General features: G+C 44.7%; 4 protein-coding genes across 8 annotated transcripts in view; all 4 read right to left on the bottom strand.

Annotated features, from left to right (window-relative positions):
• Positions 1-2767, bottom strand: part of meox2a (mesenchyme homeobox 2a) — a 12269-nt gene extending 9502 nt beyond the window's left edge. The window contains exons 1-2 of one of the 2 annotated variants that reach the window (XM_084471133.1): positions 2723-2767; positions 1-1003 (exon numbers count right to left, since the gene is read on the bottom strand). The exon at positions 1-1003 is cut by the window's left edge and continues 155 nt beyond it. In XM_084471133.1, coding sequence (XP_084327259.1) covers positions 1-482 — 482 coding nt within the window. In that variant the 5' untranslated portion in view covers positions 483-1003; positions 2723-2767. The remainder of the gene's footprint in view (positions 1004-2722) is intronic. The other variant, XM_084471134.1, reaches the window with a different exon arrangement.
• Positions 2768-21961: 19194 nt separating this feature from the next.
• Positions 21962-54782, bottom strand: crppa (CDP-L-ribitol pyrophosphorylase A). 3 transcript variants are annotated; one of them, XM_084472143.1, is made up of 11 exons: positions 54500-54782; positions 53541-53808; positions 51953-52102; positions 46425-46529; positions 46150-46195; positions 45031-45128; positions 41152-41226; positions 40884-40976; positions 37780-37911; positions 22866-22990; positions 21962-22319 (listed from the first exon to the last, which is right to left on the bottom strand). In XM_084472143.1, the coding sequence occupies exons 1-10, from the start codon at positions 54712-54714 to the stop codon at positions 22883-22885; spliced, it is 1290 nt and encodes a 429-aa protein (XP_084328269.1). In that variant the 5' UTR covers positions 54715-54782; the 3' UTR covers positions 21962-22319; positions 22866-22882. The 3 variants fall into 3 exon arrangements, with proteins under 3 accessions (XP_084328269.1, XP_084328268.1, XP_084328270.1); XM_084472142.1 differs by lacking the exon at positions 21962-22319 and having other exon boundaries at positions 22395-22990; XM_084472144.1 differs by lacking the exons at positions 21962-22319; positions 37780-37911 and having other exon boundaries at positions 22395-22990.
• Positions 54783-55892: 1110 nt separating this feature from the next.
• On the bottom strand, positions 55893-58028 carry sostdc1a (sclerostin domain containing 1a; the record flags this gene model as incomplete). 2 transcript variants are annotated; one of them, XM_084471152.1, is made up of 2 exons in its annotated part: positions 57784-58028; positions 55893-56347 (listed from the first exon to the last, which is right to left on the bottom strand). In XM_084471152.1, exons 1-2 carry the CDS (start codon positions 57992-57994, stop codon positions 55893-55895), a joined length of 666 nt encoding a protein of 221 aa, XP_084327278.1. In that variant the 5' UTR covers positions 57995-58028. The 2 variants fall into 2 exon arrangements, with proteins under 2 accessions (XP_084327278.1, XP_084327279.1); XM_084471153.1 differs by having other exon boundaries at positions 55893-56344.
• A 12082-nt stretch (positions 58029-70110) lies between these two features.
• LOC311351796 (retinoic acid receptor beta-like) overlaps positions 70111-72089 on the bottom strand; it is a gene marked incomplete at both ends in the record, with an annotated part of 6961 nt that continues 4982 nt past the window's right edge. The window contains 5 exons of the mRNA XM_084471934.1: positions 70111-70420; positions 70553-70826; positions 71142-71300; positions 71415-71619; positions 72052-72089. The exon at positions 72052-72089 is cut by the window's right edge and continues 139 nt beyond it. Coding sequence (XP_084328060.1) covers positions 70111-70420; positions 70553-70826; positions 71142-71300; positions 71415-71619; positions 72052-72089 — 986 coding nt within the window. The remainder of the gene's footprint in view (positions 70421-70552; positions 70827-71141; positions 71301-71414; positions 71620-72051) is intronic.

Raw genomic sequence — 72089 nt, 5'->3', positions numbered from 1 at the left:
GGGGGGCCCAGATCCTGGGCCCCGGGGCCCCCGTCCGGCCCCTGGTGGGTCTGCGGGTGACACAGGTTCACATGGCGGGAACCGGCGTTCCCGTTGCCCGGCGACGGCATCTGCGGGATGTGCCAATGGGCCTGATGCTGGGGGGTGGCGTGGGGGTGCTGCTGCTGCTGGTGCTGCTGGTGGTGGTGGTGGGGGGGCAGGTTGCCCCGGTGAGAGGGGTGGTGGGGGTGGTGGAGGTGGTGGTGGTGGTGGTGCGGGTGGTGGTGCTGTCCCGAGAAGAGGCTGTCGTCGGGGGCGGCGGCGGGGTAGCCCGTGACGATGCACGGCGAGGGGGACGAGGTGGAGGGCGAGGAGGACGGGTCCGGGTAGGAGACGTGGTCCGAGCGGCCGTGCAGCGTCAGCGGGGACTGGGTGAAGGCCGGGTGCAGGGCCTGCGCCGGCGCATGGGGGCTGCGCAGGCACCCGAACAGCGTGTGATCCATCGCACGCAGCGACCTCGCCTCTCGGCGCCACACAGGTGAGGGGAGAGAGGGAGAGAGGGAGAGAGAGAGAGAACGCAAAGGGGCAGAGGAACCGGACGCGGCCGGGATAAAGTTACTAAACAAACCGAGAAGAACGTGATAAGGAACCCAGGAATCGCCAGCAAGTATATCCAAACTCTCTGCTGAGCTGCTGCTCCAAGACTCTCTCTCTCCTCTGGTGCTTTTTCAGTCAGAGAAAGAAAAAGAAAGAAAGAAAACTGGAAGAAATTGGGTTGAACGAAAAAAAAAAAGAGTTGGGAGGGAAAGGGGGAAAAAAAAACGGTTCTTCTTTTATAGGGGTGTCCCGGCGTGGTTAATCCGGAGCAGGCAGCCAGTTGCCGGGCTGCGAGGGAGGTAAACAGTGAGCCCGGGCAGAGCTGCAGAAGGGGGACCTCTCGGATGACAGCAGGAGCTGGGGTGCCTGGAGCCCGGAGCTGGGAGCACAGGCTGGTTCCCTGGAAGTGGCGAGCGAGAGGATGGGGCTGAGGGGAGGTTATAAATAGGGTGTAACGTGAGAGGGAGGCTGGGTCAGAGACTGCATACGCGCTACTGACCACATACATATGATCACCCTCCAAAAAGCACAGCACAATAAATCTGCACTATTAAAATGGCTGAGCCTCGGGAAACAAGGCAATTTATTTTGGAATTGGATTTGACCTCTGACAACCTCTCCCTGTCCGTCTGGTTTCTGTTTTTTTTGGGTGGTTTTCCCCGTAGAAGCCTAACGGTTCTCGTGGGGATTGGCAGTATGGGGGTCTGGGATGTAACACGAGGGGGGGGGGGGGGGGGATACAGTGTTCCAAGAGGTCAGAGGGTTAAGTTTGGGATGTAGACCGACCTTTGATCCCTGTCATTGCTTTAAGTGGTGTGTACATTTTCATAGTGGTGGTGTTGTCGGTGGTGGTGGCGGAGGGTTCATTTGCTTTCATGTGTTTTTGTTTTCCCCTCTTCCTCCCCTCCCTCCTCTCTTCATCATTACCCTGTCAGTACGTGTACACAGATCAGCTCCCTGCCCTGCTGGTGGGCTAATGCTGCTCTGTGCACTGGCTTCAAACAATAAGTACACTATATGTACACCATAGTTACAATTCAATTTCCAATGCATGCCTATAGCAAAAGCCACACATTCATTATTGACTATATTAATAATACTTTGGATATAAAACAATGATGACCTTTCAAATCAATTTTGTTTTTATTTTACATTTATTATTTTTCAAAGAAACGAAAGATAATTGTAATGCTTAATGTTGACATGATGAAATGATCATGTCAAGGCTACACCTAGTAGCAGCAGCTGGAAGTTCGAAAAAGCGTGTTCTACCGTGAAACAAATGGCCTTCCAATCAGACCAGGAGCCCGCCTCAGGAGCAGAATGAACATATTGAGTGAATTATATTTTAGATTCATTCAGAGATGCTCAGTGCAAGTAAGGGGTCACACTGAAAAGGCATATTTTCATGTGCTGACTACCTTACTATCAAATGGGACTAAACACATAGAAATTAAAATATTTAATTGTATTATTATGTGCCGTGATACTATAAAACTGTCTAGACAGATAAATCTGTTACTATATAAACATTCCATTAATATAGTACCAAATACAATTATACAAAATAAGGCTCAAATAAACATTTTCTAGACTATATGTAGCAAAGTAATTTGTTTCAAGCCTGTTGTTGAATGGGGGCAAATGTCTCTAATCAAATATTTAAAGTCTGGGTGAAAAATGACACATAATTACAATAACAAGAACTCTGGCTTAATTGGTAAACATGAACAATATTTTAGAACAATATATTTTCTGTATGTAGGATATACAGTGTATTTATATTCATAAATAATTATTGGAAATATGACAGAAGACAGACCTTTAATGTAAATTATTAGATAGGTGCCTTGCACTTTCTTCTAGCCCATTATAGTATTATTAGTATGCAGATCATAAGCCTTCCTATATTAATATATCAAAACAAATGTGAACAAAGTTATATAACTCTAAGTTAAAATATGTCACATAGTAAACTTTACTTAATCAGAAATAAGTAAATAGATCCTAAAATAAAATTACTATCATTATTATTACATACACAATATCATGCATTATTTAGCCAAATCTTACAAGTAATTTGTACGTTATTCATTTGTTTTCAAACGTCCCACTGTCACCCAGTTATGAGTAAATAAAACCTTACATTATTTGTTTTGACTGCAGGTTCCAGTGGAAAGCTCCACACATACGAAGGCGTCTGAACGTGTGACACGGGCTGGGCCACATGCTCAGCGGGCCCCGCATGGGAGAGGAAATTAATTCCCCTTACGGGGGGAAAACGACTTTAACAGACAGCACCACCATGCACCGCCATGCAGCAGGCAGACAGACCAGGACTCTGTCACTCTACACACACACACACGCACGCATGCACATGCATACGCACACACACACGCACTCACGCACACACGCACGCACACAGGCGCGTACATGCACGCAGGCACACACACACACACACACACACACACACACATACACACACACACACACACACACACACACACACACACACACACACACACGCACACATGCATGCATTCACACACACACACGCACACACACACACACACACACACACACACACACACACACACACACACACACATACACACACACTGTTTGGGAAGCGGAGGCCCCGCGGCAAAAGAAGGCACCCTTAAGGTGAAGTGTGTAAGTGTGTGAAACAGCTTCTGTTGTTTACATTACAAATTAAGGACATATTAGCCGACCGACCAGGCGGCTCAGTGCTGCTAGCTAGCGATATTAATACACGTGCTTCTAATTGGTCAGCCGGAATGCCCTGTGGCGTGGGCGAGCCAGTGAGTCCCACTCTCTCTCTGTTGTACTGGGATGACTGAACCCCCGCGCAATCGCTTTAAGACCTGCGTGTCGCTCATTTATATGTAATGACAGAGAATTATGATTGTGTTTAGAAAGATAAGCAAGAGATTTGTTTTCCAAGTTGTAAACCAGTATTCAGGGACAGAGTGAAGGAGGACACTGGTTTGGAGGTGAGGAGGTTGGTTTACTCTGCACTGATTCGTAACATCAACCTGCTGCTGCCGCCACCGCTGCGTGACAAACCTGTGGCAATCATTCAGAGAGAGGCCCGGGGAAGGGGAGATATACAGGAGAGAGGCCTGAGGGAGAAAGAGAGAGAGAGAGAGAGAGAGAGAGAGAGAGAGAGAGAGAGAGAGAGAGGGGGGGGGGGGGGGGGGGGAGAGGGAGAGAGAGAGAGAGAGAGAGAGAGAGAGAGAGAGAGAGAGAGAGAGAGGCCGGGGTAGAAAAAGAGAGGAAGAGAGAGAGAGAGAGGGGGGGGGGGGGGGGGGGGAGAAGGGAGGGGAGAGGGAGGGAGAGAGAGAGAGAGAGAGAGAGGAAGAGAGAGAGGCAGGGAGAGAGCGACAGAGAGAGAAAGACGGAAAGGGAGACACGCACACTGACAACAACAAAATATGATACTGTCAGTTTGGTTTGTGTCTGTTTTAAGCGATAGGAATGCATCGCTTTAAACAGAAGTTGAGAAATCGCTTTCGTGAATCATTTTCGAAATTAGCTTTGAAGTTTTCTCTCTCTGGAATTGGTAACTTTGCATCGAATGTATGATTTTTAATTCATCAATCCACCAGGGATAAGATGACAATAGTTTGTTGAAGTCAAAATACAGGCAAGGAATATAAATGTGTAACTCAAGCCATGCTAGGCCTCTTCGGCTCATAATAGACCGGTCCTATTTGCATCCATTTCTTAACTTCAAAAAGTACAGTTTGTATTCAAGGAGCTGCAGTCTTCGTCGCTGACAACGGACGTAATCGCAATAACAGTAGCCACTTTCTATTTATGAAAGCAAAGAATTCAAACCATTTTTTATATAGCCTCTATCTTACCTTGACCAAGTCCACAAGTTTAGAGCACCTACGTTTAAAAATGGTCCTCATTCTTAAAAGAGAAGAATACTCCCACAAATCACGCTCACATTTTTAGATTTGGTAAATTTACAGCAAAAGAAATGTAATATCCTTCAACAACCAGCCCTTGATGTAGCGCTCAATATAATACGGGCTTTAGGACAGATTAAGTGTGTGTATGCTCATTACTGAGGCTTTTCAGGATTTCTTTTTTATACATAAAGATTTATGAGTGCCTTGCTTTTGATGTTGCACTCATAGATCACACAGACATGTCAATTTCAGTTTAATAAGAGCAATAAGACTTTTACCAAAGGGAGCTAAAAATATATAAGTAAAATTGCATCACATTGTAAAAAAGTTGAATAATCATATATTATATTTTAGGTCTATATATTTTGAATGTAAAGATTTGATGTTAAATAATGTTCATGACAATCAGCATGTATCAAAAATACAGGTACTTTTATTTATAAATATGTTATTTATATTTGTATATTTTAATGGTGTTAATAAACACAAACGCATGAATTCCCCATAACAATTGATAAAGTATTTATTTATATAGCTATCTGATTGTCTGTCTCTGTCTGAAACAGGAATTATACTTTTATCTGAATTTACTGTACGTAATAGCAGTTAAAAAGCCTTTGCTAAGTGACACAAAATAGAACACAATAATAGTTTGAAAAATAATATGAATAACGACAGTGAAATGATGAATGGAGCTGGCTGGGTGGAGGTGACGGAGAAGACAAAGAAGAAGTATGGTCGCCACCGTTGTGTTTTATTTCAGACTTCCTCCGTACAGATTTACAGTCGGTTGTCGTCTGCAACACGAACGCTTGATGTACGAGGGCGTTGGAGATGGAAGCGCTGCGTCTCCGCTCCCAGCTTGTCTCCATAAAGGAGAGAACAGGATCCTTCTTCTGGAACGGGCGTGGTAGCATCAGAAGAGCTTCTGGATCGGTTGTGAGATTTCAAAAGAACAAATGTGAATGGACTATAGTCCCACTTGAAGGATAATATAGAATTTGGCATCATCATTTGTTTCATTATTGCCCTTTTACTATTAATGTTTATATCTTGCAACAAACAACACAATAAATGCAGTCCTGCCAAGCCAAATCGGGATGTTGTTTTACACTTGAATTATTTTCCTAAATTGACATTATACTATCACTAAAACTTTTTTTTTTTTACCACTCACTTAACTCACACGGTGCATAAGGGAAACATTATCATCACAACCAAATTTAAAAGTCCAAGTATAAAATATGTGCGATTTAAATAATCTGAGACTGAATCTATTTTGATTCGGGGCCAATGCCAGGCACCGACACGTTCATTTAGGGCCAAGTTCGGAAACGGCTCTGCTCTTAGGTGGCCATTTTCTGGAGCTTAAAAGGCCACAGACAGCTCCAGTGAGATCATCATCTATTATGGTGTGGCTGGGCCTTGCCTTGTGGGCAGCTCCGATCCCTTCCTCTCAGCCTGGGAGCCCTTGGAAGGCCTCAGACGTGTGTGATGCTGTGCAGGGCTCTCGCACCCCCGGTCTGGCCACGCCTCAAACAGCCCAGGGTCCACACACACACACACACACACACACACACACACACAAAAAAACCTCTTATAAATCTGGACTCTGCTACAACCACCAAACCAAAAGAGAGGAAAGGCCCCTAGATCCAGCTCCGGGGGCCAACGGGGCCCAGCAGCCGCGCACATTAACCCCATAACACCAAGCTGTGCACGTTATCCAATAACACGCTTCCTCCTAAACTAAATGTATAAAAAAAGGCCCTTCCTTTCACACGCTTTAAAGGACCTCGTGTGGGAATGGGTGCCAGCCGCCTTCAACACCACCAGACCCCCGTTCTGCCTGAACTGGGACTGGGACCATTAGTAACCCTAAGCCCCAACACCGCCCCCCCCCCCCTCCACTGCTATAGGCTCCCCTTTTCTCCGTAACGGTATCGTTTGTGTCCGACGCCCACACCTCGGGCCCAGTCCAAGCAGGCTCTCTGGAAGCGCCGGCGCTCCTGCTCCTATACTCTGGCCCACGTTGCATCACTCCAGCGGTCCCCGGCCTCTCTGTGATGCTGCGGATCGTTCCGAAAAGACATGCTGCTTCAATAAGACCAATCATTGTGAAGGGTGAAGTCAACCCTGTCATGATTTAACGGGCTTCCTCTTTCTTCTCTCTCCCTCTCCCTGTGGGACGCTGGGGTCGGGTCGACGGTTCTGGACGGCTCCCAGAACATTGGTTCCCTCCGGTTCCTGTGCGGGCAGACATACAGGAACGAGTTCCCGGGGTAAGAGCGCTGGTGCCAGGGGGCGGGGGCGGGGGCGGGGGGGGGGGTGGGGGGGGGTTCCACCCGGGCTGGAGCTGGGGAGACTCATTATCACTTCATCTAGGTTCAGCGGGCCAAGAGGGCGGGGCTCCTCTGTCATGCCGGGCCAGCACGCGCCCAGACGGGGACTCATCGCTCGCAGGCTAGGTGAGATGATGTGTGGGCGTGTGTGTGTGTGTGTGCGTGTGTGGGTATGTGTGTGTGTGTGTGTGTGTGTGTGTGTGTGTGTGTGTGTGTGTGTGTGTGTGTGTGTATGTGGGGGGGTATATGTGCGTGTGTGTGTGTGTGTGTGTGTGTGGGTGGGTGACGGTGTGTGGGTGTGTGGGTGTGTGTGCGTGTGTGGAGAATGGTTTCCAACAGGAGTGTTTTGGATTTGATGTGTTTTTCTGGTCCAACACCATCATTGACTGTACTGCACTTCAACACCACACACTACTGCAATGTACTGTATGTCACTGCATACCCCTGATGCTATGGGGGTCTCAAACCAGGGGTTCTCCATCCTTTTCATTGCCAGGCCTTTGATGAGATTTTAACCAAGATTCCCTCATCTGATGAGACTTTTGTTGCGAGATTTGATGTAGCCCAGAATTACTGGTATTTTAAATGTGTGTATCTCTGTATAACTACTGTAGACAAGGAAATAACAGAGGAGATAGTTTAACCTATTAACATAATAGTCAGTATCATACATTCTCTCATTGGGGTCACTCCTAGTGAAGAAAATATCAGTGGAATTAAACAATCCCCTATTTTTCTGGGACCCCCTGAAAGCAGGTACCTGGGCCCGACTTTGTTAACCACTGCTCTTCACTACTGTGCTGTGCTATGTTAAAAAAAAATACAATTACACAGAAAAGCCTCTCAATTCCAGTAACCTTAGTAGTTGTAACTTGTTACCTAACACCCCTGGGTACATACCTGCTGTCGCTAGAGTCACCAACCCTGTTTAGAGTTCAACGCCCAAGCCGGGTCCTGGACCAAAGAATAGTGACCTCTGCTGGCATAGAACGTTATAGACCCCCCTACTGGTCAGCACACACACCAGACCAGACCACATCAGACTAAATGAGCTCAGATTAGAACAGATTATATCAGACCAAATTAATTCAGATCAGATAAGATCAGATCAGTTGAAACTAGATGAGATCAGAGGAGATAAGGTCAGAACAGACCACACTAGATCTTAGATTAGATCATGCACGGGAGTAACTCTTGGGACTAAATCCCAATTAGTCCACAATATGAAGACTGGAAGATATGAATGATGATCGGTTGAGTGCATTCAGTCGACACCAGTAGACAAACATCAGGTCAGGGTAGCCCAGGGCCTCATCTTTCAAATGTCCGACCAACGCAGGTATAAAGTCCAGGTTTCACAGGTGTTGGTTTATAGGTGTTGGAGTATTTTAAAAAGGCTTTGAGCCAATCAAGAACCGGTACTATGCGTTTTATAAATGTTTGCTTAACATTTATTAATCTACTGTAGCATGCCTCTGCAGAGCAACTTGGCTCCCATAGGTCATCTCTGGATGTCGGACATTTCTGTCTGCTTGTCATATTTCAAACTTGACCAATCAGAACGCGGTGACCTCTGCATACTTTTCACTCAGCGAGGTCACCGGCCATCCCCAGGGGAGCCATACATCTCTCTCTCTCTCTCTCTCTCTCTCTCTCTCTATCAGAGTCATCCTAGGACGTGGACTTCACAAACCTCTTCCCGCCCACCTCCAGGGTCCAGAATCCAGTCCAACATGTCTTCTCAATCAGTGAGATCAGTCAGTTAGCGTCCTGCCCCCCCCCCCCCCTCTCTCTCTCTCTCTCTCTCTCTCTCTCTCTCTCTCTCTCTCTCTCTCTCTCTCTCTCTCTCTCTCTCTCTCTCTCTCTCTCTCTCTCTCTCTCTCTCTCTCTCTCTCTCTCTCTCTCTCCGGCCCCGCCCTGCCCACTGTGACGCACGGCGTGGACAATGGGAGGATATCGGGGCGTGTTGCTGTACCCCGTCCCCCCCGTCCCTCTCCGCTTTACCAGCGACCGCAGGGGGGAGGGTCAAAAGGTGGCTAGGCTAATGTCAATTTCCTGTGTTTTATGTGTTGTTAAACCACAGGGGGGGGAGGCTATAGATGTTGTTGTTGTCAGGTTTTTTTTTTGTTGGCGCCCTTGACGTTACACAAGGTGTAAAGATCCAAAGCGCGTGGATGACAAGAGGGGGGAAGTGTGTTGATATATTTTCCGTCCATCCCCACACATCACATATGTTCTGTCACCCCCTCGTTGACATCTGTTAAACGCATACTCTGTGGCATTTTTCACTGGACTCCACGCTGTCCTGTTTGCGGGGACCATGGCGACCGGGTGAGGAGGGGCTATGGAGGAGGAGGTTCTCTTGATGCTGTTGGACTTGGACCCGGAGTGCGGAGGAGGAGGGTGTGGGGGGGGGGGAGGGAGGGTTTGGACGGAACAGACATCGTTCAGTTCCAGGGCTTTCCAGAGAGTCCCGGGGGCTTCATTAAATCAGCAGAAGCAGAAGAAGAAGAGGAGGAGGAGAAGACGGAGACGGAGGGGGTGGGACTTCCTGTACTGGTCCGTTTGTGACCCCGCCGAAACAGCAGCACGCAAGGCCAATACAGGAACATGGCCATGGGAGCGTGTCAGTTCCTGTATTGACTACAGGGAAGCACAGTAGCCAGGGGAGACATTCCCATTATGCACCTGGGAATCTGCATTGGGGCTTAAACTGCTTGGTTTTTTTTTGTTTTGTTTTTATTGTTGTTTTTAGGTGTGAAAAACAAAAAAAATACATTCTAAACCAATACCTATTGTAAAGTATTACCTATCATATGAAATTACCTATTCAAAACCAATATTTATTGGAACATTTACATTACCAATATCTATTGTAAATGATTACCCACTGTATGACATACTAAACCTACTCTAAACCAATATATATTGTTAAATATTTCCTATTGAAGGATATTCTTAACCAATACCTATTTTGAGGCATTACCTCTGGTGAAACATTATCAATTGTAAAACATTACTGTTTTTTTTTTTTTATTGCCTGCATAAATCTAAATATATCCCCATTGGGGCCTGGTGTATATTTACGAAGAGAAAAGGAAACAAGCAAGGAAGAAAATGGTAAAATTGAGAAAGAGAGACATGAGAGTAATAAAAAAGAGAAAGCCACAATGAATAAATTGTGTGGGAGAGAGAGTGATGAAGAGAGAAACAAAGAGAAAGTGATAAAAAATGAAAAATAAAGAGAGATGGTGAAACAGAGAAACCGAGGGAGAAAGATTTAGAATGATTCATCAACGAGAGAGAAACAGTTCGAGACAGAGAAACAAAGAGTCCTATAAAAGAGGGAGCAAGGGAATAACTTCCATCAGCAGGAAACAAAGGAGACTTTTGGAGCAGCCAAAGTGTTATGGATCTCTGTTGATCCATCAGTGCTGCAGCTCCCGCCCACAGTTACCTTCTGTTGTCAGGCAGAAACCTCCCCGGTCCCCCTCACAGCACCCCAGGATGAACAGATACTATGACAGATACAGTGTGTGATTAGATGGGCGGCATTAGCACAGGAAGTAGAGCGGGTTGGCTGGTAACCGCAAGGTTGCCGGTTCGATCCCCGGATCCTCCTAGCTGAGTGTCGAGGTGTCCCTGAGCAAGACGCCTCACCCTAATGTGTGTATGAATGGGTGAATGTCAGTCAACACTGTAAAGCGCTTTGGATAAAAGCGCTATATAAATGAGGACCATATATGATTACAGCGTTAAAGGTGCTGTAGGCAAAATTCATAAAGAGAGGGAGCAGAAGAGAGAGAGGAATTTGAATCTGGCCAACAGCTAAAAAAAACCTCCCCTCCGTTGATATGTTTTTCTCCGCCATTGACCAGAGCTGCATTTTACGCCACTCTGAATCACCAGCATGATGAATTCCCTGAACCAATCAAATAAAGAGATGCCCTGATTGGTCAGATAGCCGTGACGTCTGCAATCTGAAATGGCTCATACAGAGACAGACGCTGCTTGGAACAGATATTCTCACAGTGCTCCACTGAAATGAAAGCGCTTATATATTACATACTTACATATTTTATTTCATGTATTTGTATTATTTATAAATTATTTGTATTATTTACTGGTTCAGGCAATCCACCAGACACTTTACAAGGATATTTGTACATTACATATGGCTATAGGCTTTAGCTTAAAACATGTCTAAGGGGTAAAACTAGAGTTTCCTGTTGGTATAGAACGGTCAGAGAAAATAAATAAGACAACTTATACACAGGAGGTTGGAGTAAAGTTTGGCAGATAAGGCTTTGTTCTCATGGGTTTGTCTCTCATAAATGAGCAGTTAAAACAGACCAAATGTAGTTCGCAATGAACACACATGAAGTGATGCGCTTTGATGCTTCGATGCTAAATATGACATATTGATATATTGATATTCGACAATAGCATATTTTTGGTGAGCAGCGGAGGAATTGTGGGTATTGCAGTTAAATAATAAATCAGACAGCAAATGGAGCAGCCAGCACCTCTGCTGTGTGGCTTCAGGAGAGGGAGACAGAAGGAGCGAGGAGCAGAGTCAACATTATAACATTGTTCTTTCAGCCAGTCATCACATAGTGCAGAGAGCGGGGTTTAGCTGGGTAATGGAGTGTGGTACGCGGCCGTGCCTTGTTTACTCTCCACCTGATAGATCTCCTATAGAGGCTGATTACTCTGAGCACAACACCCAGACACAGGAAACCACACACACACACACACACACAAGCAACCACAGTCACACACACACACACACACACACACACACACACACACAAGCAACCACATACACACACACACACACACACACACACACACACACACACACACACACACACACACACACACACACACACACACACAGTCACACACACAACTTTTTTATTCATAGCTTTTCCAGTCTCCTCCTCACTAACACGTCCAGAACATTCCCATGCGTCCTGAAGTGGCGTGATGTGTGCGTGTGTGTCATGTTTATGCGTGGTGGTCTGGTGTGAGGTAATTACAGTGATCAGCAGTTGGACCAGCGGAGGCCTGACACCGGGCCAGAGAGTAAATAGGTAATAAATCTCTCCGGCATCAGCGGAGAGGCTCACTGTAAACACGTATTTAAAAGCGAGTGTTTTGTGGCGCTGCGAGGCGATGGGAAGATGGCTGGCATTCCTGCAGCTCTCCACAAGAAAGGGAAGCAGGGTTTACGGCGTCGGTCTGCTCTTGTTTTGTGTTGCGGAGCATCTGGTGGCTTTAATCACAACACAGCGTGATTAGTCTGACACCAAAGGAGGAGCGAGGGAGGTTTGGCCCGGAAATGAAATACAAATCGGAGAGAGAGAGAGAGGAGAGGAGAGGAGAGGCCAAGAGATTTTTTTTTCCTCTTTCTCACTCTTAAATACTTCCCCAGCTTGCAGTGGAAGAGGGTTAGAGTATCATACTGAAAACGATCGAATACATTGAAAATAAAAAAATTCAAAAGCCAGGAGCACAAAAGAAAACATTATTTTGGATAAAGTACTTTTGAGTAATGATTGAAAGGGGCATTTGTGTTTCCAAGATTGAAAACGAATGAAACATTTATTAAGTTAGGACACTTTGGTTATGTGTTTTTTTTTATGTTGCTTACACGGAATGCAATAAAGAAAAGTATTGAGTACAGAAAATTTATGTCTCAGTTCATTCCAATATTATTCGGGTTCATGCCTTATTTAAACATTTGTTTTGCTTTATAGAACAAAGACGAATCTGACCTATTGGACAACTTTTAAGTGTCAAATATTTCTGTTTGTTAACTTTTAACCCTTGTGAGAGAACCCTAAAGCATCAAAAACTCTCATACCGACTCTTTTGCCTTCCACAAATAGTTTGGCTCCTCCGTTAGACAACTATTAATACCTGCCCTTTCCACCCGATCCATATTGTAGACCATTGTGCGAGAGGTTTTTGGTTCCTACGCAGACCTTTGTATCCCCCGGGGGAGGATTCTAAAGGTCGCACCTAAAAACACTTAGCGATCGTTTTACTGGTGGACATCAGGCTGGCTCAATGGAGACGGAAAGAAGCTGGGAGTGCGGGGAGAGGGACTGAAACCGATCCCTCTCCCCCTTTACGCACCAACCCTTTAATGGACGCATGCGGAGGCAAGGCCAGGTGAAACTGATCGGAGCACCAAGCGTGTGAATTGTACACACACAGACACCTGGGCATGCGTGTGTGTGTGTGTGTGATGCCTATGAGTGGGCCTGCACACATGTACACAATGAGTGCGATCTTTGTGTGTGCATGACTCACCCGTGTGTGCGTGGTTGAATGCGAGTGCTTTGAGTGTGTGTGTGTGCATACATATGTGAGTGTGTGTTTGCTTTACACATGTGTACACAATGAGTGTGATCTAGATGTGTGTGTACATGTGTGTGTGTGTGTGTGTGTGTGTGTGTGTGTGTGTGTGTGTGTGTGTGTGTGTGTGTGTGTGTGTGTGTGAAAAGGGTCTGTATCTGGAAGCGTATATCTATCCCTGCATCTGTATGTCGCTAAACGTGTATATGAGTCGTGTGTATCTGTGTGTGAATGTGTGCATAATGTGTTGTGGATTATATGTCAATATGTCTGTACTGTAAAACAGATTGCCTTTCGGGGAAATTAAAGTTTTCTAAGTCTAAGTCTAATAACAGCATGTGCAACATTCAAGGTACACAGTGCACCGGCCGCTGCTCGGCCACCACCCCAATAACTCCCACGCCTCAGATGAGAGGGCCCCCCAGGCCGGGACTAGGGCTCGCCACCTCCACCCCTTATTCCCTGCGCCTCCAAAGGACCCCACCCCCCCCCCCCCCCCCCGTAGGACGAGAGACCCAGAACCCTGTCCGTCATTCGCTCGGACGCAGGACCATGCCTATTTATAGCCTTGAAAACAATATTGCAACGAGAAGCTTCTTGACATAGAGCTGAACCGGCCGGCTCGATGTGGACGGAGATTCAGGCACATTTGGGCAGGGGAGGGGGGAGGGGGGGGGGGGGGGGGGGGGGGGGCTGATGGTGGCGGGGGGGACTGGGGGGAAGGGGGAGCCGGCCTTGAACCGGTGGGGTTCTTTACGGGCCGCTTTAGTCCGCAGAGGGCGGTTGGATCCAGTTCTGAGTCGACCCAGCAGGACATAAATCACCCTTAGGCTCCTTCTTACTTTCCTCTTTCTGCTCGCTCAGTCTTTCTCTCCCTCCCTTACTCCTTCTCCTTCTTTCGCACTCACTCTCTCCCTCACTCTCCTATTTTCTCTTCTGCACCTCCCTCAACACCTCTGTCCCTTTCTTTCTAATCCCAAACCACCTTAAGTGGTCTTCCTTTCTCTCTCTCTCTCCTTCTGCGCCCTCTTACCATCTCCTTACACCCTGTCTCTCGTTATTCATTCTATCCTTTATTTGTTCTGTCTGTCCTTTCCTTTCCTTCCTTCTTTATTGGCGGCAGTCTGTGGTTCACGCTCCGTTCCGTTCTCTCTCCCGACCGGAAGAATTAGCCGCTCAGACGTTACCACGGTTTTTATTTCATTTCATTTTTCTTAGAGGGAAAAAGAAAACCGTACCAAAACAATTCTGGCTCCCTCCGGGGCCCCCGAGTCTCGCGTGCCCCTGGGGCCTCTTACCCTCGCTCTCTAATTAGATTAGCCGAGTCCCCAATATGGCAACACAGAGCTTCAATCTGGCAACATCGGCTACCTTTGCGGCACCATAATATCTGGTCTGAGGAGCAGGAAATGACCTAAATGTCGGTTAGTGCGGTGTTCTGTTACACCCAATGGTGCGCTGACAAATCAGAGCACAGCAGACGCCAGGGACAGAGGATAATAAAATACGAAGAAAGAAAGAAACGGAGAGAGAATAAAACCTAAATAGGGGGATTTACAGCTGAGCTCTGCACCGGACCAGCGCACATGTGGAACATGGCTGTGGCTGGGCGGCCATTTTGGAGGTGGTGGTGGTAATGGTGTTGGGGATAGTGGCGGTCGGGGCGGGGAGGGGAGGGCTGGGCTGGGGGGTCGGCAGCTGAGGGAGCCATCATGGGTTTGCTTGACTTCTTCAAACTGCCAATTAGGAGGCTGTGAGACGCAGTTCAATAGAGGGTCCTACGCATGCTGCTCCTCTGGGACCTATAGATAGAGCAGGGGAAGTAAGGAAAATAGCTCTCTGGAGCTTGTTCACCTATATATATAGAATATATATATATATATATATATATATATATATATATATATATATATATATACCATATTATTGATACATGAATATAGATATAAATACTATATATATATTATTTATATATAAATATATGTATTGTACATATAGCATATATTATACATATATAAAGTGTATATATTCAATATGAATATATACATAGTATATAAAATGTGCCATTCGGTGGACGCTTTTATCCAAAGCTTCTTACAACGTGGTGAGAGCACACATTTGAGTCTGGGTAGAAGCGGGTGGGAATGGAAGCCCTCACCCTGGCACCTTATGGGCTCCCAGTGGAGCGCGACAGGAGCCGCTTTGAACTCCGACTCCAGCGACTCTGACCACAAGCAATTAAAGTCGAGACACAAAGGACCCAGTCGCTCATGAACACTACAAAAGATGAATTGTCAAATCACACAAGTCTGTGGCGCACTCTGAACATTATCAAACAGGAACAATGAGGAAACGATAGAAAGTTCAAAATGAGAAAGCTCTCTGTCTAGAACTAAAGAGGGAGAGAGAGAGGGGGAGAGAGAGAGAGAGAGAGAGAGAGAGAGAGAGAGAGAGAGAGAGAGAGAGAGAGAGAAAGAGAAATAGAAAGAGAGGAGAGAGAGAGAGAAGGGGAGAGAGAGAGAGAGAGAAAGAGAAAGAAAGAGAAATAGAAAGAGAGAAGGAGAAGGAGTTCCGGCTGAGTGACGGCGGTTAAACGGCGCAGAGCTTCCTGTGGCGAAACACATGTGTGTACAAGAGCGATACCGACGTGCACTAAATTCCACAGCCGGCCCTCTAGATGGGACGTGACAGTCCAACGCAGGAGTGCGAGGTCGTCTGGAGAGTTGGCTGACAGGAAGTGAACTCCATGAATGATTTCGTCCTCATAAATCATTTGCCAGAAGGGGTGGGTGGGTGGGGCTGGGAGCGTCCTAACCCGCTGCGCAGGTCCCCACAAAGAGGGTCTTCATACACACACTGGTGGTCACATGGTGTGTGTGTGTGTGTATGTGTGAGAGTAGGTGAGACAGTGATTTCAAGAGTGTGTGTGTGTGTTTTACCATGCACATACGCAGTTGTACACAGACGCACAAACACGTGATAGGTCTTCCACAATGGAAGGCACATCAAGCTGTTATCACAGGCCTGATGACCAGCTCGTTGTAGTCGTGTTGGAGGTTTGGCTATGCTGAGAAAATGGTTCCAGTCCCTTGCTGGGCCTGTTGGGGGCTCATTGGGTCATAGCTCTGCTAAATGAGGAGGATCCAGACTGCAGGACCAATAGAACCCTTACCTGGAGGCTATACCCCAGAACCTATACCCCACTGTTAAAGTATGCCTGTGTGTGTGTGTGTGTGTGGTTTGTGTGTGTGTGTGTGTGTGTGTGTGTGTGTGTGTGTGTGTGTGTGTGTGTGTGTGTGTGTGTGTGTGTGTGTGTGTTTATATAGAGGAAAACACTAAAATCCATCAATCACCAACCATTACAAATGTGTTTGTATCCAGTATGCATTGCATGAATCATGTTCAATACGTGTGGATTCACTCCATGTTTCCGCCTTACAGTGTATCCTGCAGCTGTGTGTGCGTGCGTGCGTGTGTGTGTGTGCACACGTGTGTTTGGGTATGGACATCCTCTATCTGAAAGAAACACACACACAAATTCTCTCTCTCTCGCTCTCTCTGTCTCTCTCTCACTGAGCTCGGGTTTGACTGATTGGCGCCAGTGGAGATGAGTGATGAAGGGATATGTGCCAGATGGATGCTACAGAGTGAAGAGAGGAGAGAGAGAAGGATGTGAGGAGGAGCCAGGATAGGGGGAGAGGGGGACATGTTAAGTTTGAGAATTGTGACATTAGGTGTGTGAGCAAAGTAGTGCAATGTGGGACAGATGGAGAGGGGAATAGAGGAGGCTGAGAGGAAGAGATGAGAGGGGGATGAGAGAAGGAGGAGAGGAAAGGTGAGGCATGTGAGAGGGGGGAGAGAAGGAGGGGAGGAGAAGAGGTGAATCTCGTGTTGATAAATACCGTCTGTATCGCATATGGCTCTGCAACATGGCTGTCAGCATGACAGAGCTCAGCGTGTAAAGGGTGAGGGTGGGTTGGGTGAGGGGGTGCACACAGACATGATCCACAGCTGCTTCCAACTATAGCAACATCTCTATTCTCCTTTCTCTCTCTCTCTCTCTCTTTCTCTCTCTCCTGCTCTCTGGAGGTAGGTGGGAAAGAATGTTCTGTCTATTTTTCTTCCTGTCTGTCCGTCCATCCGTCTTCATACATTTGTGTGCGTCTGCTCGCCAACGCACACTGTCAACAGACAGATCCTGTATCTGCGCCGCGTCTCTCCTCCCTTTCCCTCAGATACTGTTCCATGGCCTATACTCACTTCCTCCCGATCTCAGACTCCCCCCCCCTTTTCAAACCACCCTCCTCTTCTATTTGTGTTGCAATTACGAACAATCTGCACATCATTTAGCAGTCCTTCCAGAGATCCCCCTCCCTGTCTCCGTAGTGTAAACTCCCATCACCGTCCAATTAAGCCCCCTCTACGTCTCAGCCCACGGTTTTATACAGTGGCATCATCCCTGTTTATTTATTAAGACAGTACACTCACATACACACACATGCAAACACTTCCATGCCCACAAACACACACACACACACACACACATACGAACACACAGACACACACATACGAACACAGACACACACACATACACACAAACACACTCCCATGCCCACACACAAACAAACGCACGCGCCACGCCCACACACACACACACACACACACCCGACCATGAGTCATTTTCCCCTGTCTCCAGCGGTGATGATGGAGCACCCGTAGGTCCATGCCATCCAGCTCCCTCCCGTACATAAATAATCACCCTGATGAGCTCTTCATCCTACCTTGATAATTGTGGATAATTGTTGGGCCTAATGGGAGGCGGTAATTAACTCTATTGCTAAAAGCTTGGTGAAAACCTTGATTTCATTGGGCGAGTTTTCACATGGGAATGAACGCCGTGTTTAAAAGTTGTTTGTGTTTGGCCAGAAAGATGGATGGATCAAGATTTTCGAAGGATTTTGTCTGCAAATTGTCGCAAATTATGAACAACATACCAACTAACTACTTACTCTTGTTCATTGAACTTGCCTCTGTATGACAGGTCAACAAAGAAAAAGAGGAAAAGCCCAAATCGGTGCCACAGAACATTAGGGCCTCCTAGCCGGACGCTACCACGAGCCCGGGGCCGGTCTTCAAGGGCCGAGCACTCCTCCGAAGATCAGTTCACCGCCATCCTTGTAGTTCACCGCTTTAAATCCTGAATAGTCTGCAATGCAGAGGAGGCGGGCAGCGTGACAGTGTCAAGTCGTCAGTCCATCAGTCATCGATCCCGCTAACTGATTGACAGGGGGCGGTCACCGGGCTGATTAGCTGGCTGACTCCTGCAGGCCGGTGGGCTGGCGAACGGGAGTCTCTCTCTCCCCGTCCCTCTTTCCTCCCGAGCCGTCAGTTTTCGTCACAGCTGTCAACAAGAGATTGGATGTCCTGCCGGGCCCGCGTGTCCTCGGAACGCCAGCGCCGCGCCGACCAATGACAGCCCAGACGTTTGGAAATGTGGAATCCATTTGGTCCGCGGGAGCAGCGGAAATATGCGGGGAAAGGCAATATAGAGGCGCAGCACGGCACAAAAGAGACATGCGCTGTGGAACATTCCTGCGGTGCTCTCTATTGTGAGGGTCGGTCGGTGCGTTTAATATCACCGGGAACGCCGTGCTGTGTGAGAGGAATTATTCATGTCTCGGTCAGCTGTGTTTTGTCAAAGAGCCGTCGTCCTGTTGGCTGAAGGCCGGTCACGGTGCACCGGTTGTGTTGTAGAATAAACTGATGTGTGGCGTGGTATTAAGTTATTAAGTTGAGGTATACTCAAAACAAACAGAAACGACAGATAGAAGACCCTAGTGCATTGGTTTTCAACCTGTAGGGGGCGACCCATGTGTGGCTTCCTCCACACCTGTAGATAGCACTGGTGTGCTGTGGCGAGGGAGACAGCGGCGAGAGCCCACAGTATGAGGACTTGGCCGGGGCTCTGTGATGCCCTGCCAGGTACAGGCAGTATGTCTGCACCCTGGCCAATACAGCCATGGTTGTGGCCTTATTATTATGAAGGTGGACAGAAGGTTGAGCTGAACGTTTCATAACCAACTATGAATTAAATAGCTGCATTTAACCACCCAGGAAATCCCTGTAAACCATGTGTGTGCCAAAATAGCACAACCACACTTGTTTTGAATATAATCTCGGTAGCCTACTAGCCAAAAGCCATTTTGTTCCTGGATGTTAAACACCTCCTGGCAAAGTAAGAAGTTAATATCTCGAATACAGAAAGAAAACCCACGTAATGCCTGGTACGTGAGGTCATGTCTTCCATGACTAATTCTCTATCAGAAGTAGGGATTTAATTTTACCACTAGGTGGCAGTGCTGTCCACTGAGTGCAGGGACTTGCAAGGTCGAGGCAGTGATCAGTGGCTGCGATTGTTGTAAACATATGTGCTTTTCTGGTGATTATTCCCTCCCATTAGTGTTGGAAAAAATAAAAAAGTGCACAGCGTTACTTCTCTTCAAATTCATTTGTACTTATGAGTGTTTAGTTCCACCCAGTTACGAACGCTGTCAGTTGCCAAGGCAGAAGAAACATCCACAGATCAACAGAGAAATCATTGCCAGCACCAAACAGAGCAGATGCATTACACAAACATATAGAAGAAAGCACATCGAGATTCCATCCCAGCTGGTGATGGAGCAGTTTAAACAGAGCAGTCCAGACCAGACCGCATCGCTCATGGGCATATCACTTGTCTTTCTGACGATGTGGATTGAACATGACAGCATGAGACCATTTTCTAAGACCCAATACCATAGCCGTGTAGTCGGATGGTCCCATGGTATAACGAATACTTTCTATACTATATAATACTCTAGAATACCTTCACGAATCATGGTTCTCATAGATCGTGTCCACACCGACCACATTCTGGCACATCGGATCACAATTTGACCTCCAGGTCCGATCTGGGAGTGTCCACAGCTGACAGTTAATAATAATAATATATATATATATATATATATATATAATGTGTGTCAGGAGGGTTAGGTGCTTCATGCTGTGTGAACACGCAGCTCTGTTGACTCTTCTTGTTTGTCTGTTTTTATTAACCAGTGTTATTTCATCTGCCAAGTCTCTATGTGATCCAGAGCAGGAATCCTTTAGTACAGGAGGCCCATTTCTCTCTCACATACACACACATACATACACACACACACAATCTTCATAATACCAAGGCCACGATCATGGCTGTATTGGCCAGGGTGCAGACATACTGTCTGTACCTGGCAGGGCATCACAGAGCCCCGGCCAAGTTCTCATACTGTGGGCTCTGGCCGCTGCCTCCCTCGCCACAGCACACCAGCGGCGGTGCTATCTAAACAAGCCCTGGCCTGCTCTGAGGTATTGGCTAATGCTTGTGGCTCTGGTTAGCGTAGCTCTTACTCTTCTCTGACAGCACACGTAACCAAAGCTAGCCCCAATGTGCTTCAAGGATACTCACCTTGAGTCACGTTGTTGACTTGGGTTTGTTGATGAAACTGTAAATTGTCTACCTTATTTTTCATGCATGGTGACTTGTTTTATAAAGAATTCAAGTCAAGGTTACTATGTTTTTAATCCTATCTTATTGAAGGATATCATTCTTAGGAATTTAGAAAAACTTTGAAAATAATTGACACAACGGCTAAATCAAAGGGACTAAACGTCAAATTAGTATTTCCAGCATAATAACGGTCATCTTCATTGTGGTAGGCCTAGTACCCTCATTGGTAAATGCTCACTTTGCACCCCCTAGCGGAACTAACACCATACTAAAAAATGCATTAACCACAGAATATAATTTCATATCACTTTCTCCACCAGATGTCACTATGCCCAAATAATACCCTCCGATTATTTCAACTTTTAAACTTTGCAGGGATACACATGAAGTAAGCCTACATATGACAGAATATAACTGGTTCACCACAGAAAATAAGAGTTAGGCTATATGACAAAATATACATATTCCTTTCTAAACACAGCATACAGTGCTTCCCATAGAAGAAAGTTGTGTTTTTGAATAAATATGTCATTTATACATCCAAAAAATACCTAATCAAACATTATCTGTGGGTATTGACTTGTGTGGCAAATGACCCTGAGATAATAAAAACTATTATTTCAATGATTTATGAGGCTATTTAAAATATGCTGTGTACAGTATTTACTGTACACAACATATTTTAAATAGCCTAAAGGTATCCCCCTAAACATCAACACCTCAACATTAGAGAACCTTTTAGGTGTCTCAATTTAGTGTCCATTCTTTGTTGCTGTCAAATATTGTCATACACATAAGTCACCCTCCATAACTCCACTGTAAATGATACATGTATTTAGAGAGACGATACAACAGCCATTAAAATCCTCACCTCAATCAACCAGATGGGAGAGGTGGGTTGGAGTGTGTGTGCGTGCGTGTGCGTGTATGAGCGAGAGATTGGGGAAACTCAGGTGCAGTCAAACATTTAATCGTAGTTTGTCACAACGTGCTTAAGACACAGAGACGAGCAAAGCTGGAGATTTACAACGCTCTCCTTCTCCCGTTAGGTCAATGCACACAGCGTAGGCCCTGGGGTGCAGGGGGTATTAGGCCCCTGGTTTACTGAGGGGAAAGTGGAGCCAGCCCTCGTAAGCCCTGTCCTCAAGGACCTGAGTGATGGGAGCGCTGCCAGACGGGCCGTCTGGCAGCCAGCCCGTGAGTGTACAGGAGCGCTTCACTCACCATCCATGTCGCACCTTCCTATAGGGCGACATCGCATCACAACGACCGCTGCCCTTTTTGGGATAAGAGCAATGGTATGCTAGGGCTTAAGAGTAACGGTCATTGGTCAATGTTAAGGAATTAATCGTGGAATAACTTTTGTCCATTTGGGGAGACATTGTTGTGTTTGAAACTGCCACAGTGTTTCTCATGCGAAACGTGGCAAATCCAAGTTTTCTTTATCCTCGGTTTTGGTATATTTATATTGATTAAGGGTTTACAGTACAGCAACTCCTTTGATTCCCTTCAATATGGCGGATAATCCCCTAAAAAGATCCCATGATGCCTTCGGATAAACAAGACCTATAAGAAAAGAGGGGGGGGTTCTGTTTTACCAAAAAGCATTTTATTTCATGTATTGTTTATTCACAACGTTAGTGTATCAGTTTGGGATATTACACACCTTAATCCAGTGTTGAGAAGTTAATATGTTGACATTTGTGTGAACATTTACATTTACAGTTGCATATACTTCCTCTAAGTTCTGTTTGTACATTTTACTAGAGAAATGTGTCTTGCAAGCCACGTTCATCAGCTATTCAGAATTAGAGAGAGATGTTTTGAAATGGAAGAACTTGAATGAAAACACCTGTCAAGTCATTTACATGTCCATGAAGTAAACCACAACAATCGTCTCCTAGACACCCAGAACCAAACAGAAATTGGATGTTTTGTAACCTTTATTTTCCCCAAAGGGGAAATACACATTACGATTGGTTATCTTTAGGTTTCGCATGAGCATTAGCATCTCAACATGCTGGACACGATTTAAGCCATGAAGCTCATTTCAGGAGTTTTTGTCAATTATCCACAGTACGTCGTTCTAGGGTCCAACATCACCATGGTTACCGTGTGGCTCCCTGGTTTCAGGCACGCAGCATCTGCCCGGCCAGGACGGCGTTCCGGTCGTGGATCAAGGTGAAGGTGAGCTCAGCCAATCGCTTCACTGACCCCTCAGAGAACCCGCCATCCCCCTGGAGACACAGCGAGGGGAGGGGACAAAGGTTTTGGCGTGGTCTAATGAATTAACCATCAGCTGATCATTACAATGATGAGTTGAGCTACAACAAGCAACTACAAATAATATCCACAGGCCAGTGAAATGAAACAAAGACAGACGTTTCAATTTGAGGGATGAAGAGAGCTGCGTCCCAAACGATGATAAACACAGATTAGCTGGATGAAGCAAGCAAAGTGACGTAAGAAAGGACACACTGTGCTGCCCAAAGTGACAAGACCGAATAAACAAGACATGCAAGGCCTTGGATGTCACAGAATCCAGCTAATCACACAAATTAGGAAACTACTAACAGAGGGAACGATTTTGGCCATTATTCCTTGTTTAGTTCAATCAACATGCAGAATACATTTTCTCATCAGGGGACAGGACAATGATACGCATAAAGTGAAAGGCCCTTTTTTGGGTCAAATGAATATCACCGAATGCAAGCTGTGTGAGGCGAATGAGCGGCGGCATTCTTTGGCCTTGATGGGGCATGATATTGGGCAGACTGTCACAGCACTATAAGTCAGAAGAACAAGTGGACCATTCTCAAAGTTCTCATTCGCTTCTGCCTCGGGTTTAAAAATAAAAGCCCAGCTACACTGTTGTGGTCGTTTTGCTTTGGTAATGCCTCTCTGCTTAATATCGCTTTTAATTCTATGCCACCCCCCCCCCCCACCCCATTTCTGTGCATTGTACTTTTAAGGACTTTCACTGCCTAGACCACAGTGTTCCCAAGGCCACAGAAGTCCTGCATTGACTCAACTTTGATCAGAGAATCACATGTTTTGAGTCAGTCACAGACGCAAGAGATCATAGGTCATAAGGAACTTGCTAGCTTTGTATTTCCCCTACCTGCTGTTCACTCCCGCAGAAGATGCTATTTAGTCCCAAGATTAAGTTGCTTAGCAACTGCTGTATTCTGTATACTTATAATGAATACCCATAGCTTGTTGGGGACGGTGCAAGCTAGAAGAGGGTGGACATCTCACTTGAGGATGCAGGCAGGCTGCAGACACTTCGGCTAGGAGTGAAGTATCCATCAGATTACGTCCCAAACATGACCCCTTTGTTGAAACCAACTTTTCACGTTGCTGTGGGAGCAAACTTGGCACCCAGTGCTGCACAGTCACATTAACTGTTTTTATTTCATTACAAAACCCAGGAAATCATCTCTTAGCGGGTTCCTGAACCAAACCGCCTTCAGCAGAACAGCCAACGATCCACTCCCCGAGACCCGCGTCAAGGTGCAAGAGCGGTGAGCACTGACGCGAGGCCCACCGGCACCGACTGTGGATAATGTCGAGCTGGAGAACCAGGGAACCCGGGAATAGCAGATCCGAGTCAGGACTAATCAGAACCAGCACCGTGTCAAGACGGGGTGACACACATTTTCCACATGGGCCTGGTCACGAGGGGAGCTGAGGCGAGCGCACCAGAGGAGCGCCCGGCGAGATGACAGGCTCATTGTTGATTAAAGCAACACGGGCACAGCAAAGTGGAACCAGAGGAAGACTGGTGGTGGCAGAATACTCCAGGGCCTGTGCATGCCTCAGAAACTGCATGGCGTTCATGCATTTTCTGCATGGTTCTTATTTGCTCTCTCCCTCCTAGATGCAAAGTCCGAGACTCATTGGAAATCAAAGGGAACAACAAATATTTCCTGTTTTCTTTATGGAGCACCAGAGTCAATCTCCTCGGGTTTAATTACTGAAAGGGAGATAAGGGGGGGGGGGGGGCAAAGTGAGCCAATGCATCTGTAATCCACAGAACCCAGCAGATAACAAACCCAAAACACACAGAGCGCTCTCGTGACCAAGGCGTTCATACTAGGCGTTAAGAAATCAAAGCAATTTTTCATCTTTTTTTATCGTCTGACCAATTAATTAGATGAAAGCATTCCAAGTGTGACTGTTATCTAGAAGCAATCAGGGAGTTAACACAGACGTCTTTTGAGCTGTTGCATGTGTTGCTGCCGCGGTGTGCAGCCACTGCGGGAGAGTGCATGTGATGTGATGAGTGGCCCACAGCCACCCATGTGCATTGATGAGGAGCATTAGGGGAGCTGGCATCTGGTGGGACTCGAACACGGCTACCTCTCCCCAAACCACAACTAATGAGTCTATTACAGGCCTCTCTTCTGATGGACGCAAAACAAAAACACACTTTATACGTGTGCGCACACACAAATGATTAGTTCGAAAAAAAAAAGCAAACATTAAAAAGAAAAAGAAAAGGGGCTGGGATCACCAAGGCAGATCAAAGGTTCGTCTGAGACTCGGCTGTGGAGTGTATTCCCCGGCTCCAGATACGTATTCTTCCCAATGAATCATACTTCGTAAAAAAAAAAAGAGAAGGAATTATTGAATCAAGTAGTCGCCTGCACACTGGAACACAAATGCCTGATCTGAGGTGGTTTTTGGCTCGTGGCGCAGATCTACCCGGCCACAACTGCCAGTCAACTCACGCTCCACATATGAACACGCGCAAACAAACTCGAGGATCGCATAGCCCGAATGGCAACAAACAGGGTTGGCTCTGGACATTTGCATACCCGACCGCTCTCGGGCTGAAATGGATCTCGCGGGTGTGCGACGGAGAGGATAAATAACTGAGTGATAGCTGCTGGGCTGTGGGCTGCAGTCCTTTTTTTTTCCTGGTCTCCGACGAGCGGACGGGGATGGTCTGGTCTTAAACGAGCTCTATCCTCATCCTGACCCGGGCTGCACCACAGACACATCTTTGCCGTTGCCTTGGGAGTGGTGAGGGTTGACAGAATCCACTCGCAGGGATGCAAAGAGGCGGCGGCAAACCAAAAGCATGGCTGGCTGCCCTCTTGTTATGGGCACGAGAACGTCCATGGGTAAGCACCAGGACACATGCAAAACAGACACGCATACACAGAGAAGTCTCACAGATCTTATTCGTCCACAAGTACGCTGGAAAGACCCTGGGAAACTGGGTATATTCCCACATTTGACACACATACACATATATGTACACTATAGTAATATAGTAGTAAGTGTGACCTCTCCCTCTCTCTTACACACACAATCAAGCCATGCCCAAACAATCATTCACACACGCAAGAAAACGGTATAGCCAACACACACACACACACACACACACACACACACACACACACACACACACACACACACACACACACACACACACACACACACACACACACACACACACCCCCTCCCCCCACACCCGATCCGGGTGGGATTTTAATGTCTCCAGAACTCCATCGTCTTAATCATCATCACAGCTTTGAACACGTCCTGTGGGGCATAAGAAGGAGAGGTCTTTCCACCACGTCTGTCATGGTGTCTCCTCCAGGGCAGTAAGAGGACCTGGGGAAGCATTTAGGAAGCACTAGGGGCCCCAAGAGCCCCTCTAACACACACACACACACACACACACGTAGCTGTTGGATGGACGTCAGACAAAGAAACCCATCCCTGAAGGACTTGAAGTGAAATGGAGCCCTTGGGATGGAAAACAGCTCTTAATTAGCATGGATGAATTAGCCGTTTGCGCTAGTGGGCACTTTGTCTCGTGTCAACGGTGAGGAGACCTTCACATGTGCCGAGGACCGTCTTTTGCTGCCAAAGTGCTGTAAACAGGGGGGAGGATTAGGAAAGAACGTGATTTAACACGATTCAGTTACCGTTTTATTTGACCCTGATTAGACATGAGAGAGAGAGAGAGAGCGCATTGCGTTCAACTTCATAATGATAAACTAGCATGCATCACCGCTCCGGGCTGGGACTGCCAAATGCATCATCATTTATTCACATTAGTGGAGCGGGGGGAGGGAAGGGGGGGTTGGGCTGTCACCAGGAATGTATGAAATATAAAAAATGAGATAGAGGCACTTTTGAGTTCTGAAACACTTTCCTTTCCACTGACAGGACGGCCCCTGCTACATCGATTAGTGACACATTCGTCCCCTTGGTGGCCTGCATGGACTTTAATATCGCCTCTCCTGGTGGGTCTCTTGTTAAAATATTGGAACTGTCAGCACACAGTATGAACTGGTATCGGGGGGGACACAAGTACGTAATGGTCCCTGCTGGAGCCATTGTTACTCCCACCATTTTCCCCTAAATCGTATCCAAGTAAACACATTCCCCACTCCTAGGGAATATTGAATATTGAAGGAGTGATACGCCAGCATGAGCATAAACAATTTAATAATGGCTGAACTTGACAATGAACTACAACTAATGCAATATACCTTCATGCGCCTGCCCAGACAGTTGCTATAAGGAATATGTTTTCAATTGCACGCACAAACGCATGTAACCGCTGCGCGGCCTCTTGTTATTCCAAACTGCCACCACAAGTTTACGCAATGGAACTTCAATCATTAGCTTCTATTTTTCCCCTTTCTTTTTTGAGAGAAAGGGACTTTGACAAGCCGAAAAAGCGGCAGGTCTTTGAAAAAGAAAAGAAAAGGAGTGAGAGAAGACAAAGTGAGAAAAGACGGAGAGAGAGAGCGAGGGAGTGAGAATTAAGTCAGCAAGAAAGCACCGCCAGACCACACAATAAGCCACCTCCAGACTAACAAATCTTACATGGACCAGATGCTATCAATCTTTCCATCCAAGAGGAAGGCGCACTGTGCCACACAAGCCGGCATCGGAGGACAAAGTATGTGGCAATTAGGTCTTTTTAGACTCCTGATCATTTGCACGCCTGTGTCGGTCCCCTGTGATAACCAGGGGCCCCCACACCCGAAGGGCTTTCTGCTGCCGTGGGCTTCCACTTCTGTTCTCAACTGTGCCAGGGGCCCCCCCGGTCCCAACTGAAAAACGGCTCCTGGAATGGCTTGGCACGGTGCCACTGGCCAAGGTAACTGAAAGAGCTGTTTGGATTAGACCAGCTACCAGGCCCAGAAAAGGCCTAGCGTGTGTAGAGAGGTTTTTATCACACGTCTCTCATGTGTACCGTCTTGGTCAGTCGTATAATTGCCACTTCATGACATTTTATAAAACTTGGTGGCAGCGGCGGCAGCAATAAAAACGGGATTCTGCAGCAGGTCTCTGATCCAGGCAGGGCATGAGTCACATGAGGAATTTTATTTTTTAAATTTATATATTTTTTATATTGATTCGGATAATGGTCAGATCAACTCAATTTTGTTTGGAAACCTCTAGTATCTGGGCCAGCCCGCATTAAATGGAACAATGTCCCATTGACGTACTGCCCTTGATAAAAGTAATTTCTTATCAGAAATCTCCCCAAGTGACCTGTGCACCAAGTTCCAGTGCTACAATGGAGGTGAAATACACCTTGTGCTTCCCTTCAAGAGGGGATACGGTTTCATGGCTTCTGACAGCCTGACCCTGAGTGGTTATTGTAGTCCTGCCCCTCACCCCCTCCCCTCCCTCAATGTCTCAATGAAGACAGGCAGTAGCCGGGGGCTACAGGTCCAATTACTGACCGCTCCGCAAGCCCTGATTAGAACCCCAACTATAAACACTGCTAATGGAACCATGTTCCACCCCAGGTCTGGGAAGGCTACTGGTTGGATTGCCTTTGCTTAAGCTTGTTGTATCCGTCTTGTTGGCTGGAGAATAAAAGTATGTGGAAATAGGCGAGAAACCGGCAGTTTCCATTGCTGAAAGGCTTACTATCCAACCGGTCGAGAAATGACTGCAGGGAATATATTTCTTGCTGGGTGTAGGGGGATAAAATACCTTCACCTGTGATACTTACACCTAAAACCATCAACACGTGTGAGAGTGACTCAAGCTAGAAGTATAAGAACCTGCCAATAAGATGCTTTTCATACTTCTCTTGAGATGTTTAACACAGGGAGAGAGTTAACGCATCATGCACAGTGAGGTGTTCATTGCCGTTATCCGGTAGTCTGTGGTTGTAATAGCCATGTAATTTTAACTCTGTCTATCTCTGAGAAATATCCACACAGTTGGCCATAAAGAATGAATGAATGAAAGAATATATCTCTGGGCCCATCTATTTTTCCAACCAGTGATTGTATGTTCTTGTAGACTCCACAAAGTTGTAGGATGCAAAAAAAAGAAAAGAAAGGTTAAATACTAGCCTTCGAGAGCCTTCTGCACAAGCACACCATAACCTCTGCTGCAGAATGACGGTCAAGGTTTGGATGTATTTTCTACAGTTTCCAAAATATCCTGTCCTGTAAGGCGAGGGGGGAGTGGGGGGGGTTCCACTTAGCAAATAAAACATCTTTGTCAGCAGCAGCCAATGTTGGACTTCATCTCCCTCATCTCTTTACCATGGTGGGCACAACACCACTGGTGGGGACCGAAGGACCAGAGCACTGCAGTGAGGAGGAGATAATAATAATAAGAAGAATAATGGCCAGAGAGACTGCTGGCTGGTTCCCAGTGGATCGTCTAACTGTGAATACCGGCCCCTTTCACCCGGTGTTGCTGAGTGATGACTTTGTTTGAGTTTGACTCAGTGACAGACGTGTCTCACAACAGTGCGCTGAACAATGTACCTTTAGTCAAGGAGGTATGAACGCACAGGCAGGATTAATGTGCGAGACATACCAAAGCCCCAAAAGCAGTGAGGGAGCCCCACAACACACACACACTCACACACTGCAGCACACACACTACACACACACACGCTGCAGCACACACACACTCAGTCATACATACATACTCATACAAGCAGATAACAGTAACGCTTCATTTACTTATCTCGCCAGATAGTGTTTAACATGTTTATACAGTCACAGCTACCACGGGTCAAATAGAAAGTACACTGGGTGTATCCACGCACCCGCTGTCATTACCCACGATGCACCTTGGGTTGGAACGAGACTGACGGAGACACATCCTGGTCCCTGGGTGACCTCACTTCCACTCAACAAGGTATGTAATCACAGGCCTATAGAACCTGAGGAGCACATACAAGTCTAGGTGCAGCACGGTGAATGTACACCGCTATCCAAATAACCACACTCGGAAGACTAAACATCAGGGAGGAGGGGTGGTGGGGGGCGTTTAGGCAGAGGCGGAAGGAAACGGCTACGGAAATTGTTTTCACGTGTCAGTTGACTAAACGTGTCGATAACAATTCCTACGCCTGACTTCAACCCAGGTCTTAGACTAGGGTGGGCTGTGTTCATAAAGGTCTTTGCAACCAGTTTGGTCATAACTTTCTGTACAGGAAACCTGTCACACTTGAAATAGTTTTCCATCACCCCTTGGAACAAAGTTCAATCCACATGGTCACGGTTTTACCACGGTTTTATCCGCCTGTTGAGGAACAGGACTTCCGACATAGTGGTTGGTTGTGGCCCTGGTTGCATCCGCAGATCAGCTTACCACCCACAGACAGCCAGTACGGGTGGCTGTGTTATACTAGTTTCTTACACTGGTAGCTGTGTGTGTGCGTGCGTGCGTGCGTGCGTGCGTGTGCGACAACCCTCTCTGTGCCAATATTCCCACCAACCTTAAATACACTTAACAAGGAACCCAAGCAGAGGTCCCTGTGCAAACACACCAACAGGCAAAGCTGGCTAAAGGTTAACTCTGACACCACACATTTGATCCACGTTGAGCTCCTTTCCCCACAACATAATTGAAGCGCCACAAACTGAAACCAGCTCTAAGGTGGGTGGTCACAAGCCGCTCAGCACCAAGCAGTAGGGTAAAATAAACACGCACAAGAATGCCTTTCTGGACTGGTTTCTTAATGGCTGATTGACTGTTTACAAACCAATTGCAGAGTGCCTTCTTTTTTTAAAAAGTACACATATCCTGTTTGTAAGAGCTCTCTCTTCATAACATCATCGAGGCCTCGAGTGAAGACGCATGCTGGTTCTTTTTAATCTAAGATATCAAAGCTGAGTAAACACCGCTTTGGTATGTCTAATTTCTCAAGCCAAACTCCAGCGGTTGAGTTTCACACATACCGACAAACATCTGGCCCGCTCGGGAGGGAGAGAGCTGGGGAGAGGGCCTGATACGCTGCACATGTCGGGCGGCCCGGGCCTCTCCCCGAAGCTCTGACCTTAACACTCTGCAAATACATCACCGCGGAGGGGGCCCCGGGGCCACGGCTTCTGTCTGGATGGAGACATCAGATGTACGACTGAGGACGGACCCCCATGTCACTAATCCACACGTTTAGAGTGGGATCGCAAAAGATAAAGTTATCGAAGGACAAACAAGCATCTGCTGATGGGGGCGGGGAGCCGGTGCTTGTGCTGGCCTGTGGTCGACGGAGGGAAGTAGTGTGTGAACAGACACGGCCCATATTGGAGAACGAGGCTGAGGCCAAGTGCAGGCAGAGGAGAATAGGGAAGTCGGACTGTAGACATAAAATGTGAGAACAGGCTTGTGGAGGTCTGCATCTCATCTCGTCTCATCAGTACTTTTGCTTTGGAGGCTCTTCAGCTCTTTCCTCTGCGATTTAGATTTCCACATTTGGCACAATCCAAAAACATAACATTTTCTTAGTACCGTTCACATTTTGCTTAAATCTACAGCAGTTTAGTAAAAAAAATTAAAATCAAAATCAAAAGGAAACTAAAATAAGCAGACAAGGTATTGCATTAACAGCGGGGAATGTCGGTGTATCTGTCGTGTGCACGTCGGTGCGCGTTACAGGATATCTCCCAAGTCTGGACCCAGAGCGGGCAGCCTGGCTCATGCCGTGGGGCGACTGTGGGGGTAATAAAGGCTGGAAGCGTGCTGTAACCGCAGAAAGACGACGCTCGCCACCACCGCTGCTCTCCCATGACCCTGGCCCGGGTGCAGCCCCCTGGGTGACTGTGACTGGCGCTACACCGGGCGGGGGGGCGGGGAGTCTATGGTTTCACCTGTCGCAGGTAGATCTACACAGGCAGAGGAGAAAATACCTATAGAGCCCCTTCCCCATCGCCTCCTTCTCCCCCCTCTATCACTCCCTCTCTCCCTCTCACTCTCTCACTCTCTCTCTCTCTCTCTCAGTCTGTTTGTCTCCTTCGTCCGCCCCTTGCCTTTCTCTCCCGCGCGGCTAATCTCTTCTCAGGTTCACCGCTCTTGTTCGGCACTCTTTGAGGAAAAGGAAGCGAGGGGTTGGGTAAACATCAGGGCTCTCACTGCAGTGGATTACAACACCCATACATCACCGTGACAACTTGCTTTTCACCCTCTGACAGGTCGCCAGGACCCTGCGTGGGGAGGGGGGAGGGGGGTGGGAGAGTGGACAGGTTGGGTGGCTGCGGTCTGGTGACACTTTCTACCACTGCAGTGGTCACCGATAGGTGCCTTCCGTCACTGTTTTCACACCATCACCCTATCGGCTTACCGCCGTTGCTTGATATCGGTTGACGGTCTGCTGGCATCCGTAACAAGGGCAGAGCAGCCTGACCGGAGAGGATGGAGAGGCTTTTGACAACGCCTGTTTCTAATCTTTTCTAGAACCAAGACGGATCAAACTTAGGACACGTTTTATATTAGGAGAACTAACTAGACTCGCTCAGGGTCTAAAGAGGCCTTGCGTGAGGTTGTACAAGGTGGAGCACCGCTGCCACAGCTTGCACATTCCAACCATCTCTTGTACATTCAATGTAGATTTATTTACATTCAATGTAAATTAATGGAAAATTATTAACCAAGCTTTTCCAAATGGCCAGTTGTGATTTATGATTTCCTTTAATGTGGTATTTAAAGAATCAGAGTCATATGTTCTGTTTTCATATTCAATGCACTCCAGTTGATAACCAGACTTTGTAGCGGCAGTGATATTTTGATATTCATCCAGGTTTTGACAAAGAAAAAGTCTAAGAAAGGGTTCAAATTAAACCAACAATGCACTCGCTTTGAAAAGATGGAGAGCTTCCAATCTGTCAAGGGAACCTTTGGATTTCCACTTTGTCTGTTTGGATCCGGACTTGGTAGAAGTTCATCCCTTGAAAAGGTAGAAAATCTAACTTTTGATTTTTACGATAAAAACATGGAATCACTTCATATTATATTCATAACAGGAAATGGAAAATCTCGGTCTTGACAACATCATATTTTTGTTCCATATGAATACAAATTTCATGCTGTATGATTAAGTTGTCAAAGCAAATAGCCAGTAATGATTTTCTATCCTTCATACTTCATCAGTGTCCCAGAAAGTTGGTAAACATTTTACTGAAGAACATGAATGAAATCGACAGCAGCTCTATTCAGACAAAGCAATGAAACAGCAAAAGTTCCTTCGTCCATGTTCCAGATATTTACCCACTTTTGATTTGTGGATATGAAAATAAATGAATGTGAGTATTTATTTTCCAGTGGAAAATAAATACTCACATTCAGTACAAATAGTCTCAATATAAAAAGCAAAAATATACAAAAACAGATGCTTCATGCCCGAATCTTATAAAGTTTGCAAACACTAATATTTATGTTGAAAATGTAATAGAAGATTTTGTTTGTTGTTCAAATCATCACAAGGACAATGTTGACAAAATTGTTGAGTCTGCATAATGGTTTCCCATGAGAAGACATTCAAGTAAAGAAAACCACAGAAAACATTGGGTTTCTTTGGAGAGGAAACCAAATACAATGCAGAGCGCTTTCCATGGTGCGGACAACAATGTGATCACAGTCTCTTAGTCTATCAGGTGGTCATCAAGTCTAAAATAACATTCACCCACATCTAGAAATCTTAATCATTTCAATCAATCTTTTTCATCTTAAAAACAATATCTTAGATGAAACAACCCCAAACTGCATTTTCCATTCATAGTAGTATTGCCTGATTTGGCTCTGAAAATGTATTCCATTTTCTATAATCATCTTTTCATCAACTTTAAAAGCTTGCCATGATTTTGTGCAAAATCATCATAATTTTTCTCTAAAATTTACTTTGACTTAAAGGTTTTTTTTTAACCAAATGGTAACTTTGAAATCGTGTTTCCAGGTGGAGGACAATGAACGAACCCAAGGGCAAGATGAGCCAGGTGCATCAATATATTTTGAGAGGAGCAAATTTCATTAGACTAGTACAATGACAATTGTACTATTCCTATTCCTACACTGTAAATTCATCAGCTAATTTATACGTTTGCCAATTATAAGTGAGTTCATGAAATTGTGAGGAAAATGTGAGGAAATTCTTCTGGGCTCTAAGCTGTGTCCATGCCGACGGCTCTGGTCAGGGGTCATTTCGAAAGAGGACATGGCTTTTTTAGGTTTGGTAGACTCTAATATGATCCAGTTAATTGGTTTGCTTCAATGGCTGCAGCCCACCGTGTTCGTCTGCCTATTAGTTTCCTATCAGGCAACTTGGGGTACTCGGAGAATAGTATATCATAACACACAGGCCACAAAAAGAAACGGTCCAACCAGGAACGGAACATTCAACAGACATTAGTATAAGCAGTAGCATTGTTTTTGGAGCTTGTTTTTTATCATGGTAATTTTATGATTTAGTAAGGTACATTAGTTACATGTTTTATCTTTAAACTTATTTAATATAATAATCTATGAAAAATGTAACCATTAAAATATTGACCAGTTATTTGTGTGATGTGTGGTTAAGGAAATACGTATAGTGCCTCCTTTCAGGGAAAAGGACAGATGGGGGGGTCGGAATGTTTTTTAGTTTACACAGCTTGGTGATGGCAATTTCCTGGTATTCTTTTAAACTCAGGAGAAATAAAAGCTAAACCAAATTTTCGACCATCATCATTGTCATCAACATCACATCCTTGTGCGCCTCTAAGCCAGACAAGGGAAGAGCTGGCAGTGATCGTGACAAGGATGAATACGGTCATCTGGGAATAGTTATCGTTATTATAACAAAAAAAACAACCTCATACAGTGATTTATGCGAGGCCATATTCTCTGTCTCGACTATCTCATAAAGATAAGCAGTCCGTCATGCTGTATGCAACCCCCGTCATCTCTGATCTCTCCCCCTTCTTCTTCTTCCAAGTCTTGGGTTCATATCACATTAATAGCATTAGTCTCAATTCATCGCCGGGGGAAACTGGTGACCTGGTGGGGTAACACAGGCGATAACAGACGATAGTTCACATGGGAACCATTGGTATTTCTCCGGACTTGCCGGTTATGGAGCGAGCCATCCATCTAGGTGCGTCTTGGTTGACCCTGTGAAATTCACTCGGATCTCCTCTCGAATCATGAACTAACCGACCAAACCAAAAATGTGTTCTTTCTTTTACCTCTTTTAATAACCAGGCTCCATCTGTAGTTCATCCTTCACTTATTTCTCCGCGGGGCCATTCACAAAACTTTATAAAAACCACCGTACCCAGACAGTCTCTGGCATGGAGGTTTTGCCAGTGGTTTATGAAGAGGGAATCCGTCTGCCAGGAGACCTCGTTTGTCCCTGACGCTGCTGTCATCATGAGCATAACTCATGAAAAACAACATAAGTCCAACAACACATATGGAAATTCTGCTTTGCTGTTCAAGAAAAAAAATAAATAAATAAATAAGTGATGAGCAAGGGGCGGGATGGCTTGATGATTAGCATATAGTCTGACATAGAGACAAATGTGATTGTATGAAATTAATAACGTTCACCGTTATGTAGTTCAATAATAACCTGGTTATGAATTCCAGTTCCCCCCCTTAAACTCCACTGACTCTGGTGAAAGGCCTGGGGGGGCCGGTCTCAGGACCCCCCAGAGCCTTCAAGGGACCCCACATGTGCCGGTCAGATGAGGGGTCTTTTATGCCTTAAGCACCTCTAGAGCCTGTTAATGCCTCCTCTAAAATGAACCAATGGTAGTCAAGCAGTAGGTCGTGACAGCATTGGTGGGCTGCAGAATCGCATCATTGTTTTTTCAGCAGCATTGGTAAATAAAAAGCAATATCTATTCATTTAAAAATCTTTGAAAAATATTAGCAGTAGTATTACATTTTTGACTTGGCAAAAGAGGGCAGGGTGGTGTAGCAGCAGGCTGAAAGGTTTGGAGTCAGAGCCCAATATTCTTTTATTTGCGCACTTTGAACAGCTTTGTGTCAACACGTACAGACTTACTGTCGGATTTGAACATCGGATTTTGAGCGTAAATTGCCAATATGTGAACAGGTTGTAAATTAACTTTTACTCTTTCCCGACCTTTTGAACCGGGTCTGGCCCAGGGGAAAGGAAGGACGACGGCATGAATGTCTGTTCTTTACATATGTTATACTCACGTTTATTTATGATGATAACTAACTTCAGTTTATGATTGTCATGTCTGACCCACAGAGCTCGCACACCAGTGTTATCAATGCGCAACCTTGAGCAGGTTGCAGTTCACTGACCAGCCAAAAGGGCCACTAATGTGAAGGAATTTGAGATTCTTGCACATAGTATCTTTAAAGGTCCCATAGCATGAAAATTTCACTTTATGAGGTTAACATTAACATTAAATTGAGTTCCCCTAGCCTCCCTATGGTCCCCCAGTAGCTAAAAATTGCATTAGGTGTAAACTGAGAAGTAGCTTACTTATCTTACTCCATCTTTGAAAAAAGGATCGCTGAAATGCTTCGATTTGGCTTCCGGTCAAGAATTACGTCATACGGGACCAGGTTACCTCCCCTTTCTCTGCTTGGCCCAGAGAATTTGGCCTGCCAATGAGAACATGAGCTAGGACTGTGCGAGCGCCACATGTGTGTGTGTGAATACACACACTGTAACGCAAGTGTTTTTTTGTTATTTGGATAACTGTTCTGCTGTTGGTGTTATGGCGCATAACACGCAACACAATAACTCAAGCTTGCATAAAGCTCCCATTTGGTGAAAAGACTAGACTGCGTTTGGTTGGTTGAGAAGGAATTGGGAACCCCGAAATGGAGGAGAAGGGGATTGTTGCCCGCGATTGTTGCCCAGGGTTGTCTGCGTCGGGTTGGTTGAGAAGGAATTGGGAACCGCGACATGGAGGAGAAAAGGATTGTTGCCCAGGATTGTCCGTCGGAGCCGGGCAGCCCCGAGGGCAGCCAGCGGGGCTCCGATGGGCCGCTGCCATGGCAGCGGGACTGGGTGGGTAGCCCCGGGTGCGGCCAGCGTTCAGCAGGCAGCCCCGGGGGCAGCCAGCGGCCAACGGGGCTCAGACGGACCACTGCCGTGGCAGCGGGGCTGGGCGGGTAGCCCTGGGGGCGGCCAGTGTTCAGCAGGCAGCCCCGGGGGCGGCCTGGTCAACAAAACTTTTCTCCTCCATGTCGCGGTTCCCAATTCCTTCTGAACCAACCCAACGCAGACAAAACCCGGGCAACAATCGCGGGCAACAATCCCCTTCTCCTCCATTTCGCGGTTCAGTCTGTACTTAATATTAACATGGAAGTGGAAGAACCAGCGGCGTCTAAGAACCCAACGCAGTCGTGTTGTCAGTCGTGTTCGCATCCGGAGGCGCAAACAGCTTTTGACCATGATAATATATATATATATTATATAGATATCTAAATATAATATGAAATTAATTAGATATAGAGCTCCAGGACTCCCGCTGGACCACCCGGAGTGTTCAGTGTTCCACTGTAAACACTAGCGCATGGTACTGTGGCCGCAAGCTGCTCAAGGCCACATCCCCACCCTCCACCTTGACCCGCCTCTAAAAACGGCGCGTTTGTGGAGCGCTCATTGTGGGACTGGCTCGTAGTGGCTGTAACTCTGCACCAAGGCTGAATTTCTTGAACGTCTTCAAGTACTGTATTAGGGGCCCACTAATACCTATATTAAAGCATCCATAAAATAGCATGCCATGGGACCTTTAAATAAAATAAACAAGGATGGGCAAAAACAACTTCTCACCTCAGAGAGAAGAAAATGGATGCCGTAGAGTAGAATATTGTGGAGCTTCGCAGCTGATGCAAGTTCCATCCATAGCAGAGGCCCCGCCCCAGTCTCACTGATGGACATGCCATCAGACGTATCCAAACGCACCTATCAAAACAAAACCAACCATGCCCAATCAGCATGTATCTTCTTCTATGTGAGCAATATGTTCTGGAGCACTTACAGTTTATTTGTTTTCCAGCAGAAACTTTATAGGCCATTTTATTTCAAGTTTAACATTTAATAGTAAGTCACTTTGCAGATTAAGTACCTAATTATTTGTTTTAAATGTAATTTAGTTTTTAACAGCAAAACCTACTCATAAATAACACAAATAAAGCAAGTACAACAGAACAAATAATCAACAAGCAGTAACCTGCCTGGATTCTTCTATTTTGATATTAGATTTATTTATTTAATTAATTCCCTCTGGATATGCATGTAAAGCTATGGACCAGAAGAATCTATTAAGGTGCTTAATTCACTGAATCAGCCAATTCCCTCTGTCTTATTACTGAGGCTCATAGCCATCACGCTATGCAATTATTTTGTCATGGAGGTCTGAATAAATTTAGAGCATTGAAAAACAACCATGACATACTGTATGTCAAAAGTGTCAAAAGAAATGTGCGTAATAATATGTAATTATACCCTAATAATTGCTCAGGGTGTGCATTTATAACTGAAACACTTAGGTTTGATTACATTACTAAATCAGCCTCCTGGTGCCCTGCTGGTGATGCTGAGGGATGCACAACACAAGGACAGATTAGAACAGGAGAACCCTCAGCTCCCCTGAAGGAATGGGTCCCTGGCCCCTGTGAACCAGGGGCCCAAGCAGCCATACGGTATGGGGGGCCTTCAAGAAAACCTAAGTGTTTTCAGTGGCTGTGTGCTCAGCCAGTGGTTTCTCTTGACAGCAGAATTGCCTCCAGCAAATATGTCAAATTTTATGCAGCGCAAATTGGTGGTGTAGAGGAGGGGGACTCGACAATGTATATCTAACGCCCCACTTTGCTATTGCAAGACTAAGGGCCCCTGCATATGCTATTGCAGTGATGTGACCATGCAACACACTCCTGGAGTAGCACATTCACATGGACACACCGGTGCTGGCCAGGGAAAATACCAGGTTAGAGAAAGTAAAGTAGGCATTGACTTATTTCCTTTAGAATCTTTTACTGTTTATACCAACATCATTACAAACACTTGAAAATTTCCAAAACATTACATTGGATCTTAGGGAAACAGCTGTTCTCGTTTTCATAAAGATTTCCCTAAAACTGGGAATTTCATGAATGATTAACATTGTCATGTTCCCTTGAGTAATGAAATCAACTGTTTCAAGAAGTTGGCGATCTACATACAAGGTATTTCTGCCATTTTGCTTAAAATGTGTTTTTTTTGCTACTGCGCATATAAATATTTTTTTAGGTACTCTGACAATTTGCTGGTTCGGTGATTTGCCACATTGCACCTTTGTGCTAGGAGTAAGGACAATATGCAATGGTCAAATAGTTTGCTTTTGATTTAATGCAAAAAGAGCGAAAAAACAACCAGGGGAATTAACCTCCACTATTCAGTTTGACCTTATAAATAAGATAACCATTTGATTTATCTGAGTATTTCTAGAGTAAATGTTTCTCTGGTTTTACATTATACAAGTCCTTTTTTCTGAACTTCACTGTGATTTCCCCCCCCCCTTCTGCAGCTGATACAGGCATTTGAAGTAGACCAAACAGTAGGCTTCTCCCCTGGGACGTATCGGGTTTCTAAACAGCAACAGAGTTACTGAGGAAGCCTGGGGTGGAGTACAGGTGACATTTTTTTTAAGTAGTACTTCAGGGAAACAGGATCCACGGTGCTGCAGATGTCTGCTTTCATAGACGTGCAAAGCAAAGTTCATTCATAGTGTGGGAAATGTTACAGAGGTGTTAGCTGGGACATTAAAAGGAACTAGAAAATGCATTCCTTGCAGAACATGCGATGAGTGCTGTAGTGTAAAATGAACTTAAACATATGTTTGCCATCTTCTGAAACCCCAGAAACTGAGATCTTCAAAAACACAGAGGTCCATGTCTTTATACACCAATTGGAGTAGAGTTGGACAGTACAAGTTGTCCTTCTGACTTGTACTTTTAGGCATCCTTTAAAGGGTAGGTTTTGTTTATTTAATAAGAGGATAACAAAAATAACACGGGTATGTTGGAACCTACAATGGCAGAGGGGTGTTTTGCCTGTGGTGGGGAATCAAATGAGGGTATGGGATTATTTATGCCTCTTGGCATTTCAGCTGCTTCAAAATAAGCCACTTTTTGAGTGGAAGAAAAATAGCAATGAATTCGAACATTTGAGTGGAAGGTCGCGGAAGTAAAATAAACATCCTGCGCTTCCATTTAAAAACATGAAAACCTACCTACTGTTTATATGCTTTCAAATTTATTTTATTATGGTATCATCTTTTGGCCTTCCTTCTCCGCCATCTCTACATTGAAATGGCAGCACTGCGTTGTGGTGTGGTTGACATTGACATTCAAATGCTCCTTTGATACCCAACATCAGAGAACATGGTAATCTTTATGCTGGCACTCATCGCTAAATCGGCCTAATACAAGAGGGCTGTCTCACAAGAAGCCATGGAGGAAGAATGGGCAGGTTGTTCGAGAAGACATGTGGGAAGTCTCACTTTCCACCATCATGTATGTGCCTAGTGAGTCCTTGTTTGACCCTGGTAGAGAACACCTCGATACAATTTGAAATAACTTCACGGCTAGAGTCGAATTATGGTAATTAAATAAAGTGAAACAGCCTACATCTAAAGAACTAGAGCCCCTTTAACTTTAACAAGGCATTTGGTCCAAAAAATGCATACATCTTTGCCAATACCTCTTAGTTTAATCACCCCATCCAATCAAATGCAACACCTACAGATATAAACAACACTTTATCAAATACAACAACAAAACGTATTATCCCAAACAACAACAAAACATATTTTACCAAACAACAAAACATACTTTCCTAAACAACATCAACAACACGCATTAATTCAAACGACAACAACAACAACTTCTACTCACCCAAACAACAACAACAGGGTGGAGCAGTGCTCGGTTGGCAGCCTCCAGAGCTTTGACCATCTCCTCTACTTCAGAAAGACCTGAACGCTTCACCTGCAGAGATGGACAGAAAAAAGACATTCACCACACTATAGTATGCTGATATTTGCTGTATCCGTAGTAGGAGCAGTAGGAGTTGGACAACCATGGATAGAAGTTGTCCAATTCTTTTTCATGCTAAAGAAAAAGTAACTACATTTCACCATCCAAAATTCAGTAGTCTCCTTACACAAAGTTGGATGAAGTTCCATTCTTTTGACAGACAGCTGGCATCCCGAATCGGTTCTGGGAGCACATTCAGCTCCTGTGAAATGGGCAGAAGGGACCTGATGTTAAAAAGAAGGCCCATTCTACTTTCCCTAAGAGCAGAACATTTAAATGAGCTTCAGTCGTACCCAAAAACAGACCCTTGTCTAAGCATCGTTAGGTTAAACATCAGTTGTATGACCTGAATGTTTAAATAATAATTATTTATCCTGCTTTGGTACTTTTATCTGCTTACCTATATAATCGATCCATTTCCTAAATAAAAAATATTAAAAGTTTTGATTTCCCCACTGTGGGACTAATAAAGGATTTCCTTAATACACAGGATCAGATGTTATAATCCCTTGTGCCAAATAATTATATTATCTTATCTCTCAAGAATAATTTGAAGCTGGTACAATTAAATGTAAGAGATTAGAGCAGAAATAGATGCAACGCTTGGATTTCTAGTAACTTCTTAAATGCATGAGCCAGTTATGTGCCTGAAAGTCAGGAAGGATTTTTATGACATTGCAAATTTAATTAAAATGAAATAATAACATAGCCAAAAAATGTAATTGCCACTTTGTATTCGCGAACAAAGGAAATTTCTTCCCATAAAATAATTCTGTATTTTTGGGTCATTGAATGTGACTAAGCCATGTGTAAAAAGAGAACCAGCTCCTTGTGTTTAGAATTTGGGCCAATATGTTTGAGATATGACTAAAGGAAAACATACTACAGACAGAGACATTGATTCTGTATATTCCATACAGCAAACAGCATTTGATTGACAGGGATAAGCTATTAAGCTACACCTATGAACGATCTTTACTCTCACTGTTTTCCAGTTGCACTAGAAAACGGGACATTGAGTTTTGAGTGAAAAAAACTTTACAAATAGTATTTTGCTTTGGGGAATGTAATGATCCCCCTCAGCCTACACTAACAATTCCTTCACAGGGGAAATAAACAAGCATTTAGAGTTTGACAGTCAGATACAGTTGTTCAAACCCTTGAAATAACAAAGTGAATTAGCAAATATCAAATGTCTATGGGAAACACATGCCGTTGGTTTAATTAGTCTTGAAAGATAAATGCCAAAGGCTTCAAGGCGGAAAAAAAGTTCTGGATCGCAATGCAGATCTGAGGCCTAAATGTAGACGTGATCTAAAACAGGTTGGCCATGAAATCCCTGAGTGGAAATGTTTGTTTGAATTTCGGAAGGAGCCAACATACTTCTAGACCATCAAAGGTCAAGAGCCAAACTATTAGATAATCATCCATTTTAGTTTAGTTTTCTTATCATAGTTGTAAAGAATATGAATCTTTGGTTTGAATCAAATTGAAAGACTGTGTTTGTCTTGTTTAAAATGCATTAAAATCAGGGGTTGAAAACATAAATGGCAAATTGACAAACAAATCAACAAACAAACCAAAAAAAAAGTTTTTTTACAATTATGATATAAAATATAAAAGTCCCAATTGCAAGTCTAATATATTGAGCATGATATACGTCTTCCGAGACTCACTTGTTTAATATAACTATTTAAAGCTGTTATACTGGGTTAGTATCAAGGAGCAAGTTCAACCATGGTTATTTAGGCATCGTTTTCCGCTGTCTGAATGCCAGATATATCTGGAAGGTTTTGATTAAAGAAATACAGAAAAACATCTCTGGAACTTAATAAGTCTCAGGGCTTCTCTTTCATCTGGACTGGATGTGAGGTATATATATTATCCTCAGAGAATTAGCGATAAGGCTGGGACGCTAAGGGGGAGTGGATCGTCTTCTTCAAACCATTCAGTCTCTCGTCCAATCATTCGCTCCCCCATCTGCTCCCATTCAATCATATTGCAGGCAGTCTTTCCTAAATAAACAATCCATACAAAATGAGCAGACTAGAGTTGGACCAGTGGTAGACGCCACACGACTAGACATTTACATCAAGATTATGGGGCCATACAACTAAATAAAAAAATACCACCTTGCATAAACTTCAAAGCAGAGGGAATGAAGATAAAAGGGGATGATCAAAGCACACATGGATAGACTTCCTCTTCTTTCTTGCATTTTGCTCTCATGTGACATTAGATAAAGAAATGATTGGGTAATTTTTAATGCAATGAAAGTTGCACATGTATACCATGTTCTTTAGTTTGAATGACATGATTGTAGATCAACTCTGTAATGCTGTTTGAGGTGGACCGCTGAGCACAGACAGTTTCTTTTGGAGTAAATCCCCTCTGAACTTCAACCAGAAGAATTCTCCCTTCTCTCCCCTCATAAGGAGTCGTGAACTCTTCCACATGAAGAGTGAAAGATACCACACGGCACTGGATTATCCAACTTGGCAAACCATGGGATACAGCCTTCAGCATTTAACAGTACGAGTTACAAAGTTCTTTAAAAAACAGATAAAGTAAATACTTTAAAAATAAAAAATAAAGTAAATATAGCTATCACACCACATATTGTTAAACAAACACGCACACAAGTTGGCAAATTCTCCACCTGCTGCACAAAGCCCACCAAACCCCAACCATCCAGGCTTTTCAGTGTGTCCAGTGTGAGCCCAGCCATCGCTTATTTCTGTATCAGATACACCCTAATGGCACCGGGACAAAAAGTAATAATTCCACCCCCCCCACTTCCCGCTTCATCCTCTCAAAAGACTTTCATCTCCCCCCCCTTACTCCCCTCCTGCTAAAATCCTCTGGAAAGGATGTATCTGGTGCCGAGACACGCGAACAGCGCCTGCCACGAGGGGTGGAGGCATCGAGGCCGGTCTCCATCCATCTCTGCCCCCCTCCCCCCTCACTTCCCCTCCCCAACGTCCAGAAAATCCAGAGCAGGCTGACACCGGCCGACACAGTGCTTGGAGGGGATCCAGCATGGAGGCTGATATGTTTTCTGGGGAGCATGGAGGGGGGGGGGGGTGAGAGGGGGGTCATGGAAGGAAACAGGAACACCCCTTTATCAGGGGACGCCAAGCGTGATCCGCTGCATCTGTCCGCCGCCGCGGCCTCCGTGACAACTCTATAGGGTGTATACGTGTCAGGATTACCCCTGCACCCTTTCTATAGACGGAGTCACATGGGTGCGATACATTTGCCTGGAGTCACGGCGAAATGGAGTAAAGAGAATGAATGAGAGTGAGGGATGAAATGTATCCTGGTGATGATTACCCCAGGACCTCGCGGACCTTATCTTGAGCTGTGGGAAGAAAGGAATCCCACCACAGATGTAGGACTTTCAGTTCTGGCTCTGACGGAACAACAGGGTTTTTTTTCTCAAAACTATTCAGACCGTACGTTTTATATTCTCGTTTACATTTGCTTCATTTTGCATGACTAGTTTGCTGTAACAGACCAACAAAAAATAAGACTTTTCAGCCCAGCCTTTTCCAAATATCATCATCATATACTTGTGCTACTTCAAATCACAATAAATAGCTATTTACTGTAGTAGATGCTTTTACCCCAAGCGACTTCGAGATTTTAGATGCACCATCATTAATGAGCAGGAAGGGGTTGTAATGTGGAAGACGGACATTGGGAATCGAACCCAGAGCTTTACGACTCTAGTGGTTAGGACACCCTAACCACTAGATAATCCTGGCTCAAACATTGGAAAAAAAATGTACTTTATAAACAACGTGTGACTTATCAGTGGTTTGGGAAAAATGTTGTGTGGACAATCTGGCAAACGGTAGGTTATTATGGCTTATATGGTCTGCATACTGTACATCTTTATCCTTGTGGATTGGGCCAACATCTTCACCCTAACGGAAATGGACGTTTTGGTGGCTACACAAGCAACCGCCACCATCTTACTAGTCGGTATTGTCAGAACGCTTACCATGTCAAATGAAGCCATGACCTTCTGTAGACACTGCCCCAGCTCCCGGGACCTCTCGGAGCCATCGGAGGTTACGCAGGCCGACCCGCATAAAGTCTCTGCAGGGAGAGAGAGAAAGAGACAAGGTTGAGCGCTAGCCTCCATGCAGCGCTAATCAGACATGACAGCAGCAAAGCTAAATGCTATTGCATTGGAATGCTCCCTGGTACTTAGCCACATTGAATAAACTAACCGAGTGAAAGAGTGGGGAAGATCAGAATTGTGAAATGGATCCACAGGAGAGTATATTTAGACAGGCCCAATATAATGGACACATGAGCAAATTAACACACACACACACACACACACACACACACACACACACACACACTTGTTGCCACTCGGATGGATGTGGGAAGCGCTCTGCACATGATGTCACCGAGGGCCAGGTGATTGTTGGTGCAGGTGTTGGGAGGAGGGACAAAACTGTGTGTGCACTGTTTATTTCCACTTCTCTGATTGTGATGATCTAGGGTAAGGCCCCACTTCTTTGCCTTTGCGTTTCACAGCCTTCGGAGGCTCAACCTAAACAACACCATAAAGGAACCACAACAACACTACTTTGGCTTCAATGCAGTCTATTCAAACCTAGCTCAGGGCAGCTTCACAAAAGAGACACAGTGATGTCTACAGTAGCCTCGCCACTCCTGACATCACCCAACTACACACTACAGTGACGTTAAGTGACCTGAACACTTCTATGCAATAACAGAAACAACGGTAAACGCCATGCCATATTTCTTCTCTGTTTATTTTTAACTGTCAAGTGAATCTAAGCGGGAACATTCACGAGCCATCGGTAACCATGTTCTGCTTTGGCTCAAGGGTTGAGCACATTCAGGCAGGAATTCATGGCAATTTAAAGCACAATTTAGTCCAAATTGTGCTTAAACAAGTATTATGTGGGCTCAGCACTGTTATTGTATGTTGTTTTGCGTTCAATACATCACAAGTGGTTCCACAGAGTGTTTTCTAGAAGTGGATGCGTTGTAGAAGTAGTAGTAGTAGTAGTAGTAGTAGTAATAATGATAGTGGTAGTGGTAAGAGCAAGGGTACATGAACATAAATGAGAGAGTCTACCTTTGATGATGGACTCGGCCGCAGCCAGGTCTCTTTTGTAGGTCACCTGGAAGGCAGGGATCGAATCTACAGTACAAGTGGTGGTACATCACAGGGCTATGTGTTTTATTACATTGTGAATCAATTATAACCTGCTCCCTCTTCTCTCTTCCTGACTCATCCTTCATTACCGTAAATATGTAATCATTTCTTTGATCCTTATCGCTGCAGCGGTGATGAGCACCCAGCTGGCCTGGCACCGAGGGACCAGACTCACTGCCCCCTAGCCAGCTCACCTTCCACAGTGTTGGCGGGCCCTCGATGAGCTTGGCCTTGGTGCCAGTGTGCTGTAGAGCCAGGTGGAGACACTCGGTTCCAAAGTCAAAGTCGAACTCGCTGCACTGAGGAGACAGGATCCACACGTTAGGCTGTTACTGACAGATGTGGGACCTTTGGATGCCTTGTTATCCCATTCCATATGATCAGTGGCCATGACGTATGACCCCCGCAGCCGAAAGGTAATGGGATCCAACCCTAAGGTCAGCAGACCCCATGCAGGCATCTCTGCGTATTACCTGCTCTGTAATCACATGTATAAAACAAGATCACTTTAAGTCGCTTTGGATAGAAGGGGCTGCTGAATGATTAATTACTAAAACAAAACACAAGCCATGTCACCAATAGTGAGATTCCGCTGTAAACACCAGGCAGTGTCTCAATAAACTATTCACCAACAAGTTTTAACAACCATCGTTTATATTCAAAACCATTGTTCTGCACAATCTGCAGGATATTGTTAGGATATACGTTTAATCCTCCTCCCACCAAACTTGAATAGTCACAACACCCATAGCTCTCAAATAGAAGTAATACTAAAGGCATTGAGTTTCCCTCCTTTGATTGTTTTTAATGGACCAGGCTGTCCCTCCTCGATGGGAAGTCTCCCACCCAGCCCTAGCTGGTGGGCAGAAGTCCCTAAACGGTCGCTGTTCATCACGTGTACCTCTGGATTTATGCCATGAGCTCATCAGGTTTGCGATACCTGCACTACACTACAAAGGCTACCTGAGATTACACCGGGGCAATATTTTATCTAGCTTTAAAAGACAGGGGTCTTTTTTTTCTCTCTCTGTCCCTGGTAATGGGAAATAAGGGTTATGGTCCTGGAGTAATTCAACCTTTTGAGTTTTCTCCCGGTACAAAGCCCCACACCGGGGATAGGATAAAGTATCTCCCCCTATTGTCTTTTCAGCCCAGAGTTCTGCGCGGTCTCAATGGACGTCAAGCCTCTAATGCGCAAGTGCACTTGGAGATGATTGCATCACCATGTCCTACAGTGCTAACCTGAGAGAGCCGTGACACCTTCTCTGCTCTTGACTGCCTGGAGACCAGGACAAAGAAGGAGAAAAAAGTAGGGAGGTTTCTCACACCGTTTCTAACTGTACCCACCACCCCAGCACCACCACCCACCACCACCACTCAAGTTCCACCAATTTGTCTTAATTTTCACAACCTGACTGGTCCCGATGGTACGTTAGGAAATGTAGCTCGCTCTCGCCACATGCTGTGAAGCCAAAATCAACAGGATTCAGACACAATTTGAAATGATTGTGTGCCATAGGTGGAAAAAAAAAACTGCAGACAAATGGGGCGCCAACTGGGGGCATATTTTAGCTCTTTGCTAAAGGCTGCTGCAGTCTGTCGCCCCCACCCCCCACCCAATCACCACTTTCAGCTTCAGCGAGCCATTCTGCAGGACGCCCGGTTGGAATACCAAGGCGTTAGGTCTTAAATAAGTGGGGGTTTCACGATCCACTGGCTTCATGATTAAATGTTAACAGCAAAGACTTTTCCATTCGTCAGGCATGAATGCCAAATCAGTCAGGCTGCATATAACTCTGATACAAACACATTACCGTGCTACATCACCAGTGTGTGACTGTGTTATATTCTCCTACCATTGCATTCAATGCTTTTTAGGTGGCTGCATATATGAAAAAAAAACACCTAACCCTAAAGAAATTCTAACAAAAGGTTACTCAGCTGTTTTTTGTAGTATTAGGTGTCCTTAATAACATACTAAAAGTTTACCAAAATTTGACCACTAGAAAGGTGTAATTTTCAAGATGGTGACCAAGATTGGCAGGAAGAACACAACGGTGCAGTTACAGGGCACATGGACTACCAGGCATGTCTGCTTGTGGACCATGTCAAGTTGGGAATTGTGAGAATCACTATTCATACTTTGCGGTCACGTGATTACCATGGATACCTGGAGGGCACAAACGCTGGCAAAATGGCGACGAACAACGGCCAACCAGGGGAATTGCAGCCTTGCAGATTTCCGATACTTAAATAAATCAACTATTTAGACCATTTGTCACAAAATGTTAAAATTAGATACGAAGAGAAGATAAACATACTCAGAACTTGTGATTCATACACAGCACCCGCTGATGTAGGTTATTCATTGCTTTGAAGCTGGCAAAGACTCTACCAGACTTGGAGTTTGGAGATATTTACATTTATCTCATAGAGAATCCGTCACCTTATACTGCACAAAAATTGAAAGTCTACGGATGGGTTAACAACGCTGTCATATGGGAGGTGAAAAACAGGAATATCTTCATAATGAAAGCAAAGGTGAATGTTACTATTCCACCATCCACTATGAAATGTCCCCTTTTGTCCACGATTACATAGCCAATGTGGTCTTATTATAGCCCGATCATTCACTAAAATACACATAGAAAGATTAAAGCATCCAGCATATGATTTCAACAATGTGTGAGAGCAGGGATGATCGCACAGTTGCTGTTACAGAATGCTGCGCGATTTAATCTGCACAGTGGAATGAGCGCTGGGCGGAGATGTTCGTGCATTTCAGCAGCAGGGAGATTCCGTACAAAAATATAGGCTATGTCTAATTTGTCAGTTTGCCATGTGTATGACTGGCACAAATGCTCCCGTTGAACTAATCTTTCCATCATGGCGGTAATTGGACTGAGAGGAACCTAAGGACCGTTCGTGTGGTAAAACTGGCGACGTCCTGATTAGGTTACTAGGTTTCGTTGCTGGAGTTCTTGCCCGCCAGCCAGTCGTTGTGACGTCACGTGCAAAGTATGAATAATCAACCACTATGGGAGGAAGAGTGTGACGACTAATGGTAAATCTAGTGAAGGTCACAGTGCAAAAAAGTATAAAAAATAAACCAGAATAAGAGGAAACAACTGAAGAAAGTAGAAAAGGATATGTATAAATAAGAAAAGTATAAAAAAAACGCATTATCAAAAATATTAAAAAATATATTGAAAAATGAAACAAAAAAATAAAAGGGGTTAGCGGTACTGAGTCTTCACGTGGCAGCCCTGTTTTGACTCATTTTACAGTACCACAGTTCTAATGAATGTATTCTTTATTGGAATCAAAAGAATGGTTATGAACCACAGAAACCACCAACACTAGGCAAAACGATATGAGAAAGGAGAAATATGCAATTACATAAGGGAAATTGTCCTTATTTTTCGCATAAATATGCTTGTTATCAATTGCTTTAATATATAATTGTACTTGTAATCACTTATCTATCATGCAAATATGCTAATTAGAACATGTATCAGGCACCAGTATTCCTGGTCTAGGAGGAATACAAAGGAGTAATGGTCATTTTAAGGACCTGACGGCTGCCATTTTGAATATGGGGCCTTTCTTGGTATCAAACTTTGGTGAACTTTTAGTATGTTTTTAAGTACATCTGATACTACTGTAATCCACTGAGAAATTCATATTTGCAGCTGACTATTTGTTCTTCGGCCCAACTCTTGCACTTGCGTGTCTGAGTATGTTTGCGTCTTGTTTTTAGGCACTCTGTTAAGCATAGACAATCATCAGCATTCAGAGGGACACTTGGTAAGAAAATACTACCTGTAAAGGTCCCACCAAAACGAACGTCAACTTCATGTTGTAAAGCTATTAGTCATAAAGAGGCAGTGGGATGCAGCCCCACTTGTAATACAACTAATATATAAATGAGGGCACCCATTGCACGCCGTACAGACCACGGAAGGAGGGATCCCACACTCTGCTTTCCTTCTTCTCTTGCCCTTTGGGGGGCTAGGGTTAGGGGGTGTCATAAATATATGGCCGGCAGAGCCCTTCAAGACTGCAACTTTGATTAAGGGCTATAAATGAAGCTTTACTTGACTTCCGAATTACCAAATTAGAAAGATATTACTTTTTAGAAACCTTGACTTGTTTCTTTTCTTATTCTCTTATAGTTTCTTGCTTATAAAAGCACCACAGATTGACCCATTAAAAACGTCCTTAAACCGTCCTTAAAGTCGTTAATATTTCATCTTGGATTTGACCGTAACTAGTTCTGCAAATGAATTAATGACAGAAAAAGTTCCTTGTGATCAGAGATATATAGTAACGAAGTAGAACTACTTCTGTATTATTTTTTTCTCCAACTTCCACTTTTACTTCACTACATATTTTTGATGAGTTTAATACTTTTACTCGAATACATTTTTCATGTGCTGAATCGTTACTCGTTACAATTATAAAAATGTTATCCCATTGATTTCTGTTGGAAGAAACGGAAAAGGAAAGGGGGGCTGTTTACATTTGGTTGTAGTCTTTTATTTCGGTTCTCCGTCTCAACAGTAGGGCTAGAACCGAACGAAAAGACTACAACCAAACATAAACAGCCCCCCTTTCCATTTCCAGCCAACGAGCAATGAGTCTTCCAACAGAAATCAATGGGATTTACAAAATGCGATAAAATAGCACTCAAACACAATAGAAACTGTATTTCGCGACGATACTTGGTTTGGAACATCAACAAACACCACTAACCACTCGGTGAGTTGCACATTTCTGAAAACGAACGTTTAGGGTTGTTTTAAGGACACGTCGCCAGCCATTCTGAAGCAGGCAGGGGCGATTCTAAATGAGCCAAATACCCGAGACAGGACCAATAGTCAAAATAGTCAAAATGTCTGTATATATAAACAATATGATATTCAAACTTTTGACTGCTTTCTTTAATATAAACATAACAAAATACTTTTACTTTCAGCACTTGAGTAGTACATTTTAAAATAAACTATAAACTAACTTGCAATACTTAAGTACAAAACATTTTGAATACTTTAGTACTTCCACTTAAGTGGGGTGTTTAAAGAACACTTCTACTTAAGTCACTTTTTTGATACAGTACTTTTACTTAAGTCTGGGTCTATAGTACTTTATACATCTCTGCTGGTGATTCAACATCTGTAGTCCCCTGTCTTCCATTGCTCCCACAGGGTCGCAGGCTAGTATTCAAGACAGTTGTGACAACAAAGATGCATAACTCAGCAGTTTGTAATGTTTATATCTTTTCATTGATACATCATTGTTTGTTTGACTCCTGTTCGTCTATCTAGTCATCATGTGATTGGTGTTGCCGACACCTATAGCACCCTGAAATCACTGGCAGCCAACCTGACGCCCTCAACGCCTTGATTATTTCAACAGGTTGAAAACACGTCCAGGTGTTTCTGCATTTATGACCTATCTACAGAACCTACGATGAACATGAGAGTTCACAACAAAGTTCTCAATGGAACAGGTCATGATAAACATCCATTTTGTTTCTCTACTTTTTAAATTTAGGATTGAGGATTTATTAAGTAACCGATAATAACAATAACTTTGAAAGATTATTTCATTAGCCATGTTTATCCGTTCAACAATGTACACCAATGGTTTTGGTGTAAATAAGAACCAAGATGCAGGCACCTATGAACAGGGTCTGAACATTTTGTGTCGATGCTCCTACCTTCTGATAGGCCTGATGGATGACACGGTAGAGGAACCCCTGTGGCATCTCACTGGCCCGGTACTTCCCCCTCTCCAGAGAGTGGTCCAGGTAGCCCTCGGATGAGGTGGCAATCACCGTGGAAACCAGGGGACAGATGGCCCCTGATGCCTTAAGGAAATTAAGCGTGAAGAGGATATATATTGGCCTTTTACATTGAAACCATGAAAAAATATATCAATGACATCCACAAGTCAGTGCTGAGACATTTGTGCAGATAGCGCAATACTTCCCTTCTTGGAAGAAGAGTATACATGGCATCCAATACAGAGACAAGTAGTACAAATATTGCTTTTTACGGTGAAGTAGAGACAGCATAGTTATTTATTCTATCTGGAAGTTGTACATAGTTTAAATATGAAAATACCACAGGTGAATACAATCAATTAAGTAAAACGGTATATTGGGATTCATCTTGTAGACTGCATATTCGGACAAAATCTGGCTAAATGATTTTGGTATTATTGACCTGGCCAGGGTGTTTCATAATTCAGGGTTTTTTGAGACTTCTCAAAGAGACTCATCTCTGACCAGAAGTAGCCTAGCCCCACTAAATCCTCCCTAACCCCAACAGTTTGCGGAAACCACCCATCCGTCCTTGGAAATCCTTTTGAGAAACAATATTTATGTGATATAATCTTTCACCTGACCACGGAAGGAGAAGTGTGTGAGTGTCTCAGCATGTGCACGTGAGAACATGTGTTCTTTGTGTTACACGTGTTGTTGAAATGAAAATGAATCCGCCGCCCCGTGGCAGAGATACACATTCTATCATGTGTGAGGTTAAGCCGCATAATGAAGACCAGACCACATTGCTGGAAGAATTCAGCCAACACACATGCACACGCAGAGCGGTGAAGATCTAGCATAGATATACGCAGGAAAAAAGTTGTGATATATAAGAGCATACATTGACAGGGCCTTGTGTCGGTTAGGTTGTGCTTTGATCCTGGTCTGTCTTATGTATACAGCCCATAACTGCTTCTATCGGAGGTCCTGAAGTCCCTGCAAGTAACGATGAAACTAATCAGTATGTTGTTGTTGTTTTTTAAGTCTGCACTGTGATTGCACTGTTCATGCAATCACACAAAAGTTCCTTAATTTAAATACACCAAATGTATATACTAACAGTAAACTAAAGTATAAGAAAGCCACAGCATGAAAAGTGCTATGCAATGAATGCCGTTTCTGACTAAAACATAAGCAGCACAAATAATAAGCCGTAATAACCAGTGTTTTTGCCTCGCTATGTTTCTCTGCCATTAAGAAGTGTTGCATTTCACACACCTGTGATTGACAGGCAAGATGAATTCTCCAGAGGAAATGTCCTGATTGGTCAGAAAATACCCAGGAGCGGTCTAAAATCTAAATTGGCTCAGAAAGATGCAGGCAGGGGCAGCAAGATGGAAACAGATCTTTTCGCAGCGCATTTCCCTCACTAATAGCTGACGGATTAACGTGGCCTTTTTAACAAGTAACTTTCAAATAATAGCTCTCAAATCAAACCTACAGCTCCTTTAATAAACATACTCCGTCTGAGTTAACAAACCCCGTTCTCCTTTGCAGCCATGGCAATCTCCAACAGGAAGTCCTCCTCCACAAAAGGCCGCACGGCATCATGGATGATGACCACGTCCGGCGTTGCACCGGTCTCGCCCGGGTCGAGGGCCTGCACGCCGTTGAATATGGACCTGTGGCGGGTGGCACCGCCGGACACGAGACGGATCTTTGTGTGCTGAAAGCGCTGGACGATATCTCTCATCAGCGCGAGGCTTTCTTCTGCAACCACCACCACAATGAGTTGGATCCACGACAGCCTGTCAGAAAACACATCAGCAGACCCTACTTCTGTGGTGTGAGCCCCACACACAGCCGAGGGGCACAGCACTGGGAATACATACAAGCACTTGTGGAATGAGTTGATGTAAATAACTACTTCTCAAGGCATAGTATTATGTTAGGCTCTCATTGGTTAAGTGATTCCAGGATATGTGTTGATTTTCTTTCTTTCTAAAAGACCTTGGACATAAGTAGCTCAAAAGATTACTCTTTAAAAGAATGAAAATGGCACTTAAGTTGTATTTACTGGTGTTCTAAATCAGGGGCAACAGTAAAAATTGTGTATATATGTATACACAATTTTAAAAGAGCCAAAGAGTATATATATAGAGAGAGAGAGAGAGAGAGAGAGAGAGAGAGAGAGAGAGAGAGAGAGAGAGAGAGAGAGAGAGAGAGAGAGAGAGAGAGAGAGAGCCTTCTTGTGTTGTTGTTGTGTATATTTTGTGTTATCCGTGACCAATGGCACACGTCTATGAGACGGAGTCGACGTTAGTTGACACACAGCGGATGGATGAAGCGGACGGTGGGATAGATTAGGGAGCGTGTTGGTTTGGTGAAGCATCTAGTTACACGCTTCTACTATTTCCCTGTCCAAAACGCTGAACTTATTGTTTAAGTTGTATGTCAAGACAAAATATTCGAAAGACGACAGGTTTGGTGTTTGCCTACCTTTCAAAGGCTTGAATGGTGTAGCTTATGACCGGTCTGTTAAGAAACGTGTAGAACTGTTTTGGTGTCACGAGCCCGGTTCTCTCCCCGGTTCCCCCGGCTGGAAGAACCACAGAGACGGTGAAATGGACGCCTGGCGTGGCTTTATGTCCACCACCATGGCGGGTCAAACACTCTGACTGACCAGAGCGGTCCGGATCACTACTTTGATTCATTACAAATCAAGATATATCTCTCAATGTTGTGTTTTTCGCGTCATGTCTCGACGACAAGCGTGTGTGTAGTGTCTGTGTGTGGGCGGAGACTCGGTGCCCAGTCTCAGACTGCGATTGGTCGAAAAACAAGAAGCCGATGTGTCTTGTTCTCGCGGTATGTCGAAATATAATAATAAATTCAAACACATTTGCATGACTACAGGGCACATAGAACATCAGCGCTTTTTAATATAATATAGTTAAACTTATAATGTCATGCTGAAATATATAGATAAGCGCTCAATGTGTCACCTGATTCCTGTCTGAAATATATATATATATATTAATTTCTAGTTACTTTTACTGGAACAACACGTTTTATACACGGTCAACTACAGAGGTATAAAAGTATTCACTGACTTAATTCAAAATGACGGCTTGCAAGATGAATCCTTTTAGCAACAAATAAAGTAAAAACACGAGAAGTAGGCATGGCCTACTTCACTACAACACCATTCAGTGAAAACAATGCAAGTGATTAAAAGTGAATATAAAGTATTTATTTCATAAGAAGACATTACAATAATAGGCAATGCACTGCTCAGTCTTAGCTTATGTCACATTTATTATCCATGAATGAACCAAACGTTGCGTTAAAAAATATATTACATCATACATCTCATATTGTGAACTTTTAAAGGGATAATCTTTGGGAAGACCAATATTGTTTAAAAAAAAAAGTCATATGTACAGTTATTCACACAATCTCTGCATCTTTCAGAGACGCATGGTTTAATGTCTTTTATATGGAGTGGGTGTGCCTATACACGTGGCTACACATCACCATCCAGATTTATAAAAAGATATACAATAACAAAGACTACATCTCAGGCACTGTTGGTCCAGAAAACCCTACAGATGGTACAGTCCAGTTTTTATTAGAGGCCGGGTCCATGTGTGCCCTTTAAGAGTGCTCCATCGTCATAGCAACCAGAAACTCCCATCCAAGGAATTCAGTCCCTGTCACCTCGAGATACAATCCACAACCACCGACGTAAGGACTCAAGAGGATGCAAAACGGACTTGTCGTCACGTGTAAATAAGTCTCTTCGCCACCATAGCATGCTGCGAAACGGAGGCCATTTGCATTCTGTCTAGGCGACATTGGGCCGGGGAGGGAAGGGATCAGGGGTCAGAGGTCAGGGTTCGGGACTGGGCCAGTTCTCGTCGAAGCGGTTCTTCCCCAGCTTCCTCTTGCTCTTGGACTTGTGCTTGTGGACCACCTGGGTCACCGCCGGCGACGCCAGCGCCATCTCCTCCATCTTGTTGCCGGACTCGTTGTGCTGTCGGGAGTACCGCTTGCACTTGCAGGCCGTCACCACTGTGATTTTGTAGGTGCGGGCGCTGCCGTCCTGGCACTGCAGCTGGATGCGCTGCGTCCGCGTCTTGTCGTTGACGCAGCGCCAGTCCTGGCTGCTCCGCCGACTCCAGAACTTCTTCCCGCGGCTGCCGCCGATCCAGTTGGGCAGCATGGGCGCCGGCAGGCACTCGCCGGCACACACCAGCTCCTTGATGGGCTTGATGCTGGTGCACTGGCCATCCGAGATGTACTTGGTGGAGCGCAGTTCCCTGCAGCCCATCTGCCCTCGCTCTGCTGGGGGAAACACACACACAAAAACACACGGGAGAATGAGAAACTGTTGGCCTGCCACAGAGACTTAGGGTCCAGTTGGTTACAGAGACAATGATTACTTTCCCAGACCACTGGTAAGGTCTGTTGCCATCTAATCTGTCAGTTATAGACACAGGAAGTGTGTTGCAGGATGCTGAGTGTGTGTTGATCCCTCTGTGGTACACTGTGACTAATAAGCTTAAAGAGGAAATCATGAGTATTATTTTGAAGCGCGTCAGCATAGGATTATGTCTGTATCTATCAACAGACTATCAACAAGTTTTATGCTGCAAGCTAAACTGTTTCTCCCACTCCTTGTGTCCTCTCCCATCCTCTGCTTCCTCCCCTCACCTCATGTGTACTCCTCCCTGTTCCTTCTTTTCTCCTTTCCTCTCTCTTTATCTGCTCTCCTCTTACCTGCTCTTCCTTTCCTCTCTTGTCCTTATTTTCCTCTCTCCTGTCCCATCCTGTTCCCTCTTCTCCTACCCTCCCCTCTCTTCTCCTGCCTGCTCCTCCTCTCCTTTCCTTCCTCCTCCCTTCTCTCCTCTGCTCTCCCCCATTCTGCTCCACTCCTCCCCTCCTCTCGACTCTCCTCACTCCTTATTTATCCCCTCCCCTCCTCCCCCCCTCTCTTCTCCTGTCTCCTCTCACTTCCCTGCAACCTGATCCCTGGTCCATTCACACAGTTCCATACAACTCAGCCACAAAGCACCCTGGCCTCTGTGAGCAGGAGGGCTGCTCACTGCCCCCCCCCCCCCCCCCACAACAGACCCCCCCAGGCGGGAGACTGTAAGGTGGTCTGCAAAGGGTGGTGGGATGGAAAGGAAGGGTTGAATAAAGGGGAGAACTGCCTTCATTCTCATCTGGGACGATGATTAAGACTTATACTTGACAAACACCATAGGCTACTGAGCAAGAGTTTTTGGGTGTATGCCTAATTTTATTTATGCGTTTGAGTTAGTGCCGTGTGTATGTGTGGTTTTGAGTATGTGTCTGTATGTGTGTAAATTAGAGCTTCCTAGAAACAGCGCAACATCCAGAGCGTCCTGTTCATGGGAGAACACCTCCATTCACTGAGGTGACACTCGATCAGACCTCAAACAGCGGTCCGTTCAGATCTGAAACCTCCTCATCTCTACCGCCTCGTATGGACGCATGCCAATAAGCTGCGACATCGAGTATATCCACATTATCAGGCTCAATGACCATTTTGTGACAATTTTTGCAGTGAGGGTCCAATTAAGAATATAATTTCCTTGTGAATTAAAAAAACATCATCTTTTTTTTTTGTTGTTGGACGTTTCGTACAGTGCATTTTTTTTCATTTCTGTTAAGTGTAGTGTCTGTACATTTCTGTTAAGTTTAATTAAGTTATATCTCAGACACTTTTGGGGGGTATTTTCTGCGTGCCTACTCACCATTTCTCTCTTGCGCCGTGCTGTCACCTGCTGCGCCCCGTCCTCCGTTTCTCGCTCGGTTCAACGAGACGTTACCGTGAGCATCTTGCACCGGCGTGCTCTCGTGGGTGTATAGGATTTCCGTGGCGTCGTTTTTGAAAGCTTGGCAATTCTTCAAAAGGATGCAAAGTAGGAATAAGAAGTTGCACGACTCGTAAGCCCTCAAATGCATGGTGGCTTCGGGCTGTGTGTGTAAGGGGAGAGTGGGTCCCGTGTCAGGTGGAGTGATGCTGCGCGCTCTGAAGTCGATCAACTGCTCCAATAGCTGCTCTTTGGCTCTTTTTATAGCCTGTACTCCTCCTGCTCTGGCACGCGGCTCAGGTGCGTCTCTTGAGGAAACTCTGGTTGGGTCGCACCTCATTGCAGTGAAAAAAATATCCCGCCCATCATTTCTGGAAACGTTGGAGACCCCTCCCTGTTGATGGGATTAAGGGGCTGCCGGAGTAGGTGGTCGGTCGTCTGTGACAGTGTGACTCACTGACTCAATCAGTTTTGAATAACGCGCAGTTTCACCATCGACGATTTAATTATGCAGTATCCAGTTGCTCTGCCTCTTGCTCTGACACTTGAAAGATCCATCTGAACCTTAATACATGTCAAAATGACTGCGTTTATAGCCTGCACCTTTGATAATTTAATCTCTTGAAAATGATTGTACGATTAAATGCATTGAGCAAGATGAATAACACCAACACATCGAGGAATTGATTGTCTATTTATTCAGAAAAACGATATTATCAGAGCATTGTTTTCATTGTCTAAAATCGAAAATGTCCCTGAGGTTGATCATCTTGTTCTATTTTGCTCATTTTAGTCAGAACTGCCTTAAAACCATGTACATCTATATTAATTCAAAACTCCACCATAATGAAGCCTTTCCGTAAAGATAAATAACGCTTGTCATTAAAACTTCTGATATTTTTATTCGGAATCTCACCATAGCAACCGGCCATATGGTTATGATAAACTCTACATTTATGTCCTCCTTGGAGAAGGTCCCGTTCGGTTTCCCTGACGTCATGACCATCGTGTTGCCAAACATGTCAAACATTCAGGGGGGTTTGGGTCAGGAGTTATTACATGTCTGAAGTCTGCGTTAGGGACTTCATAATGGTCCTCTTTACTGTTACTCCTACTGTTCCTGAGCTGTCCAACACTCCCTCTCTCAGGAATAACTTCCAGATTTTTTGAATTGTTCCAATGTCCATAGACTTTATCCGTCTCTTCTCCTCCCTCTTCTTTCTTCTCTTCTCCTCTCTTCTCCTCCCTCCCCCTCTTCCGGTCATCATGTCGTGGTTTCTGTACGCATCGGGGCGAGACTGGTTTGCCCCCACTCTCCCTCCCTCCTCTCTGGTCTCCTTTCACCTCCTTTCTCCCTTCCTCTCCTCCTCCATCCCTTCCATAGGTGTGTGTCATTTCCCCTGAACACTTTCTTACAAGCAGACAAGAGCTAGACTTGCGACCAACCAGCGCTTTTTTGGTTTGAATCCCTCTTGAGCACAGGATCTCTCCCACAACAACATTAAACATCTCCTCCTTCCATGCAAAGCATTCAAAAATCCTCCTGTTTAGTCAGACATGCCCTGACACTAAGGACACATTTAAACAAGGTCCACAACAAGGTTTTAGCATGTTTGGAGCACCACTTCAGAAATGTACATCTGAAACCAAAACACATGCAGTGCGAGCAACCAACCACTAGTTATCTCCTGGATTTCCATCCAGGAGATAACTGAGATGTACAAACACCCTCTGCCTTCAGAAAAGCAATGCTTGGTGGTGTTCCCAGTCGACGGCAGTGTTCTGACTTATTCTGACTTGTCCCACTCAGCCCACTTGTTTCATTCAAGGGAGGGAGGACATCGGATACGGTCCTGTATGTGTGTGTGTGTGTGTGTGTAACTCACACCCGGTGTCTGTCACTCACCCTGACGCCCCAAACCTCTGGATGCTGTCAGCTCTCAGAGGTCTAATCACCCGGGTGCCTAGACTAACTGGAGTCTTTGTGTGTCCTCTGTACAAAACAAGGGGAGATATAATTACTCTTGTGGGGAACATTCATCTCAGCCCTTGTCTCTGATTTAAAGAGGTGACTCGCACACACTTATGCATTAAGGGTAAGGCAATCCCCATGTCGCTATACCTGCTCTGCTATATGATGGCTGTGAGACAGCGGTAAACAGCACGATGTAGAGCTAGCCCATCTTTTCCTGTGTGAGAATATTTTACATTCTGAAAGAATGAGGCCTTTTGGAACATCCTTCAAACCACACAATGGCTCTCTCGTCATCTCCATTTTTATAATATGATGATCAAAAGACTGATTATAACAAATACAAAGAGATTGGTATTTGGTATTCAAGCTAATATTCAGCTATATCTGAAATACTGAAATAGTTTGAGCCCACTGTGTACATCAGAATTTATTTCTATATCATGTATGACAAACAGCTGTTACAGCTAACAACATCAAAGCATGTTTCAGCAAGAAAAAGCTAAATGGCACCATAATGGCAATCATTACTCTTAATAATCAAAGAAAAAAAATTCGAAAGAAAATTACTATTATTCGAATGATTGATGTCAACAAATAGGCCCATCAAAGAAATCTCCGGTGACAGGCATCTCTGGCCTGAATGCATTTCAATAGGTAAAACCCATATCGTGTATTGTTTACACTGCGTTGCCGGTATTGTTCGTTTGTCTTTCCGTTTCCTTTATGCCTGGAGCTCCGCAAAGCCCACTTCCTCGCTTAAATGAAAGACAACATTTGCATTGCCCTCCTCCCGTTGGACTAGCGCATCAACGCCTTTTGAAGCACTTTGTGAAACCGAGTGAAATGAAAGCAAAAAAAAAAAAGTGAATACGATAGGTGTGTTGTTTTCATGCCATGCAAAGAATCGGAAACTTGAACCGCCTGGCTTGGTTTGTGTCCAGACTGAGTGGCGATGAGGAGCGAGTGAGGAGTGCTTTACCTTGGCCCCCCTCCCATGGGATATGAAAGGTGCTCTTGGTTAATAGGGTAGCCTATTGATGGGCGCCGTCCCATTGCCCTGGCGACCAGGAAGCGCGCCCTCATGGTGGCGGTATGGGAGGGGGGTTATGAGTATGACAAAAGAAATGCGCAACAGCTGGAGCAAAGCCAAGAAAGAAAGGTCATACATGAATAGAAGTGGCAAGGTAACCACAGGGAAAAACATTCTGTGGAATGTAGACAGTTGACGTGGGCTGTGTGTTCCTCTTATAATCATTCGAATATTATGGTGAAATAATAGGCCTAGTATAATATTATATTATTATATTATTATAGGCCTACGTGAAATTCTCCAGTGTGTCTTGTGTGGCATATAAAACTCTAGTGAAAAGGCGCCCTCTTGTGGTACTATGCCATCAATGCCGTGCATTTGTATTTCACAGAAGTTACGGAACATAAAAACAAGTATGAAATAAAGTCAAATAACGTTTGAAATATGAATAATAACAATTATATTTTGATTCATATCTCAAATGTATAAAATATGTTTTTGTTTGTTATCATACAAATCAAAAAGGGGTGTTTAGGCCCTGGCGTCAGAGAGTCTGTTGATCATTTCGAGTGAGACGACGGCTTCTTGTGGTAAGTTGATATTACTGCATACACTGAATACCGCCAAATACCATACCACCAAATACCAAAAAAATACCAATAGGCCTAGCCTACTGGAAAAAAAGAAGAAAGAAAAAATGGTGTTTATGGCAGCAGGTGGTGTGGTCATCTCGATTGTTTGCTGGAAGGAAACTTTCTTAAAACGCTTTAAATATAAATATGATAACATCACAAAATATCAGATATCTCCGACACAATATTTCATATTTTTTCATCATTTAATTGCTTAGGTTTGTGGTTATTTATTGCTGTTTAAGGTAGGCCTATAGGCTATAAAGCTTTTAGAATGGCAGAATTTACAGGACAGTCATTTCAGTTGTATATAATATGCAATAATATGCTCATGATCATTGCACTCAACAACAGAAATTGCCAATAAACATTGTAGTTACCTGTATTTACCTGTAGTTAGCATGAGCATGGGAAACTTTCTCATGAGTATGGGAAACTTTCTAATGCCCACAGGAGTGCACACCAGAAACATAACTTTATTGATGGCAACAAAATAGTGTAAAAAAGGTAATCGGCCTTCTAAAGATTAACAGTACTAAAGTGTCAGGTGATAGGCCTACTAAAGATTAACAGTACTAAAGTGTCAGGTGATAGGCCTACTAAAGATTAACAGTACTAATGTGTCAGGTGATAGGCCTACTATAGATTAACAGTACAAAAGTGTCAGGTGATAGGCCTACTAAATATTAACAGTACTAAAGTGTCAGGTGATAGGCCTACTAAAGATTAACAGTACTAAAGTGTCAGGTGATAGGCCTACTAAAGATTAACAGTACTAAAGTGTCAGGTGATAGGCCTACTAAATATTAACAGTACTAAAGTGTCAGGTGATAGGCCTACTATAGATTAACAGTACTAAAGTGTCAGGTGATAGGCCTACTATAGATTAACAGTACTAAAGTGTCAGGTAATAGGCTTACTGAAGATTCCCGACCACCAAAGTTAATTAAAACTGTATGGTGATACACAGAGATGTGTATGTAAAAATATGAGTAGTAGCAATGTTATTCTAAATGCAAAAAAAACATGTAAACGTTATAGCTTCAGTGTCTCAAATGTAAAGATTCTAGTGTAAATATGCTACATGATTGAAACTGTACATTCTAACCGTGTTCTCCGACATGATGGAGGAACGTACTTTCAGGGACGCAATTTCTTTTTCCTTACCCATTTGACTGACAAATTTCCCTACACATTTGCCTTACACGTTTGGTTTGAATTGTACTGAAGAGAAAAAGGCTATGTGTATGACATCAATGGTTTTAGATGTCTAGACACATTTGAAATCCAAATAAGTCCTGCTGTATCTCTAAGAGCAACATCAGCCTGGGATTCACTGCATTACATTTACATTTACATTTGGTCATTTAGCTGACGCTTTCATGCAAAGCGGCCTACAAGTTAGGCTGAGAAAAGTAGTAATAATGTTACAAATTAGGAACATTTTAAGCTGAATCAATTTAACCTAGACACCTTAAACTATTGGTTGGCCTGACCATGACAGAGGTTATGATAAAATGTAGGCCTAATTATTATTGGCGGTTTCCTCCTATAATATATACAATACAAGTGGCAAAAACTGAGAGGTGATAACGTTGATATTATATTAACTTGTTAAGCATTTTTGTTAGTCTGATTCCTCAAATAGCTTTTACGTGTCTTCTTTGTTTACTCCCCTTTGGTTACTTTGTGTTTTTAAAATTGATGTAAATAAGTAATGGGAGAGGCATCCCTTGTGTTTGTAGTGGGCTGGATTATCTATCAGACTAATTTTGGTTTCACTCATGTAAGTAGGCCTACCTTTCAATGCATAGTTGTCTCAGCAATTGTTGATGTGTGTGATACTAATAATAAGACCATCATTAGATCGATCACATTGTTAGCGATGACTAGCGCATTGTTGTTGTTTTTTTGGGGCAAAATGGCTAAACATGGTTTGCAGTCGTAATGGTTCTTGAAGGAAACTTCTATATTATCTCTGTTGATTGTTGTATGAATTGTTATTAAGAGCTTTCAGGTCTGTATTTGGGTCTACATAGCATTCGTGAAAACAATGAAATGTAGCTCTGCAAACTTGAGCTATGACACAAATGCAATTTGACAAAGATCATATGCATAGACAGACTCTCAGACTCTCTTCCCCACAGGGGTCTTAAGGAGGCCGAAACGAAAACGTGTAGCTTGGTTGTAACAATTCTCATGTATATTTATGCATTGCAAATTTAACCATGTTGATTGATTAAAGTGTCATTGGTATTTTTTTGGTTTTTATTTTGCACTAAAACAAAGTAGGCCTATGGATACCCGGGTGCTCCTGATGCTCGTCCTTTCAGGTAGGCCTGCAAGTTATGGTGTACATAAATGTCATTTATTTTCAGAATGAATGTCACTAGCTCATTCAAACATGCACTATGTAACTTTTCTACTGCAGCCATTAAAAATATTGTCAATAATAACCAAGTTCAAGTCCAATCATGAGTCAATCCATTCGAGGACATGAATTAGAGTTAGTCAGGTCTACTTATCAAAATAAATCCAGCTGGATGTCGTTTCCACTTAACTTTCAGTTTTAAATTTAATAAAGAATATGACTAAAATCAGTTTCCTTTTTGTACAAAACCTTCTTGAACAACCTCACACCTCTTTGCAATCAAAGGAGTATCCTTCTCTGGTGCTAGGCCCGTCAACAAATACATTGCAGTTAACATCCCGATGAGTTGGAGCACTGCTCAATACTGCCTGGTTTCACGTCCTCCGTTAAATAGGAATGCGCAAAATTGGTTTCAGGTGGATTAAATTACCACGACTGTGGAGATGTGCAACCATTCATCTGCAATAGAGGTGAGTAGCGGATTAAACATGCAATTAATTGCTTTTGCTCATCATTTGCTCCACATAATTCATATATTCCCTTGTCCTTGTGTTGTTGCTCGCACAGCTCTAAAACAGAGCAGAACAAAGATAACAATGCTGTCCAGCTGGGATCTGACAAACCCAAACTCTCAGGACAACATCATACTTCAAGTAAGACTACACACATATTTATCTTAAAGCTGCATTCAACACTATATAGAACCCCCAGAAAGGTATCCACCTTGAGATAAACCCTTGTTATTTATGAATAACAGAATCAGATCCTGAACACTTATACTACATAAACCTATACCCTTGTACTTTTACCTATGTTATTGCTTTATATATTTACTCAACATCAATATTCCACAATATTCATCTCTTAATGAGCATGTTTTTGTAATTTACTGCTCACATTTGAAAGCAATTATCATTTGAGTGAATCGAAATGCAAGGATTTATTATTTTTGATTTCTGCTTTGCTTAGGCTGTCTGTGAACATGGAACACAAATGTTACTTGGAGATAACTATCTGTGTGTTGGTGTACGCTAGTCAGCAGTTTGCATTTGGTTATTTCACTTCCACATTCAGATTGTGTCATGTTCATAATGAACAGTTACCATACATACTTTAAAGGTCTCTTTGCTATTGATGAAGATTTTAGAATAATACATGTTGTTTCTGTTCCTCTACTCAGATGTCCTCCACCTGAGCTGGAGCACTCCGCCACAGAAACTAGAGCCAGCAGGCTTGAAGGCTGTTGAGGACTCTAAGGTTCACAGAGTATAGGCTGGGTTTGATCACTGGCTTCTGCTTCTTGAGTATTAGATCTATGTTTTAGTTTGAGAAATGTATTCAAAAGTATGATGGTGGTTAATTAATACATCCTCATCCTCATCCGCTTATCGGGTCGGGTCGCGGGGGCAGCAGCTTAAGTAGGGGGCCCCAGACTTCCCTTTCCTGGGCCACATTGACCAGCTCTGACGGGGGGATCTCGAGGCGTTCCCAGGCCAGTGTTGAGATATAATCTCTCCACCTAGTCCTGGGTCTTCCCCGGGGTCTCCTCCCCACTGGTCATGCCTCCAAAGGGAGGTGTCCAGTGGGCATTCTCACCAGATGCCCGAACCACCTCAACTGACTCCTTTCTAAGCAGAGGAGCAGCGGCTCTAATCCGAGTTCCTCCTGGATGACTGAAATTCTCACCCTATCCCTAAGGGAGAAGCCAGCCACCCTCCTGAGAAAACTCATCTTGGCCGCTTGTATCCATGATCTCGTAGGAACGAACGGTCGACTGGTAGATCGAGAGCTTTGCCTTGCGGCTCAGCTCTCTTTTCATCACAACAGTGCGGTAAACCGAACGCAATACCGCCCCCGCTGCTCTGATTCTCCGGCCAATCTCACACTCCATCGTACCCTCACTCGCGAACAAGACCCCGAGATTTAGTTGTGCTGATCCTCATCCCAGCCGCTTCACTCTCGGCTGCCAGCCGATCTAGTGAGTGCTGAAGGTCACAGGCCGATGATGCCATCAGGACCACATCATCTGCAAAGAGCAGTGTTGAGATCCTCAGATCACCGAACTGCAACCCCTCCCCACCATTTTCGACTATGCTTCGATATCCTGTCCATGAATATCACAAACAGGATTGGTGACAAAGTGCAGCCCTGGCGGAGGCCAACACCCACCGGGAACGGAACTGACTGGCTGCCGAGAACACGGACACAGCTCTTGCTTTGGGAGTACAGAGATTGGATGGCCCTGAGGAGTGACCCCCTTACCCCATACTCCCGCAGCACCTCCACAGTTTCTCCCGGGGGACCTGGTCATATGCCTTCTCCAAATCCACAAAACACATGTAGACCGGATGGGCATACTCCTAGGCCCCCTCCAGGATCCTTGCGAGAGTGAAGAGCTGGTCCGTAGTTCCACGTCCAGAGCGGAAACCGCATTGTTCCTCTTCGATAATCGGCCAAACCCTCCTTTCCAGCACCTTAGAGTAGACTTTCCCAGGGAGGCTGACAAGTGTGATACCCCGGTAATTGGCACACACTCTCTGGTCCCCCTTTTTGAACAGGGGAACCACCACCCCGGTTTACCACTCCTTTGGCACTGTACCAGACTCCCACGCAATGTTGAATAGGCGTGTCAACCATGACAGCCCCTCAACACCCAGAGCTTTTAGCATTTCTGGCTGGATCTCATCAATCCCTGGGGCTTTGCCACTGCGGAGATGTTTAACTACCTCAGTGACCTCCACCAGGGAAATTGACGACAAACCACCATCAACCTCGAGCTCTGCCTCCATCATAGCGGGCGTGATAGTCAGATTCAGGAGTTCCTCAAAGTGTTCCTTCCAACGTTCAACTACCTCCTCAGTCGAGATCAACAGAGTCCCAGTCACTGTACACAGCTTGGATGTTTCCCCGTTTCCCCCTTCTGAGGTGTCGGATGGTCTTCCAGAAACACTTTGGTGCCGACCAAAAGTCCTTCTCCATGTCCTCTCCGAACTTCTCCCACACCCGCTGCTTAGCCTCCGACACGGCAGCGGCTGCAGCCCTTTGAGCCCTCCAGTACCCTGCAACTGCGTCAGGAGTCCTCCAGGATAACATACCCTGGAAGGCCTCCTTCTTCAGTCGGACGGCTTCCCTGACCACCGGTGTCCACCACGGTGTCCGAGGCCACAGCTCACCACCGCAGCTTCAGCAATGGAGGCCTTGAACACCTCCCACTCCAATGCCCCCAACCTCCACAGGAATGCTAGAAAAGCTCAGCCGGAGGTGTGAGTTGAAGATCTCTAGGACGGGGGCCTCCTCCAGACGTTCCCAATTCACCCGCACTACCCGTTTGGGCTTACCAGGTCTGTCCAGAATCTTCCCCCATTCCCTGATCCAACTCACCACCAGATGGTGGTCAGTTGACAGTTCTGCCCCTCTCTTCACCCGAGTGTCCAAAACATAAGGCCTCAGATCAGCTGACACGATCACAAAATCGATCATCGATGTTCGGCCTAGGGAACTCATGACTAGCACAGAAGTCCAGTAACAAACGACCACTCTGGTTTAAATCAGGGAGGCCGTTCCTCCCCACCACGCCTCTCCAGGTGTCTCCATCGTTGCCCATGTGGGCGTTGAAGTCTCCCAGCAGAACTACGGAGTCCCCTACCGGAGCCCCATACAGGACTCCATTCAGGGTCTCCAAGAAGGCAGAGTACTCTGAACTGCTGTTTGGCGCATACACACAAACAACAGTCAGAGTTTTCCCCCCCACCACCCTTAGGCATAGGGAGGCGACCCTCTCGTCCACCCGCCCGGCGCCTCACGTCCTGGGCAACTCTGGAGAAGAATAGAGTCCAACCCCTATCAAGGAGTACGGTACCAGAGCTGAGACTGTGCGTAGAGGTAAGCCCCACCAGATCTAACTGGTAGCACTCCACCTCCCTCACAAGCTCCGGTTCCTTTCCCCACAGTGAGGTGACGTTCCACGTCCCCAGAGCCAGCTTCTGTCGCTTGGGCCTGGCTTCAGACAGGGGCCCCGGGCTTCCTCCGGGCAGGGTCTCTCCTCCTCTATTCCGTTTGTTCATGGGGTCTTTGTGAACCATTCTTAGTCTGGCCCCTCACCTGAGACCACTCTGCCATGGGAGACCCTACCAGGCGCCCTCAGTCCTAATTAATACATTACTTTGAAAAACTATGAACTATGAACTATGAACTATGAACTTTGAAAAACTATGAACTAGCAGTTTCTATCATTGGCAACAATGCAAAATGTAGGCCTATATTCCTGTGTACTGTACGGGAACATATATATTGATATTTACGAAACATATATTTTGTGTGGCTATTTTGTAATTTTAAGTCTGTCTTAAAATTGAATTGTTTTCTTTTAAAAGTTTTCTTTTTTTCACTCAACTCTTTATAACCAAAATTAGCATAGAAAGTTGTTGTTGCCCGGATGTGAGCATATCAGCATTGTTTTTGACGTGAGAAAATGTCTTCACGTGTGTGGCATGTGGTCACGACCATGTATGTATCTTCATTCTCAGTCAGAACACATCATCGAAAGGAAAGCACTGCATAATGAGCTGAACTATAGTTCCTGTCATGCTCTAGGAGAGCAGTAAAGACCATGTCACTTTGGTTGATGCTTGAGCAAACTGATTTCAATTGAATTGAATTGCCAATATGTTATCATAAATACATAATCCTAAATGTTATAAAACTTTATTTATTTGAACTAAATCATAGATGGAAACATGTATTATGATATAAAATGTAATTTGATACAATATGTTATAAGATATAACATGTAATCATAGACGTTGGAAACAGACATGTTAGATTTGGAAAGACATTAATAACTTCAGTTATGTGGTATCTTCATGTGTCAAGTCTTTAGAAAGTGAAGTGCAAAACATTTGTAAACATGTCTCCACGTATTCCTCTGATCTCAAATCTTAACGGCAAAATAAACTTTTCCAGTCTCCAGTCTTGACCACCTAAGAAAACTTTTACTGAGTTCCTTGACTTGAAGGAACTATCCACCTATCCAACCCATTTCATGTAAACAACTTTAATGTACCCATCAAAATACAGTTATAACTTTTTGTTAGTCCAGTGTGTTCTTTTTAAATTCACATATTATAAACATTAGCTGTGTGAAATCACTTTTATCAGTGCATGTATAACTTTCAAGGTTTTCCATATTTAATTTCCCTTTTGTACAAACAAAACAAACTGATAACAAACTGATATCTGCTAGACTCTTCACACAAACAATTTTCTTGTTTGACACCATAACCCAACTACCAGTTGGACTCTGTTTCTGATCTTACAGAATTCTATAGCCAGAAGAATCAAAATCAACAACAAATCAGAAACATCTGTTTGTTCATGGTTCCTCTAACATACTTAATAAAATGTAATAAATCCTAATAATCGAGGTATGGTTATTCAATGAGGTAAGAAGGGAATTGTGATATATATAATGTAGAACACAAACTATACAATCATGGGCTGCCACTGGCTGACGGTTTTTCACTGTTCAAAAGACGACCGTCTTTCCTCTTCTTGTCTCTAATCCTCACTGGATTTTCCAACCTAGAAAAATGACCCCAACACCCGTAGGCCCCTCAGGGTCAATGTTGTTGATTATTGTAGTGGTAATCTGATGAAGGGCAGATATGTCTGAGAATATATATCCCCTCATAACATGACATCAAATCATATGACACGCCCTTAAGGAACCTACCCATGATGAGCTTTCAGCCTCAGCCTACCAATGTTATCCTATAGAGTTGAGCATCTAACCTTGCGCTGGAGCTAGCCTCGGCGTAGCACACAGCCCCGGTTTGTTTCAAGTTCTAGAACTAACGTGATCTAAAGACCGTCAGCGTTCTTTGTTTCTAAACTGAAATACAAGCTTAAAGAATTAAAGAACTCTGTTGTTGGCTGGCTTCATTCCGATTTCCAACCTAGCGCCCTTCGCTTTGCTGAAAGCTCCTTATGTGTTGACTACTTTTTGCTCAGCTTTAATATGTCTGAGGTTATACGTTTAAACACCCTGCCGCAAAGTGGAGCTTTGAACTTATATTGAGCCTGTATATTGCCATCCCACATATTACATATTAAAATGAGTTAAATTCAATCACAGCAGGCAAGGGGAGGGAAAAATTTGTGGAGGAGGGGGCAGGCATTTGCATGGGCCCATAGTACATTATTCTCCAGGGCTCTCCAAGAGTGTATGCCAGCCACGGCTGCTGTTAGTAGTACGCTGCCTTCAGACATAGAAGCCTGAGTCTAGAAATTGAGTGAAGAAAGACATGGGCTGTGGGACAGAGCCGATATGCGGCACTCGGTTCTCCGCTCCAGACAGGTTCCTCTTGGGGTACTCCTCTCCAGACAGGTTCCTCTTGGGGTACTCCTCTCCAGACAGGTTCCTCTTGGGGTACTCTGCTCCAGACAGGTTCCTCTTGGGGTACTCCTCTCCAGAAGAGTTCCCCTTGGGGTACTCTGCTCCAGACAGGTTCCTCTTGGGGTACTCCTCTCCAGACAGGTTCCTCTTGGGGTACTCCTCTCCAGACAGGTTCCTCTTGGGGTACTCTGCTCCAGACAGGTTCCTCTTGGGGTACTCTGCTCCAGACAGGTTCCTCTTGGGGTACTCCTCTCCAGAAGAGTTCCCCTTGGGGTACTCCTCTCTAGAAGGGTTCCCCTTGGGGTACTCCTCTCCAGAAGGTTTCCCCTTGGGGTTCCCCTCTCCAGACAGGTTCCTCTTGGGGTACTCCTCTCCAGAAGAGTTCCCCTTGGGGTACTCCTCTCTAGAAGGGTTCCCCTTGGGGTACTCCTCTCCAGAAGGTTTCCCCTTGGGGATCCCCTCTCCAGAGGAGGATTTCCTCTTGGGCTTCTCCAGGTCCTTCAGGTCCTCCAACATCTCCTGGATCAGCGGGGGCATTGAGATGGGGATCTCCGTCTTCAATGTGACTACACGCTCGGCACCTGTTGTCACATGTTACGCTTATCATGAACAATACATTCAGCTTCCTTCTCCATTTTTTACTCAAACCATTCAATCCGTTATATTGACTTGACTTAGACAATAGACAAATATCCTTTATGCACATCCTTTATTTAGAATCTTAAGGCCATTGGTTAATCTAAGCCTATAGACCTTCTAGAACCATTGGAAATCATGACAACTCATTGCATTATGCTGAGTTCTGAATTCAATGCCCCCCTGGTTTCCCCACCCAAATCACCAATATGGCCAAGAGGTCACAAGGCCTCTTTGCTAGCCTGCAGGGTTAGGGTTACCTTTGGCACTGATGCAACGCAGATCTGCGATCTTCATGAGGGCCTTGGGGAACACCAAGGGCATGCTGGGCCGGCGCTGGCGGGAATAGACCTTCAGGGCCTCCAGAAGGGGCTCCTGCAGCACCTCCACCTTGGAGGGCTCCTCCAGGTCTTGGCGGTCTGTGTAGGACGTAGGACGAAATGAATGGTTGGACAGACCGCATGGTTCTAATACAGGTCTGTTCGTGAGTCACACAACATCAACACTTTGAGGTCACTCTGAAACTGAAGTACCTCCGGAGACCAGACAGATGGCGCTGAGGAGCCCGCTCTCCGTCTCGTCCATCTCCAGGGGCAGCAGCTGGCCGGCAAACGTGAACACCTGGTCGGTGAGCGGACCGAAGCCAGCGTTGTGGACCTGGGTCCGGGTGAGGGTGAGTCCGTCGGAGAAGGTCATGGTGTCCTGGTCTGGAGTGTAGCGGGTGCAGATCCTCAAGATCTAAATAAGGAGACAATGATGTGTGTTTGGTGTGGAAGAAATTATAAAAGGTCTGGTTGTTTGTGATCAATGCACTGCTTTGTATATGGTGAATTATTTACTAATTTAGCAGACACTTTTACCTAAAGTGCCTTACAGGGTAATGTTATTTTACATACATATCATTAAAGAGCAGGTAGGCTTTTTGTTCAAAGATGGCTGCAGTGAGGCTTGTGGAAATTAGGGTTTGAACCCAGAACCTTTCGACTGGGAGTCAAACACCCTAACCACTAGACGCACTTAATTGTTACATATACATTAACTTGGCCTTTCTGATTCTGTGGATCAATCCCCGCAATTGATTGATATAATTGTTTCTCACATCTCCCGGGCTGAATAAAGTACATCTTATCTTCCAAGTGACATTTAGTCCAATTCCTGCTTCCTACTCACCAGGATGTCAAGGCAGGCAGTTTTCAGCAGAGTGATCT

Source organism: Micromesistius poutassou (assembly GCF_964030765.1).
Source record: "Micromesistius poutassou genome assembly, chromosome: 8".
In the NCBI taxonomy this organism is placed as follows: domain Eukaryota; kingdom Metazoa; phylum Chordata; class Actinopteri; order Gadiformes; family Gadidae; genus Micromesistius; species Micromesistius poutassou.
The sequence above is the reverse complement of the archived record's forward strand: the minus strand, read 5'-3'. Positions and strand labels throughout refer to the sequence as shown.

Coding starts and splice junctions, on each gene's coding strand:
- crppa (XM_084472143.1), bottom strand. CDS start 54,714: ATGAATCAAAGTAGTGATCCGGACCGCTCTGGTCAGTCAGAGTGTTTG. Junction 46,530..51,952: donor TCCATCAGGCCTATCAGAAG/GTAGGAGCATCG, acceptor CTGTCTCCTCAG/TGCAGCGAGTTCGACTTTGA. Junction 37,912..40,883: donor ACCCTGTTGTTGTTGTTTGG/GTGAGTAGAAGT, acceptor TTGTTTTGATAG/GTGCGTTTGGATACGTCTGA.